Source organism: Diadema antillarum, unplaced genomic scaffold (genome assembly GCF_040938485.1).
Source record: "Diadema antillarum isolate AM-2024a unplaced genomic scaffold, OU_Dant_1.0 seq00000269_RagTag, whole genome shotgun sequence".
Classification (NCBI taxonomy): Eukaryota; Metazoa; Echinodermata; class Echinoidea; order Diadematoida; family Diadematidae; genus Diadema; species Diadema antillarum.
In genome coordinates this window covers 1300550-1372638 of record NW_027271305.1, presented here as the reverse complement: position 1 = coordinate 1372638, position 72089 = coordinate 1300550, and the positions used below count along the sequence as shown (strand labels likewise).

The 72089-nt window shown below is 38.0% G+C and overlaps 3 protein-coding genes and 1 pseudogene across 3 annotated transcripts in view; 2 read left to right on the top strand and 2 right to left on the bottom strand.

Moving 5' to 3' along the window:
- The window catches only part of LOC139729904 (uncharacterized), a gene marked incomplete at its 5' end in the record, with an annotated part of 7254 nt that extends 1977 nt beyond the window's left edge, over positions 1–5277 (top strand). The window contains one exon of the mRNA XM_071640825.1: positions 3927–5277. Within this exon, the coding sequence (XP_071496926.1) occupies positions 3927–4048 (122 nt within the window). The remainder of the gene's footprint in view (positions 1–3926) is intronic.
- Positions 5278–16723: 11446 nt separating this feature from the next.
- LOC139729914 (protein FAM32A-like) lies at positions 16724–23946 on the bottom strand. Its single transcript, XM_071640832.1, has 4 exons — positions 23814–23946; positions 20851–20998; positions 20007–20060; positions 16724–17264 (listed from the first exon to the last, which is right to left on the bottom strand). The coding sequence occupies exons 1-4, from the start codon at positions 23879–23881 to the stop codon at positions 17196–17198; spliced, it is 339 nt and encodes a 112-aa protein (XP_071496933.1). The 5' UTR covers positions 23882–23946; the 3' UTR covers positions 16724–17195.
- Positions 23947–30994: 7048 nt separating this feature from the next.
- On the bottom strand, positions 30995–60807 carry LOC139729903 (gamma-butyrobetaine dioxygenase-like; annotated as a pseudogene).
- A 3879-nt stretch (positions 60808–64686) lies between these two features.
- On the top strand, positions 64687–65420 carry LOC139729902 (uncharacterized). Its single transcript, XM_071640824.1, has 2 exons — positions 64687–64872; positions 65180–65420. The coding sequence occupies exons 1-2, from the start codon at positions 64736–64738 to the stop codon at positions 65418–65420; spliced, it is 378 nt and encodes a 125-aa protein (XP_071496925.1). The 5' UTR covers positions 64687–64735.
- Positions 65421–72089: the final 6669 nt, after the last annotated feature.

Genomic DNA, 72089 nt, shown 5'->3' with positions numbered 1-72089 from the left:
TTAACTGTACTTTGTACAGTAGTACTAGTCCTTGTATTTTCTGAATAGTGTGGAATAGAATGAAAATCATTGGGAAAAAAGTGTTGTGTCATTGAGTTTGGCACAGGTTCAATATTCAGTGGCCTGAGCAACTTTTACTGTGTAAATGCTTTTTGCGTTGTCCATGCAAATGTCAATTTCTATTGGTCTAGAGCAAAGAGTACTTGTGAATCTCTTCAAATAAACTGGATCTGGAAACAACCACTTTTCACCATGGATGTGACCAGCAAGGTCAATTCTTATCTTCCTGGCCACAATTTCTGCCCCCCCCCCCACCAAAACTTAACTTATTTTTTTGCACATAACTGTATTTCATATGAGATAGATATATTGATTGATTTTTCTTTTATTCATAGGTCTGAAATCCTATTTTGTATCTAATATATGCCTCCGCCACGAAGTGTCGCCAGAGGCATTATGTTTTTGGGTTGCCCGTCTATCCGTCCGTCCTTCCGTCCGTCCGTAATCAATATTGTGGACAGCGTATCTAAAAAACCGTTAGTGGTATCCTAATGAAACTATATATGTACGAGGTGGCGAAGTTGTGTTTATCAACTTTTGGGTGCACATGCTCAAGGTTAAAGGTCAAAAGGTCAAGGACGAATGCTCAAAATTTAACTACAGTAGACCTCGCCTAAGTCGACATCGCATAAATCGACAACTCGCTTAAGTCGACAATATAAAAAAGTCCCGATTTTTGCCTTTGTTATTCCTTGAAAGTCTCCTCGTCTTAGTCGACATTTATAAGTCGACAACTCGCGTAAGTCGACCTGATTTTTCAGTGCCAACTGAGCTGAAATACGTGTTAATTCCCTCGTCTAAGTCGACATCATTTTTCGCTCAAAATCTTGTCGCCGTTCTCTGAAAAAGAATTGTTTTCCTGCTCCGATTCGCTGCATTTCTACTCGGTAATTCGCTAGTGTACGGGGCGGTAGCGTTCGCGCCATGTGTCCATTGTCTTGTATGCCAGAATAAAAGGGCATACACTCATTTACACTGGAGTATTACATGTCAGTACCCGAGACAGTTCATTTTACCCCTTTTCTCCCTCTCGTTTTTCTCAAAACGCACAATTTTTGTACACTTATATGTCCCAGTAGGTATTCATTATAAGAACATGAAATAGGCGTTTTTGTAAATCCGAATATTCTAACGTTAATTATTCCGAAGCGGTATTAAAACCTAGGCCCTTTCTAAAAAAAAAAAAATTATTACAACGCAACTATTATAATGCAACTCAAAAAATAAAATGCAGGTGTATCAAATCACACGCAACTTTTGCATTTGAACGCAAGTGCGTTGCTGAAAAGACTCGCGTTTGATAATCATATGAAACTAGAAAATAATTGTACGAACCTGAAACTCAATTGCGTTTTAAACGCAACTCTAAAAATCAAATGCAAGTCCATCAAATCACACGCAACGATGTATTTAAACGCAAGAGCGTTGCAGAAAAGACTTGCGGTTTTCGTACGAAACTAGAAACTACGTTTAAAAGCATTTCTATACATCTACGGAAGTGCGTTATTGTTGAAAAGACTTGCATTACTTTTTTTTTTATTTCGTAAGCAAAATTAGAAATTAAACGCAACTCTGAAAATCAAATGCAAGTCCATCAAATCAAACGGAACACTGAAAAGACTTGCATTTGATAATCACACGAAACTAGAAAATTGTATGAAATTTAAACTCAATTGCGTTTAAACGCAACTCTAAAAATCAAATGCAAGTCCGTCAAATCACAAACAATGCTGTATTTAAAACGCAAGAGCGTTGCAGAAAAGACTTGCGGTTCTTGTCCGAAGGTAGAAACTGCGTTTAAACGAATAAAAATTTACAGAAGTGCGTTATTGTTGAAAAGGCTCGCATTATTTTTTATTTCGTAGTTTCGAAGTTTGCTATGCCGAAGGTTTAAATCTCAGTCCAAAGATGAATTAGTCCGACAATGGAAAGAGGTTTAATTTTATGAAGGTAATAGTAGTCCGAATGAAGATGTCGTTTTCGAATGAACAAACTTTTCTCCTTCTTTTTATTTCAGACGGGCCCGCGCCGTACAGAGCGGTAATGTTGCGAATCGGAGCGTGAGAACAATTTATTTTCAGAGTATGGCAATACAAATTTAAGCAGAACAAATATGGCGACTTAGGGAAGGAAAATCACACATACCGTGTATTTCAACTCAGTCGGCACTGAAAAATTATCTTGACAGAATCATGCGAAATCACTCGCATATCTTCGCAACAACACACTTGAATTTAAATCGCAAAGTTTAATGCAATTTTGGGGAATTTGCGTTTGATATTTCAAATCAAATTTAAAACGTAAAGTGTCTAGAAACGGACCTAGGTTTCCGATCCCGCTCTCTCAAAATCTCTCTAGAGATTTGGGAATTGTGCGTTGTCGTTACTAACCCGCGCGAGAGTTATGCATGAACTAAAACATTTTTGTTGCTGATGTCAGTAGGCAGTTTTGGCGGCAAAAGGAGTAAGATTTGGGTAGCGATCCGCATAGTGATCCAAATCTTACTCTGTACAGGGGAAATTAGTTTTCATTTATAAGTCGACAAAATGTCGACTTACGCCTAATTCGACATTCGCGTAAGTCGACGTGTTTTGCTCAGTCCCGACTATGTCGACTTACGCGAGGTTGACTGTATTTCCCGTAGATTGATCTCTGCAATGGCTGGAGGTATTTTCTTAAAACTTGGTGTATACATGAACTACCAAATAAAGATTCCATAGAGAGAGTTTTGGGTCATGAAGTCAAAGGTCAAGGGTCAAAGCTCAAGTAAAAATGTTAACATTTCACTTTTTTCTCCATATCTCACAATTATTTCATGGTATCTTCATTGAACTTACTATGCATGTACTGACTGACAGTGATCATCCGAGTAGGGAATTTATGGGTCATGGGTCAAAGGTCAGGGGGTCAAAGGTCGAGATCAACTCATTAAATTGTCATTATTTCCCTCTTATCTATGCACTGCTTGCAGGATTTTTTCTTGAAACTTACAATGTAATGTATGCATGTATTACCCAATACAGATTCACTTGGAAGTTTCTTGTCAAAAGGTCAAGGCAAAAAGGTCAAAGGTCAAGTGAAAATGCTAAATTTTCACTTCTTCTTTAAACTTATAAAAGGGTCAAAAGTTGGGTACAAATCCCCAAATACGTGCACTCTTCTTAGACAGTATAGCCATTCATCCAAATAAACCTAGTTCAAGGAAAGTGAACATTCAATGCATTTGTCACAAGCCTGTCATTTTTAATATTTTGCCAGTTTTGTGAAACTGTCATCACACATTGTCAAGACATTGTGCTATAAACCTATTCGGAGAACCATGCATCATGGCAGAGGCATACCAGTCGCCATAGTGACATTTCTAGTTTAACTCTGCAGTGCCAGTTATTGGTCTATTTCTGTGTTGTATGGTTCATCATATCACTATTGGGTCATGCTTTAGACTGTATAGTCATGCTCTCGTAACACTGTATAGAATGCCCCATGCCCTTTTAACTGTAGCTCACTTGTAATGCTTGCAAATTCACTAGGATGCTATGGGTGTACCCTGTTTGTAGCACCTTTCTGGAAGAAGGAAATATCAATAAAGTTAAACTAGTATTTTCTAAGAATGCTGATTGTGTCTTCCAACAGTTTATTAAAAAGAGAAGGAAAAACAAATCATATGTTGTCTGTGATATTCATCAGATGCATCAAACTTCTGTACTTCATGGAGTCGATTTTCACTTTGTACTCCCCAACTCTATCACATCATTTTACTCATCAGGGCACACATCCTCAGAGACCGGTGCCACAATCTCTCCAGACTCTTTCCAATGATAAACTCTGACCTCTTGTCTCTTGTTTTCATTGGTGCTTTGCCGCAGGTCATGTGATCAACTTGTGGCGGTACAGCGAGATGACCCAGAAGCTCTTCATCTCCCGATCGTTCCTCTTCCTCAACGTTGTGGACTTTGTCCAGATCAAGGAGATTCTGGAGAACATTTGAAGGACACTCTTGGTTGCCATGGAGACCTGGAAGAGGAACTTGTTTTGTGTTTTTAAGCCTGTTTTTTAAACAACTCATACATCTCTTGTGCTCCTCATAGAGAAGAAACTAATGAACGTAACGGCAGCAGATACAAGAGTTGGAATCGTTGAACCTTTGACCTTCCCCTGGATGCAGGAGATCCTGATTTTTGTCTCTACTGACAAAGATGATTCATTCCAGTCAACAGGAGGTACACTGTAAACAGGCCAAGCAGTGTATGCATACTATACATTATGTGATTTTATCTAGAGTATTGAGAACTGGTCAAGACAAAATCGATTCATCATCATGTCTTAAGAATCAGTTTCATCTTGAAGGAAACATTCTTTATTTAGTTGTTTGTTCATCATGTTTTGATTGTAACATTCAATGCAAATGTTGTTAGTTTAAGTGTCTTTTTTAGAATCATTCATTATTTAAAGAAGTGGCTGCTGATATTACCCTTGTGAAGTTCAATACAATGTATCTATATGGCAAGATTTGTCCAGAGTATTGAGAACTGGTCAAGACATTGCTGCAAAATCAATCCACTAACGTGTCGTAAGAATCAGTCTCAACTTTAAGGAGACATTCTTTATTTTATTTGTTTGTTCATCATGTTTCTGATTGTAACGTTCAATGCAATTGTTGTTAGTTTAAGTTTCTTCGTTAAAACCATCAATTGATAAAGTGGCTGCTGATATTACATTTGTGAAATTCAATATATGGCATATAGAAATCTTCACACTAGTGCAGGTGCAATGCAGTTGAAAAATTATGCAAACAACTCCCCTCCCTATGCCAGAAAAGAAAAGAACAAATGATTAAGATGGAATTTGTTCTTTCTGTTATGTATGAGATGCCAAATAAAAAAATGTAAGCTTAATGCCTGTGTAGTACCCAAATATGCATGATATGTTAAATGCATGTTTTACAGAGCTATATTGATTTCATGATATTTCATATTTTTAATGTATACATTGTAACATGATTTGTTAATGGTTAAGTAGGCATTGCACCGCATTCATTGTTTTTATTGTAGTGCACAGTCATACAATATATAATCTGCACATATGGAGTCAATATTTATGTGCATGCACTACAATAGGTGTATGCTGTGCAGTACACTTTTCTAGATTATGTGCACTCACAATGCATTTGTTTTACACCACAGCCTTCATCCATAAGCCAATATTGCATTTACCATGCATATAAGGGCAATTCCGCAGTTAGGTGGACATGACATGGATAAAAGAAATGTGCCTCTTTATCTTACTCTTTAATATAGGTATCAACTAATGCCATGGATGTTCACCAATCATTAAGGTCTTTCAAATTCAGTAGATTTTATTTTTCGTATTTATTGATTTTGCGAGATCTAAAACCATCATTTAAAATGTACATGTGGGACTGGGGATGCTGAAATTCACTTAAATGCAAATTACAGTGGGTTCCTTTGAAATTTTTTCCTCAAAGTTTTGCTAAAGGGTAAAAGATGAATACATTTAAATATTCCAGAAGTCATGTGACTTTTTGTCAATTACAAAAGGGTGAAATGACCTGCGGAATTACTCCGGACAAATGTAACGTTACTAACTGTAACGTTACTAACCATGCTTTTGGGGGTCTAGCTAAGAAATTATGGGTCGAACTGCTAAAAAAATTTGCGTGAACACTTGCCATGATGCAATAATTGAAATTAATGCAACACTTTCTTTGAAGTAACTTGAATATTTGCACACTTTTTGTTACAAGACATTGATTTTTTTGTCATGTCCTTTTTTCGTAACGTTACTAACCAGCCCTTTAAGTTGCCATAGCAATTCTAATATTTCTTGGATTGTATTCATTCTTTTCTGTATCATAAACCTGGGAAGGATGAACTTGTTTTTGACATAATTTTGACTTGAAATGAATAAATGGAAATTTAGTAGTAAAAAGAAATATCTAAATTTGTTCAAATGTAACGTTACTAACCGCGGAATTGCCCATAATCAGGTAAAGTGCCCTTCAGATCATGCATTATAATATGCATGATATGTTGTGTTGGCAGTTCAGCTGCATTAGTACTCCTTGATATGCCTTTGAAAGAGTTAGAGGGCTGGTGTCATGATATATGAAATTCTCTTTTGCCAACAGTGTAATCTAGTGTACTATTTTATGATTATGTCCTACCATGTATCTATAAAAAGATACAGTGTTGGTATTTTAGGAGCATAAGGTCCCCCTCCCTCCCCCCCCCCCCCCCCCCCCCCCCCCGCCCCAAAATGAATAAATGATTAAATTAATTAATGTTGCATTGGAATAACATGTCACTGAAAAGTGGGGTAGGTAGGGTATAGGTAGGGCATCTATTTTTGTTTTTATTTGTTGTATTTCTTATTAACTGAGCAACATAGACTATGTGGTGTGCATGACTTTCATTGAGCGAGATATGCAGCAATATGGGTGTGGATATCATCCAAGCAATTGGCGTTGGGCATGCTCACACAAGTAGAAAAAAAGAAAAGAGCTTTACTGTCACCAAAATGGTGCAAAGTACATATTTTATGATGAGAAAATAGCTATTCTGTCCACAAAACTTCTGGGTTTTCACACAGTAAATTTGATTTTGAAGGCAGCCTGATCATTTGTGATATTGATAGAAATGAAAAAAAAAAACAACAACAAAAGAACCCGAGGTTGTAGATATTTCAGGGTCAGGCAGGTTACACTGTAACCATTTTTTTTTTTTTGTGGGGGGGGGGGGGCGGCTAACGACTCCCATCCCTGGATATATGCCAAATATTAATTCTGGTGTCATTCTGTGGAATTCATTGTGCAAAGAGTGCAATAGACTCACTTCCAAAGTCATTGAAATATACACAAGGGACTTTAAATGGAAATGACCAAAGTTTGCCAATGGCTGTGCTAGATTTAGTCCTTCGAAATCCTCCTGTGTTTATTGGCTGAGGTGATAAAAGTAAAAATGGGTCAACCTTTGATGTCATGATGTCAGGTCTAATTAGCATTAGGTAACAGAGGGGTGCACACTAACCCATTTTTTCTACTGGTCCGACCTGTCTGTCAGACCAGTACAATGTGTAGGTACCCAGTTTTTCCATGTTTAACTGGTCCATTCCCCCCAAAAGTTACTGGTCTGACAGTGACTTTTACTTGTCAGGGACTGGCAGACCAGTACCAGTGTGCAGCGTTGAGTAACATGCAGGTGAATGTTGAGTAATGGTCTGTAAAAGTGGAAATTTATGCAATGTTGAAATTTTTGCGCATTTCATGCAACCAAAAACCAGTGCGAAAATAAAAGCACACAAGTATTTTTGCTTGCTATATGTTCCAGTAGTACTTGTCTTGATTCAGTGGAATTAAGAAATAAATAAAATGTGACACTCATCTTACTCAGTCGAGTGTGAAAAATTACTCACAGGAAAATATGCACTTCTACAGTTTCATTATGTGACAAAATCAGATTAATCCAGGATCGTTTTCTCTTTAATATTATCATACAATGAAGATAAAGACAAAGATTGGGTTTCATCTGGAATAGCATACACAATTTACCCCTTCACATACTTCTGCAAATGTATGTCCTTGAAAAAAATTAAGACCATGAAATGTTAACATCCAATGTTGTATATTTATTTCTTATAAAGGGAAAATAGAGAGTGCTAAAAAAACCTCTTTCATCCATTGATGGCAGCACTGAATCTTTAAAGATTCATAACTTTGGAATGAATCTTCTGATTTTCCTCAAACTTCTATGATTTTTTCTCCTAATACATGTATTGCTGTATTCAGTCAATCCACATAGTGTATATATTTGGTATCACTGAGTAACAGTGAAATGAGGATAAAATTCATTGCCATACAGTCTGTATAACTTTGTGTTGATACAGTGCACTCCCGTTACAACGAACACGGTTATAACAAAATTTCGTTATTACGAAGTAAATCTTCTGGTCCCAAAATTATCACCATTAAAGTCTATGGTAAAAAATTCGCTTATAACGAACACGGTTATAGGGACATTTCTGTTATAACGAAGTCTTTTCCGAGCGCCACAGACAAAGAAAAACAAAAGAAATGTGCTCCGTTATAACAAAATGCGAAGTGCTTTCAAAAATACGTAGCGGAACATGCAATTATAGCGTCTCTGCATGGGTGAACGCTTCACACCACTGTGTGTTCGCTCCTTGTGTCACGCACAGTTTCTGAAGGGAACTTGCATTTATTATTGTAATACAGTTATCCCATCACATTTCACATAGCTTTCCTATGTTTGATGAGTATTAAGCAAACATATGATATATATACGTGGTTCCTTGTTTTCGTATTATATTGTATTTGTTCGGTTATAACGAAATTTCGTTATAACGAAAGAAAACTGCCGGTCCTGAGCATTTCGTTATAACGGGAGTGCACTGTATGAAGTGAGATTCTTTAAGAGGGTCAAAGGTAATGTCATTGCTTTTGTAATGTTTGTAGCAAGTGTTAGCAGTTATTAACTAGCAACAATGCAAAATTAAAGTATCATTCCAATCATTAAATTGCTCCACATGTTTCAGTTACTGTAAAAGTAGAGATTTGCCCAGTGTAGAAATTTTTGCACATTTTGCATGACCAGAAACAGTGCAAAAATAAAGATGTGAATAATTACTTTTTTTTTTTACATGCCATATGTTCCACAGCATGAATGTCTTGATTCTGTGGAATTAAAACAATGCAAAATTGATCTCATCCAGCCGAATGTGAAAAATTACCCAGGCAAAAATATTTACTTTTACAGTAACTGCACAAGACTGTTATGCAATTGTTTAAGTTTTTGTGGAAGTCATTCCTGTCATGTTTTTTTTTTTTTTTTCTGCAGTCGACTGAGGAACAACTGTGTGTGTATAATTATTATAATTATTCCTGTATATTTGTGTCTATAGTACTGTACACGCTATGTGTTTTGCGAGTCTAAATTTTCACTAATCAGGAATTTCTGACGATTTCGCGAGTGGTTAAATTCGCGATCGTGGAGTTCTGTACTGAATGGAGTAGTGTAAATGCATACGTCACATTCATATCGGGATCAGAGTCAATATTTTTGTTTGTCTTTAATTTCGCGAATAGCACCCGATTCGCGAAATTGGCGAAAACAAAAATCTCACGGAATATTTGGTGTATACAGTATGCAAAACAATCACATTTACTCATCAAATGCTACTTCAGTGGTGTTTGTGTCAATAACACCTCCTCCCTAAAAGGTGTAGGAAACATATCATATATCATTTTGTTTTACTGTAAGAATCATACATACAGTAAGTATTTGATTGCATGCCAAATGTATAGCTCTCTTTTGCCACGCTTGGTTGATAAAAGATAGGCATGCTTTGCATTTCACCTTCATTTTGTATTTCACAAGTATTCCACACTTGATGTTCAAGCGTGCAGCTCTTTTGTTCAGTGGCAGTAAACTAAATTGTACCTTTGTGTGTGAATATCAAGTGCCTGCGAAGTTTTGAAGGAGTTACGAGTGACGGTAAGCTCTTGTATAGAGCACCAGTGCTCTAGAGTCCAAAGGTTTTGTTCTACCGTTTATACATTGTACAACGTGTACATTATATTTCCTTTTCAGTGTGTGTAGTACAGTTTGACCTTGATTATCCGGCCATGTCGGGACCGGCGCTCATCCGGATAAGCGAATTTGCCGGATATGGGAGACACAATGCTAATGTATATAGCTGCCGTCCAAGCTGCCGTCCCAGTGCACTGGCAGCTAGGCAGGTAGCGTACCCTGCAACGGTGGTGATGACTGCTTACTTTTATGATGATAATGTGGTGTGAATTTATATCATAGTTCTGTCGGGAATATTGTAGGTAAATCGAGTGAGTTTTGTAGAAATTTTAATTGAGTTTAAAGTCACCGTCTTTTCTCAATTTTTGGATGAAAAAAAAAAGTCCTTCACTGCGTGAACACGTCCAGATAATAGAGATTTCTGGATAAAAGGAGGCCGGATAATCGAGGTCGAACTGTAGCTCAATTATGAATGTATACATTACGTGTATATGTGAGCAAAACTGGAAGCAAATGCAAAGAGCCGTAGGAAATGTGTTACAACTCACTTCAAAAGTTTACTTTTTGTAAAGGGATGGTATAGAATTAGTGGAGATGAGGATTGGGCTTTGAACTTTCTGCCAGATAGCAAGAAACCACCTACAAAATCATACAAATCATACCATTCTAAGAAGAATTCAAATTCATGAGCTGAAAATCGGTTTTGGAATGGCCGAGACCTCCAAAAACAAAGAAAACAAAGTGATCGTAATACAAAAAGTGGGTCCCACTTTTTATAAGGATTACTCTGTTCTGGATATCTCCGCCATTTCAAAACCAATTTTCATCAAATAAAGGTTGAATCCCCCTTGAAATTACTTGGTCTTTCATATTCTATAAGAGGTTTCCTATTATCCCATCAAAAAATCTTAGGAATCTGAAGTTGTGTCTCAACCAGAACTATAAGATCCCTTTAAGAGTCAATGATTTCTTTTCTCTTTTCTTTCACTGCTGATGTAGGAGCTGCAGCTTAATTAAGTGCAATATTCTTTTTTTTTAAAGCTTCATGGACTGAAAATGCTAGTGTGGACAGTACTTGCACCACTTGAAAAACCCCATATTTGTAAATTTACAGAAAAAACACTGTTGTACACTGATTTTTAGGTTTTTGTTTTTATTTCTAGACTTTAACAAGTTACATTGTATCTGCATTTATTGATTGATCTGTGTGTATGTATTCTTGTCTTTTAAGAAAAAAAAAAGTGAAATCTGACTGAAGAGCAAAGAGGGGAACTTCACATTTTACTGGTTCAGATAACTTGAATAGTGCCTTGAAGTTACCAGCCATAATTATTATGCCCACCCAAAAGTCCACAGAAAAAAAAAAAATGGTGCTAAGCTTTTGTTGTATACAAGTGTATTGGTGTAAATGTAGAGCAGTCTTCATTAGGTTGCTTTTTCATGAAATGAACTCTGCTGCACAGGCCTTGGTGGAATAAAAGTACACGTATAATAGTGTGGTTCACGTATTTGTGTTGCAGATTTTTGTTTGTAGAATACAGAGTGTGATTGTGGGACCGATAGAGCGAGAGCAATGGAGCAAGACGCTGTGGAATCTGGGCTGGTTGGTTAGTATACAGAGGGATGTTTTGGTATTCAGCACTGAAGCATGGTGAACTAGAAAAGAACTTGGAGAGTGCAGACCTCTGCCAAACAGCTCATTTCACCCATAACATGCATGCTGAAAATCGCCAAATATAGAAGCCTTTTGTTTACGTCATCATCTTCAAGCTACGCGGCACATCGCCCAAGCAGAGCATGTGCTTGAGAACAAATTTCAAATACTTCCTGCTCAAACTCCCAAATTCATTGACCCTATCTGCCAATAGATCAAAAATCCATAAAAATTCCCAGATCACTAGCAAAATTTGATAATCTCTTCCCTGTGTCACTATCAACTTTTTCTGCAATTTTCATTCAAATCTGTTCACTCACTCTTTGAGTTACTATTTTGCAAACAGACAATAAACAAATGTCGATGAAAACATAACATCCTTTCTTGGCAGAGGTAATGTGCCAGTACAGGGTATGATGCAACCACATAATACAAAAATGTAATGGACATCTAAGATAAATGACCATGCCAATTGTTATATCAGATTCTTCATTGCATCGAGAAACAAAAAAAAATATATATATATATAAAGTTGAGGTCTGCAAAATCACCTTTGCTATCAAAGGGTCTGTTATATTTGACCTCTTTCATCATGAGGTTCGAATGCACAAGTCACTGAATCACTCCATCAAATGAATGATTGAGCGTAGGAGCAGTACGGTGAACCATAAAATAAGATGATGAGAACATTAAGGAGAATGAAACCCAAATACACCTGAATATGTGGATTGAGTTAATGCAGGAAGATTAGAAAAACACATCTGTGAAGTTTTTAGAATAATTGCACAATCTGTTCAATAGTTATTAATATTTGTTTCAGTGCTACCAGGGCTGGACGTGAAGACTTAACAGTTTGTGGTGTCACCACAGGATAACAGTATAAAGAAACTGTAAAGACAAAGGAACATTTTTTTTTTTTTTAGCATAATGAAAGAGCACATGATTTAGCTCTTTCAGAAAGTAGTGAGAATAACGTCACCCATGTCATATTTCAGTATCAATTTGAGGGAATGTGTCCTTTTCATACTGAAACAAAAAATTAATCTTGTGGAATTCTCGTAAATAGCCCGGTTCATACGTACAAAATAGCGGGATGACGATCGTGATCCATATCTTGAGTTTTTTTGCGAGCGTCCACACGTACCAAATTAGCGGGATAGCGATCGTGATGCTTATCCCGCTAATTTTCACGTTTTTTCTGTCCACACGTGCAAAAAACTAGGGATGATGATCGCGATGCAAATCTCGAGATTTGTATTCTGCTAATTGGTGTATGTGTGAACCCAGCTATAGTGGTCCTATGGTGACATTACAAACTGCTATTTAAGTCTTCATCATCCAGTGACGGTGGCACCGAAACTCTATTAAAACAAAATGAATAACTTTTGAATGGACTGTCTATAATTTTCCCCAAACTGTGCTGATGTGTTTAACTAATACTGCTGCATTCCCTCAATTCCGACATACAAATTTGTACATACAACTGTATGTACATGCACATTGTATATCAGGGTTTCATTTAGGGAAAACACAGATATTTGTCAAGCATTACCACCTTCATTCTCAGCAGGTGCATGGTTTGTTAACCCCAATATCACACCCTGTTAAAGTTGACTTCAACACATGCAGAATAAAATTAGGTGAACACAATGGTAGATTTTTTTTTGTTGAAAATAAAACAGAATTTGAAAGTTAGGAAATACAAATTGTATCAAACTGATTTTTTTTTTTTTTTTTTTTTTTTTTTTTGCATACAGCTGTATTCTATCACATTGGCAATTACACCTGCCAAATGTTGAAAATTTGACTCTGCATTTTAGAAAGAAGTATATGAAAAATGGCTCCAAATTTGGTTATTGCACAATGAGGCCCCCTGGATCTACCATAAACAAGTTAATGAAACTACACTATTACGAATGTACTGTACATTGTATATACTCAATGTGTTTGTGGTTTCATTTAAGATCTTTTTAAAAGATTGTGTAATTTTGGGGTTCTGGGACCCTTTATAACTGCCAAATTTGGTGAAAATATGACCATGCATTTTAATCAAATAAGATGAATATGTGAAAATTGGGCTCCAACAAGGTTCATGCTAGAGAAGATTTTTTTTTAGATTCATATTTCAGGGGCTTTGGGACCCTGAAGGAGGCATGGTGTGTATTTGAACAAGATCCCATCACCCTTGGGATGATATCTACCAAGTTTGGTGAAAAATTTATCCCAGTCCTTTCAAGGAGAAGCTGAAAAAGAAAGTTGGGCTCCAATTTGGTCTCCCATGGTCCCCACGGACCCCAAAGGGACCATCTCCGGGTCTGTTGTGAACAACAAATATCAAATTTCTATCTAATTTCATGTGAAGGAAAGAGGAAACTCTATGCAGGGTGCATAGTGCAGTTTTGTGTATATTTAAATCGGCTCTTGACTAACAGTAGACCTTTAGGGCATATACCGGTAAATAGTTGAAGCTGATGTCACTGTTTCACGAAAGCATGTAAAAAAAAAAAGAAAAAAAGAATAAAATCTTCCATGATACCACTGTTATTCTTTTTTGTTTGATTTTGATCTACAGTGTTTTTATCATTGTACAGCCAATTTAAGCAAGCTGTGGACTTGCACTACACTACAGTACAGCCTATAATCTCCATGGATGTATAATGTAAGCCTATGTCACCACACAAATACACATTACGTGTGTACATACAAGTTCATCTCAGCACAAACTTGCTGTCAGAGGTTTGCAACAAATATGACCTTGATTGCACAAAGGATTGTACACATGTATTTACAATTTTATTTCAACTTCATCCAATAGTAAGTTGACATATGTGAGCATCTTTATAAAACATTTAATATATACAGTGCACTCCCGTTATAACGAAATGCTCGGGACCGGCAGTTTTCTTTCGTTATAACGAAATTTCGTTATAACTGAAAAAATACAATATATAACGAAAACAAGGAAACCACTTATACAAGTATATATCATATTCTGTTTGCTGAATACTCATCTTACACTGGAAAACATCGTGACATGTGATGGGATAGCTGTATTACAATAATAAACGCAAGTTCCCCTCAGAAACTGTGCGTGACACAAGGAGCGAACACACAGTGGTGAGAAGCGTTCACCCATGCAGAAACGCTATACATGCTTGTTCCGCTACGTATTTTCGAAAGCAATTCGCATTTCGTTATAACGGAGCACATTTCTTTGTTTTTCTTTGTCTGTGGCGCTCAGAAAAGACTTCGTTATAACGGAAATTTCGCTATAACCGTGTTCGTTACAAGCGAATTTTGTACCATAGACTTTTATGGTGATAATTTTGGGACCAGAAGATTTACTTCGTTATAACGAAATTTCGTTATAACCGTGTTCGTTATAAGCGAATTTTGTACCATAGACTTTTATGGTGATAATTTTGGGACCAGAAGATTTACTTCGTTATAACGAAATTTCGTTATAACCGGGTTCGTTGTAACGGGAGTGCACTGTATATGCATTACAACCTTGATACATATTTACATAAGTTACATGGTAACTTAAATGTCACAGTTTGGAAACAAAGATAGGCAATGCACTCAACTACCTCTAATACATGTACCATAAACATGGAATATTTTGTGGAACTATTCGTGGTTTTCACCCTCTGGAGCTTCTTTGAAAAAAAAAATACACAAATGTGTTTGTGAGATATTAGGATATGTATAGATAGACATAAGGCCTACATGTGCTTTTATCCATGAAAATCAAGGGCAAATGAGGAGTGCAAAAATTAGCAAAACCAGAGAAAACAAACAAACAAACAAACAAACAAACAAACAAACCCAAGTTTTTCCAGACATCCATTTTCTGTTGTGAATTTGGTGTTTTGCCTGGATGATAAGAATTCTGTCAGGTTTTTCTTTTCACGGGGAATCCCCATGCCACAATTTCTGTAAGATTGATTAAAGGACTTTAGCACGTGATAAGAAGATAATAACCAAGATCCTTTCTCTAAGTCCCTTGTCCCATCTTTAAAAAAAAAGTCAACAGACTTCGTTCTACATGTACATTGTACTACCTTTGAAATAAAGCGAACCAACCTCGCAGCAATGTAAAGTACATTGACTGTAAAATACACTGTCTTCAACCAACACAATGTAAAATACAGTTATCTATGTAGTCTCTTCGGTTCTGATGGATGCCCACAAGTGATCAATGTTTAATCATCCATAAATGTTACAATTCTGTACACTGGCCTACGATATCTTCTCAAACTAAGTTTCTTATTTAAGCATGTATTTAGAACATTTAGTGATGAAAGGGCCACAGAAAATGTTTATTGATTTGTAACTTAAACTCTGCTTGAACAATAAACTGAAGCCATTGTCACCAACAATGAATTCCCTGAAGAAACATCTATGACAAACACTATGAGAAAAATGTACATTACAATATGCCTTTCATAAATAAATACATCACAGTCAAATCACATAACCATTTGAAGAATTTGTACAGAAATTAAATTGCTTTCATGCACTTTTTGTATTAAATTCTTCTTGGTTGTCACTTCCATAATTCTTACAATAAAAACATGTACTTGATGGTTTCACATGTGTGTTTGCCTTTTTTTTATTTTTTTTTTCTTACCAAAACAAGAACAGTCTCAAACCTAAACCTTGCAAACCATGATCAGATGGTTGAAATATACATAGGATTTCACCAGTCTCAGTTATAGATGGATAGCGAAGTGTCAAAGTCCAGTTTCTTAGATATCATAAAGCAGGGTGGTCCACAAGGGGTTTTAGCATGTCGCTGCAACATGCTAAAATTCTTGTGCAACATCCTCAAAAGCCAGCAACATGCTATGCAACATCCTCAAGCATTTGCAACAAGCTCAAAGTAAAAGTATTCAAAAATGTGCAAAACATGTGCATAACATAAGAAACATCAACTGCCTGGTACTTGGATATTTGTGTGCAAAACATGAGAGAGAACATTGAATGTAAGCAGCACAGAGAGATAAGCAGCAAAATATTGCGTATTACGTACTCATTGTGTGCGCTCCGCGCATATGCAATATTATCAGATTCTGAGCTTGCAACATGCCCAAATTTCAAGTTGTGGACCACCCAGACAAAGTCCAGTCTACATTTTCCTTGTGAATCTTTTGCAATCCTGGCAAAAAAAAAACTGTCCTATGTCAGCAACTTCGACATCCTGAAAATACAGTGGAACGAACACCAAATATTGAGGACAGGAACTGACGGTGCTGTCCTAAATCTTCTCTTTAGCAGCTACAGGTCACTGCAGACAAGGTGAACTTGATCATACAATGAGAATATTGCATCATTCTACTTTGTATTCCTTTTCAGTACAACTCTTTTGATCAGTGACTACTTATGAAAATTTTGGTGGTAAACATCCTGCACATGTGGCAAATGTTTGGTGATTTTCTTTTTCCCCGAGAGTAAGCTTCCTTGAGGGCAAATCTCACAACCATTGGTGGCCAGGTTTGGGATGTGAATCTACATGTATATACAGTGCACTCCCGGTATAGTGAACATGGTTATAATGAAATTCCAGTTACAACGAAATATAAATCCAGATCGCCAAATCATCGGCTCTATGTCTTTTGCTGTCTATTTGTTCGGTTACAACAAAATTTCATTATAACTTCGTTATAACGGGAGTCCACTGTATTGGTATTGTGGTGGCTCTAAATGATGATTTTTTTCCAACAAAAGATGAAGGAGCCTCGTCCGCAGAGTCAAGAGTAGTTTCTCGCAGTGAGTTCTCTGCTAGCTCTCACAAAGTCGACCTGCTCTCAGCGTTTTCCAGGTCCTCTACAATTTCCTGCAATTTTTTCAGAATTGTCAATGAAAAGCCTTCAAACTCCCATGTGAGGAGCTGAAGAAGGGCACAGGTGTCTTTATTTTGTCCAGCTGACCTTTGGAATGTCAAAATGTTCTGTCAGGGTGTCCAGTTTGGCGTTGAATTCCTACAGTGTGAAACAAATGGGAAGAATTTTAGGCACATACAGTATGATTACTTGGGTCAGTCCCTGTTACAGCCATGTTTCTGAACACAAATGAACCACAGGTTAAAAATATATTGAAGTAAAAACAAGTGCTTCCTGAGGACACTTTAGTCTGTGTAGTTGCCTTTGTCATTCCTATCCATCACATGTTTATCAAATAAGCATCTTTAGCCTGAAATTTTATGTATTTATTTATTGTATTCATGCACTAATATTTTATACAAGTTATATACTGCAATTCTACTAACATTTCTATGTTTAGAGAAAAATTCTCCCAACTGAGAAAGAACTTGAATACCAGGGTACTGAAATACAGAAAGCATTAGTGACACTGAAGACAACTATTGGTTACATCAGAACCACATGGCCAAATTTTGTGAAAAGTCAAACATTTTATAGTCAGCTATTATTACTCCTAGGAACCTGGAACTCTCTGTTTTTATGCCTCCGCCACGAAGTGGTGCCGGAGGCATTATGTTTTCGGGTTGTCCGTCCGTCCGTCCGTACGTCCGTACGTCTGTACGTCTGTACGTACGTCCGTACGTACGTCCGTACGTACGTACGTCCGTCCGCTTTCGTTTACGCGATAACTTGAGTAATATTTACTGGAATTTTACCAAACTTGGTCCAAGTATGAAGTATGATGGGGCAATGATTTGATTAGATTTTGGGTGAAATCGGCTGAAGGTCAAAGGTCAAAGGTCAAGGTCAAATCATGAAATTGTATCCGTTTACGCGATAACTCAAGACTGGATGGAGCAAATTTCACCAAACTTTGTTGGAGGATGATGTATGATGGGACAATTACTTGATTAGTTTTTCAGTGAAATCGGACAGAGGTCAAAGGTCAAAGATCAAGGTCAAATCCTAAAATTTATCTTTTTACGTGATAACTCAAAACTGGATGAAGCAGCTTTCACCAAACTTGGTCCAAGGATGATGTATGATGGGACAATTAGTTGAGTAGATTTTAGTGACATTGACAAGAGGTCAAAGGTCAAAAGGTCAAGGTCAAATGCTAAAAATGTTGCTATTTCCCCATATCTATGCAATGCCCGCAGTTATTTTCTTGAAACTTAGTGTAGACATGTCCTACTGCGTTAAGATTCTCCAGAGAGAGTTTCATGTCATAAGGTCAAAGGTCAAAAGGTCAAAGGTTTGGTGAAAATGTTGCAATATCACTTTTCTCGCAAATGGTTCAATGTATCTTCATGGAACTTGGTACATATGCATGTACTGACTGGCAGGGATTATCTAGGGAATTCAGGGGTCATGGGTCAATAGTCAGGGGGTCAAAGGTCAAGGTGAACTCCTCAAAATGTTACTATTTCCCTCATATACTATGCAATGATTGCATTATTAGTTTTAAAATTTAATATATTATGTATTACTTAATGGAGATTCTCTTGGAAATTTCCAGCCAGAAGGTCAAAGGTCAAAGGTTAAGGGTCAAAGGTCAGGTTTAAATGAAAAAAAAAAGAGATATATTTTGTACTATAATTACACTCTTCATACCTTGAAAATTATACTCAATGCATAAACTTATAATAAGGTCGGTCAGAAGTCAAGTAAAAATTTTCAATTCCCCAAATATGTGTACCTGCACTCTTTAATAGACAATTATAGCAAACCCAGTTTCTGAAAAGTGAACATTCAAGATATTTCTGACAAACCTGTTATTCCGATATTTTGCCAGTTATGTGAAACTGTCATCACACATTGTGAAGACATTGTACTATACACGTATTGGGAGAATCATGCATTATGGCGGAGGCATCAGTCGCCATAGCGACATTTCTAGTTTAAATTTGTTTTGCCACATATCTACAGAGAATGTTTTGCGCATAGTGTTTCTAAAATGCATTGTTCAAAACATGACCATAAAGTGTTTTATCATTATTATTATTGAAGGTGCAGAGTATCTCTGCCACAGATAAGCTGGAACATCCCTTTCATTTATTGTGAACAAAATCTTTAGGTGCGGTCAGACTGGCAAAAGATCAAGAAGATTGCGTTCGCGATCTATAAGATCTCGAAATTTTGTCAGTGTGACCGCAAACTTCCCGCGAAACTTCTCACAAAACTTCCCACTCCAACTCAGGGATATTAATTTCCCTCATCCCCGCTAAACTTCTCAATCTGTTTGTGGGCAGTGTCTCCGAAGGGCACGGCCATTGTCATACAGATGTGCATTGTTACTTCACGATCAGTATCCATTAGACGGCACGCTATTTCCTCTTTTTTGTGCACGTGTACCAATGACCCAAACTTCTTGATCCAGCTGGCTGCCAGTGTGACCGCACGACAGAAGATCTCGAAGACTTCGCCATGTTAAAATTCTCGATCTTTTGCCAGTCTGACTGTGTTTTTCAAGCACATGTTCCTCTTGTGAAAGCCTAGTTGCTATCTGTACATATTACTAATGTTCACTGACTCAATGCACTGGACTGCATGCTTAACTATTGTGTTACTGTTTTCAAACAAATTGACTGCCACTGCAGCATGCCACCTTGTACAGACTGGAATCAATTTTGCCCTTTTGGTCAAATCAACATAGCAATAATTTACTTTCTGCATCCTATCAAATTGATGGGCCTACCAAAACAGCATGTGGTATGGTTTGCTTTGAGAGAGCTGTCCAAGGCACCGATAATCATCATAATTATTTCCATCAATACAATTTTTTGAGAGGCTAACACTTACGTTGACTCTTTCCTTATGCTTCTTGGAGGCCTTCTCAAGAACCCTCTCAACTTGCTGCAGAGTGAAAAACAACATATAGAAAACAAAAGTATCATTTACAATACATGGCGGCATGCACTGTGTGTCTAGATGGAAGACACTATTTGACTGAAAAAAAAAAAACCCCAAACAGTTTATTCTACTTGCAAAGGTAAGTTTGGGACTATGGGTCAGAATTGAGCTGTTTCAAGTACCTACATTGTAAGGAAGATAATGACACATATCAAATCCACTTTATGTCAGCTAGCAGTTCCTTGGATGCCTGTAAGTATATCTTGCACTTGTATTTATATTTGCTCACTGTAAAATTATACTTTTTATACTTTATTATTATTACTATTATTATCATTATTATTACTATTATTATTATTATCATTATTATTATTATTATTATCATCATTTACATAATTTCTCTAATCAGTAGCATGACACCTAAGTCCTTCATTTCAATCTCACAATTTAACATAAATATTGTATCTTAAACTAAGTGGGATGCAAGTACATAAAATAAATATAAACTTCTTCTTTTCAGATCACATTTCAAAACTACTTGCCCTCTGTGATTTCTAAACACCGAGCAGTGCTATGCCTCTCAACTTTATCTTGGGGCATAGCACTGCTGAGAAATCACCCCTTGGCAAATAGTTTTAATCTTGCCCGTCAAAGTAGTCTACATTTGTTTAATATATTCCTGGAAGGATATTAACTGACTATGAATCTAAATCTGAATGACAACACAATGGAGGCGTGTGATACCTCCTTGACTGCAACATCAAAAGGCAACTTTTGCAACTGCTGGTTTTACCCTTTGCTCCTGGATCTTGTCAAAGGCCTTCTGAGCTGGGGTCCGCTGGTCCCTCTTCCTCTTGGTGCTTTCATCTCGCGATTCTTCGTCTCTGATGGATGAAATCTGCTCCAGGATCTTCTTGGCCTCCTTGCTCTTCTTCTTCTTCCTAGATGAGTTCAAAAGGCAACAATGTTCGCATAAATACAACATAATGAGCAAATGAATAAATGACCTCATCATCCTTTTTCTTTTAGTTTGTATCAGGCAATAAGTTTTGCCCTCACATACGATTCCATTCCAAGCCTTCAAGAATGACTTTCTCAAAAAAAACAACCCCAAACCAAACAAACAAACAAAACAAAACAAAACAAACACCAGGACATCCTCCAGCCAGCTTGAGAGACCAAATCGAAAGAGACTTGGGCATTCCCCTGAAAGAGGCTGAACATCAAGCCCAGGGAAGACCAAACTAGAGAAAGATCACTCGTAGGGGAACAACGGGACACACTGTCATAAATGCAATTAAGTCCTGTCAAGTCAAATAACTTTGCCACAACATTCAGTAAATACTGATGTTTTCTCAACTATATTACTTTAATTTATTATTATGGTTCTGTGGTCCCTGGTTATACAAGCTATTGGCTAGGCAAGATACAAATTTGAAATAATTAATGCACCTTTCAATCATGCCAAAATAAAAGCTAGACAATTACTTCAACCAAAGTAAGGATTGGCCATACAAATTATGTAAGGTGATGTCCACTACTATACCAACACTACTGTAATTCAACTACATGTAAGCTTGTAAAACAATTACAATTCCTCTAGTTTGTGCAGGGCAAGTAATAGGGATTAATTTCATCTTGAAAAATGCAATGGCATGGCAATCTTAGGTGAACTAAGATGGGTTTTTACCAAACTGCTGTACAACAGTACAATTAATTGCATAGTTCTGCAGGTCTGTAACTAGTGCCAGTATGTACAGACTACAGTCGTGTAGATTCTAGTCTAGATGCTTTTCTAGTAGGTGTAGATCTAGGATATGTTATACATTGTATTCATCAATGCTGCACACTGGTCCAATGGTCCACGACCCAGTTAGAACCCTTGTCGCAGTAGGGTTCCTCGTAACTTTTTTTTTGGAATGGACCAGTGAAAAAATAGAATATCTGGGGAAATTTACGTATACTTCTGGTCTGACATACCGCTGTTGGACTAGTCTAGTAGAAAAAATAAGTTAATGCGCAGCCCTGAATCAATGTTGAACAATTAGACACTACGTATTACGAATAAAACCTTTGATTTGATTTGATTTTGATTTGATTTGATTCGATTTATTCTCTGTAGGCCTATGCCATTTTTTCAAATACATCAACTTTCTGCAATTTCATTAACAAAGTATGAAATAAAGTACTCAGTAGTGTACTTTCAACAATTATCATCATTTTTAATTATACAATACATAGATCTGTAATTACATGAGGAACATGTTGCATACAGAACGATTACCAAGAATAGGCACAAAGCATGACTATTTGGCAACCGATAACGAATAACATTACAATGAAGAAAAACAAGAGGGTCCAACATGACGCTCATGAAAAAAGGGTTAGAGAGAGAGAGAGAGAGAGAGAAGAATAGAGAACTTTGCTATAGTTACTTTGGAAGGAAGTATTTTCAGGTAGTTTATAGCCAATCATTAATTCTGTCAAGGAGGTACATCTGTATATAATATACCTCCTTGATCCTATAGTCATTCATATATGTACAAGTAAAATGTACATTCCCATTATAACAAATGTGGTTATAACAAAATTCTCAATCTCATTACAACAACGGAGTAAAATTCAGTTTAACTGAATTTTACTCCGTTAGCAAAATTTTCATCTTCAGATTCCCATTCACAGAATCGCTTACTAATTTATAAGTTATACTTTATAGTATGATTCTATGAATGGGTATCTTTATTTAAGATGAAAATTTTGCTACCGTCTATCGTGGATTAAATTTATAAATAATACTAACGATGTCCGGGATCATCAATGAAAGAAATTGTTCAATCTGATGACTTGGGAAATCATAGTGTGGGTGGATCTACTATGTACTAGTCAGATGGCACCCGTGCTTGCTTCGCTTGACCGACAAGTAAGTTTATGTCTAATTACGCGACAAACAAAATGACATTTGCTGGCTGGGTCAGTTTAGTTTTTCGCTTCTTCAGTTTTTCGCTTCTTATCAAAGAAGCGAAAAACTGACCCAGCAAATGTCATTACTATAAATGAGAAGTTTTTCGCGGAATTAGACATACTTGTCGGTCAAATGGCGGCATACTCGTGAAATAGGCCCCACCACTGCGTGTCCGTACAAATACTACGGCGGCTCGCCTGTTTATACTCGTGAATTCAGCCCCACCGTGTGGCGTTCATCGGTAGATAAGCACGGCGGTGGGGCTTTCTTCCACAGTATAATACTCGTGAATGCGGCCCCACCAAACGGCGTTTACGCGAGATGCATACGGCGGTGGGGCCGATTTCCACAGCATAGCATCTTTCGTCCTCCCTTTCTCCCGTTTTTTTCTTTGGTCTTCTACTTTTTATTCTCGGAAGGACTCCCTAATGTCCCTTGACTAATTTAATGGCCAATTTAACCATAAATACAACTCTACCTAACCCTAAACCCTAACCCTAACCTAACCTTGCTTGCTAACGCACGGGTGCACGCGCACTGCGGTGGGGCCTATTTCACGATTTTGCCCAAATGGCACCCGGAATTGATTGACGAGTGGTGTAAAAAAAAAAAAAAATAAAAAATAAAATAAAATATTTGTTTATTTTGTTTACCGCCCGGCCCGTCAGCGTCACACTTTCTATTTTCATTTTCAACAGCGTTTTTCCCAATAGGTGGGACTAACATGAAATAAGAAAATCGAACACTCGGCTCATTGTCAGTGATCACCACAAAAAAGCCAAAGCACAACTTACTTTTTGGATCCTAAATCCCCTACTCCCTTCAGCTTTAATGCCCCACCAGCAGATTTATACGCCGACATCACGGTTTCGAGTTCGGTTATTTGGTCTGCCGTAGTCGACTTCTTTCACCAAATTAATATCGACGATCGCAACGATACGTAAAAAGAGAAATCAACGAAACAGATAGCTCGGGGTAAAAATAAGAAGATAACAAACGTAGAGGGCGCAAGTGCTGTTCTTGTTTTCTTCAAAAGAGATTTTACTCATATAGGTTGTAGATTGTACCCCGACAAGATCTTTGTTTTACTCTCTGTCATCTGGTCCAGTAGTTATGTGTCTATCATTCACTTCACTATGTCGCAAATACAGTAAAGAGCATAATACCATACTCTTTAAATAATACTTACAAACGAAAAATAATTGTCGCCACTCTTTTCATCTCCCTTGGGTGACCTCCTCGTTTGGTTCCTGACGGAACGTTGAGGAGTATTTTGAAGAAGAAGAAAAAGACCGCTTAGGTTTGACTGTATACATTATTACAGCATATTATAATGTGGACTAAATTTTCCATACTGTGATGTGTTACGTGTCTTGTATGTCAATGTAATCATGTCATATTTAATAGCTGGACAGCGTGTTAAAAGAGAAAACTTAAAATTAAGGAAAGAGCGTTCTGGAAAAAAAAAGGTTGTAGAGGGCTAACTATATCATATTCACCTGTATTTACCTGTCTTGTCGGGCCTCTGGAAAGATAATCTTGTAATACCCTCCCACTTTCAGCAAGCTTCCACTATGATATGTTAACCTTGAGTACCCTGACTTTTTCATTGCAGTATTGACTGTCAGAGTGCTACTGTTTGACAAAACTACTATTGTACTGCTCCCTGGTACTTTGACAGGAATGCATCAACTTCTGACTGGAATCTGGGGGGCGTTTCATCAACGAGTTCGTCGGAGGTTTTCACCGACAAATTTGCTATCAGCCAATCAAACGCAAGGATTTCAGTAGCTTTTAACAGTTGTCAGTGTAAATGACTGACAAAAAGTTTCATGAACGGTCCCCTGTTAATTGCACTTGCTTCGAAAGCTGACTTTGGTAGCATTATTCGAGTGAGATACTATTCTGTTCAGTGAAGTTATTTTTCCTGATGTTCAATCGTGCGTGTTGCTTCCGAATCTCGAGGTTGTGACCGTGAAGATAAGCATCTTTGTTTTGAAAAGTTTGGAACTGTTGGTGTCAGCAAAGCCACTAATGATTTTAATTGAAGCATTGTCGCCTCTGAGTCTGACAACTCGGTAAAATAAAGAGAGCAAAAAAAAAAAAAATGTAGAGGGCATAGTACTATAGTAAACTAAAATGACAGTGGTGATGATATTGAAAAAAAAAACCAACAACATGACAGATAATCAAAGATTTAGTGCAACCCCCCCCCCCCCCCCGGAAAAAAAAAAGAAATCAAAAATTATTATGATAAACAAAAACACTGTATTGATGGGGAAGTTGATGATTTACATGGGATTACAACAGAGCTTAGTGTTGGATATGTTCAGTGATGTTTGGTAAATTATCCTGTGGTAATCTTCTTACCAATGGAAAATGGATTATTCCCTCCTTAATTTACTTGTTAAAGTTGTACCTGTACTTAAAACAAATTCCTGTGGGACATAATCAATTTTTAAACGTTCTACATCTTACTTTATAGTTATTGTGTTATTACACAGTACAAGAACAACTTACTCTAGCAGACACTTCTGTTCTTAACGGTTTTCAGAATAACGGTTTAACTTACATGAAACAAAAATAAAGTTATTCAGATATCGTAGTGGTTAATGGAAAGCCTTTTGGAAATTTGTATGCATGATAAACCCTTGGAAATTGCCAGAAGACTCAAAACACCTTGGGGTGATCTCAGGGGTAATCTTTGAACAAACTCTTGACTGGTCTCTCCATTGTCGATCAGACAGTCAAGAAAGTTCTCGTTTTATTGTACGTGTACAGGCCCCACGAAGAATCAATCAATCAGTTTGTATCTTTCTTTTATGCTTCCACACATAGATTATCGTTGTGGTATATAGTACTATGCGAGTTAAAGTTTTTGACAGAATGGATTTAACCAGGTTGCAATAATGCCAAAAACAAGTTTGCTCGCTTGGAATATAGTTATATTATGGAGGTTATTGTACTGTGTCATTACAAGCTCTTTCCAACTAAGTACATAGGCCTTACTTGTAAACCTATAGAATACAACAAATGAATTCCTTCTCATACAAGCAAGTTACTGAACCTGTTACCCATCTTTCCATCAAACGAAATGCATGCAGAAAGTATACAGTATATAATATCAATTTCTACTTTGATATTATTTTATACTCACTGCACTATAATGGAGTTGAATACAATATCATGTCATATAACTTGTTTTTATGTTTGTATGTTCGTCTTTGTTTTAATGCTCTCATAAACATGAAAAATCCATTGTTAATTATTGTATCTTTTATTATTCATACTTTTTAATGTAACATAATTATACATAGATATGCATATATATATTATATATAATATATCATATCATAATATAATTATATATATATATATATATACTGTATATATATGTATATATATATATATATATATATATATATATATATATGAAGGGTTTGTTTGCAAAAACCGATAAGTCCATTTTTGAAGATTTTGAATTACGATCTCTGTCATAAAGTACAAAATAATACCTTTTAAATGATATATTGGTCAGTACATATGAAGAGTTTGTTCGCAAAAACCGATAAGTCCATATTTGCCAAATGGAGACATTTGCGATTAAAGGTCAAGAAAAATAAACAGAATGATAAGAAAATTTTTGGTTCTTTTGACCATAACTTCAAAAATGTACCTTTATATGTAGTGACCAATATATCATTTAAAAGATATTATTTTGTACTTTATGACAGAGACCGTACTTCAAAATCTTCCGAAATGGACTTATCGGTTTTTGCGAACAAACTCTTCATATAGAGGTATATTTTTGAAGTTATGGTCAAAAGAAGCGAAAATTTTCTTATTATTCTCTTTATTTTTCTTGACCTTTAATCGCAAATATCTCCATTTGGCAAATATGGACTTATCGGTTTTTGCAAACAAACTCTTCATATATATATATGATATTATAAGGTATGATATAACATGATATAATAACACTTTTTATGCGCCGGAGCTAGGGTCAATGAGTTCCTATTTTGCTGTAACTACATATGTATTTGTCTTCTTTCTTTTAACCGGAGAGTATAATATTGGGATTAAAGTGATTATGCAATAGAAAGGCGTGTTGACTTATCATATAATGATTCCTAATACCATCACCATTTCTCATGTGGTCAAGTTGGTATCTAAATATTATCCATATTTTTAGATAACTTTCTAATAATTTTCTTCAGATTACTTAAAAAACCAAGAGCTCGTCAGTGACATCATCTGTCAATAACTGCTAAGGAACTGATATGACTAATGAAAGACAGTGTATCCTCTTCCTATGGACTGTTAAATCTCCATGCAGTGGAATTTGTTAATCATAATTAGTAACATAAAGAGAATCAAATCAATTCAATTCAATTCACCATACTTTATTCCCAAAGGAAATACAAAATACAAAGTGATAATATTCATCAATTCAGTTGTTAAACAATTAAACAGTACAAATCATTACATATTGTGCCAATATGTGTACAGATAATAATTCAGCGAAAAAAAAGGAACAATTCCCACTTTGCAATCGTAACAAAATCAAACATATAGATATGGCGACAGAAAAGAGTAATTCACCGAAAAACAAGGATTATAGGCCGTAGATCATTCAAAAATTGAAGCAAAACAAAACAAAACAAAAACTACACCACCATTACCAATATAGTGCCTATTATACATAGCATTTATATTCCATTGGAGCATTTGATATAGATACTAAAAGCATATCGTTTACACCGTTGGAGCATTTCATCATTGATACATAGGAAGACACTAAAAGCATATCGTTTACAGTACTTGTTTGAAAGTAAACATGCAAGATATTATTATTCTCGGGAAAGGTAAGCCCCCTATATGTACATTTCATTGTCATTATTTTGTTTATCATTGGGATTTATACAGTAACAATGATCAACAGATGATAACAAAATATTGTTCTAACGTGCTTTTTTCCCCGGCGTATCCACATAATCTAAAGAAAAACAGTAGAAAAATTATTATAAGAAAACAATATACTTGGATATTCATTTGGCCACGTAAGTGATATTTAGGGAATCATTAATACAAGTCAACTTGTATGTGCATTGCATGGTCCCCTTGATGTTGTGTGCGAGTTTCGCTGACTCAGCAAATTTCAGAATGAATTCAAAATCCATTTAACAATTGGCGCTAATAATCCAAGTCACTGTCATCAAACTTTAGCATGATGGCACATAGACGATCACTATTAGAAACATGAAAACACATAAAGTTGAATATCACCCACCTCTTCCGGAATGACAAGTTTAATTATTAGACAAAACAAAGTAAGAGGTTTCCATGCATGCAATCACGAAATTTCCGTTTAATCATTACATTGCCAGAGTTGCAATTACTCTGGCATTTTAATTCCCCCTACAGCTGTATTTGATATGGCATGCAATGAATAAAAAAGCGTCAAATTCTTAACACAAAATTTAAGTTTTGACATCATGATAACACAAATTATCTTATGTTATAAAACGTATAGGTTTATCATAAATTGAGCTTAGTATACCATGCGCATAATAATGATTTCAGCCTGTATATCTTTCGTTAAAATACACTATACATTGTATATCTCCAATAGGTCCATTGAAATACACTGCTGCAATATCAGGAAAATGTCGGATATTTCACCTAAGGTATACGAGTTCGACATATATTATAGCAACCTACGGAGCTATAGGCGGGAAAACAGTATTGCTCACATTAACCGACAAAACCATTCAGAACCATTAAGAAATACAATTTTAAAGTATCCAATGTGAGTTCATTGTCATAGCGTGGAATTACCCTTTCATGTTTTTGTAATCATATTTTTCTACAGCCCATTTTTTCCAGGACAAAACAATACTACATGTATTGCATAAGAACGAGAGACAAAATCACACGGCACGAGAGACAAAATCACACGGCACAAGTGTCTGAATCTTGTTCTTTCTTTCACAATTTAAAGATTGAAACAAACACACCAACTAAAACGTCTTGCATTCTCAAGCTATCTTTAACACAGACACAATGTCCCAATCCAACAAATTTTTGATGAGGATACTTCTCCATTCAGTCATTTTTTTTTCTATGCATTAAGTTTCTTGACTGTGGAATATCTTGTCTAAAATGATTTTTGCTCATTACTTGATCAAACAGAAAAAGCAAAAGACAGACAAGACAAAAAAACCAACAAAAAAACATCAACCGAATTCGTACAGGTATAAACATCCCCAAAATAAAACTTAACTCGCATGCAACCTAATAGATTGTAAATATATCATCTCGTTAAAACACGTATGTTACGTGTCTATACGCAATGATAAGCAGCGTGTGAGTAAATGTGAAGATAACTACATTTATACAGCGACATTGATGTAAAGACCATCCCAAAATTAAAACTAACCATGCTACCAACCAAATAATGGTGAGAAAGCAGAAAACTGTGCCAGTACCACATGATTTTGGCCTAGGCTTGTGAAGTTTCAGGGACGACAAGAACATCACTTCTCGTCCATAATATTCCCACCACAGAGCATTATTTCCTCGAAATGACACGACAGGAGGGGGAGGCTAAACCCTGCCCGATATACTCACATACCCACAAAAACTAAAGAAATAGAATGAGAACAAGGATTGTGCCAAGAAATTAAACAAACATTGGTTCATGGTAATGTAACCATCTAATATAAGTATCGGTAATGCGAACAATGTCTTTGATTTCAATTTCAATTTCATTTTATATGATTTTGTTTGTTTCATTCCCAAAAGTGATTAATGTAGTCCATTGAAACGTGTATTTGTAATTAGTAAAGGAACAAAAATTAAAGCCTTGTATCTGGACTCGCTGCTTAATACCGAAAACGTTACCCATCAGCGAGGACGATCGGCTTCCCGCCATCAAACATCAAACCAGACGAGTTGATGGAGCGTCTAGGATTGGACGTGAAACCGTTCTTTGGATTAAACAGTGAGTCCAGATGTAGCAATTAAATTCTTCTTTCTTCGAGTAAATGTTACCTGGATGAATCAGAACTTACATCAGTTTATAATACGTGCAACTAGAGTGAAATACATCATTAATTTTATTCATTATTAAATTTCGCATCGCCGAGTATGTGACCCGCTTCCATTCATCTGCAATGTCTCATTCAAACTGTTGTGGTCCTCTAACGGACCGACACATCACACGCACATGCATACACACACTTTTTTTTGGGACAGGTCGTCAGTTTCTGACAATCACCATGGTAACAGTCAGACACCAGAGCTTCTCAGCCAATTAAAACCTAGGATTTTACTGAAGTTGTCAGAGACTGATCGACAACTTATCAGGGTTGACAACTTTCATGAAACGGTGCCCAGAAGTTCGCTGTAACGGTCATGTCCACCACCGGAGGAAGCCTGTTGTGTCCAGGCCACCTAAGACACTGGGTCATTCCGTTAAAGGGAACGCAAACCCAAGGAGCAATGTAGAGGTTATGACGTATGAATGGACAACAATAAAAAGAAAATATAAATGGAATTCCACAATAATTCACTTTTCTAGCAAAATGAAAGAGTACTTGACTAACCGCTTTCAGAAAGCAGGGGGAATAAGTGCTACCCCTAACATATGCCAGTATCGACTTGATGGAATGTGTAATTTTCATTAAAAAATGTTGTTTTTTTAAAATTTTTTTATTGAATTCCCTTTATATTTTCTTTATATTGTGGTAAACTCATTCGTCATAACCTCTAGTAGTCTCCTTATCCAGCAGTTCCAACACCAAAACTTTAAATATTCATAACTTTTGCATCGATTGCCCGATTTTCCTCAAACTTTCACCGATGTGTTCTACTAATGTTACTGCTTTCACTCAATCCATGTTGCTCTTTGGGTATGCGTTCCCTTTAAGCACACTTTTCCCATGTCAAAGAAAAATGTGCCATACGACGCATTTTACTCGATGTTCTGTCCCAGGACTCTGATCTTTGACATGACGGATTCCCAGTCTAAATAACCGACCTCCACGTGGCGAGAAGAGCCGGATTTCATGGTGAAAGCCTCCCGACCATGCAACACACGATGGTTGTCCAGTACGAAAATGTCACCTGTAGGGGTCAAGAGAGAGTGCAATACGAGAGACCGAGAGGGAGAGAGGTGCACTTAAAGGGCAGATTACAGATAGACAGATAATTATGTATAGTGACAGATGAAGGAAGATTTTGATCAGGGAGCTTTAGATTTTCGTGGACGTGGACGATCAGAAAAAAAAGTGTTCTGCGCGTGCGAAAATTTGCTTATAAAAGTTTGCACGGTCGGTTCTGGGCGCTGTTTCTTGTATTTCGGCCAACGGTGCAATGTCTGACTTTTCACTTGTAATGCAGGTGTAAGACAAGGTGAAAATCTCTCATGTCTGCTGTTTGCCATTTACCTTAATGATTTTGAAGAACATATTTCAAAATTTTATCCCGGCTTGAAATTGTTAAGTGGAGAATCATGTAGTATTTTACGGAGTGACGAGATGGAGTTCTTTTCAAGTTTGGTTTGCTTGTTGTATGCCCATGACACTATAATTCTGGCAGAAAGCCCTGTCGAATTGCAAATTGCTCTGAATGCAGTATAAGAAAACTGAATTAAATGGTACCTAAAGGTCAATGCAAGTAAAACTAGGTACAGATTTTTCCAGAGGTAAAATCAGGAACATCCCAAATTTTACATTATTATGGTCATGAAAGAGTAGAAGTGGTTTTTGACTTCGTTTATCTTGGCGTACAGTTTAACTATAATGGTTCTTTCCAAAAGGCAATCTCGAGGCAAGTAGTGCAGGCCAGAAAAGCTCTTTATCAGTATGATGACTAAAGCCAAGCAAATGCAGCTGTCAGGTGATATTCAATGCCACTTATTTCACCATTTGATACTGCCTAACTTATTGTATGGTAGTGAAGTCTGGTGATATGAAGATGTAAAGCAAACTGAAGTTTTCCAACTTTATTGTCAGTAGGTTCATGTACTCCAGACTGTATGGTTTATGGAGAAACTGGTCGAGGATTGATTTTAAACCATGTGAAGTGTAGAGTTATTAATTTCTGGCTAAGAATATAGAGAGGTAAAGTGAATAAATATTCATAATTATGTTCTATTCAAAGTCACGTCCGTCATTAAAATCAAAATTCATAGAATTAGAACTAAAATTTATATCCGTCATGTCCACTCATAAAGATGAAAGATTGGACTCCTCATGGTTAAGATTGATTGAAGACACACTTAATCAAGCTGGTCTATCAAATGTTTGGTTAGGCCAAAAAAAAAAATTGTCAGGAATGGGGAGTCGCAGTTTGGTCAAACCGTGTTTGCAGAAATTATAGAATATATAAAAGCAACCATGTTTGTAAAAATTATTTCATCACCCTAAATAAATCTAATGCTTTTAGTTTATGTCAGTTTCGGTGAAGACTGCATAAATAACCTGTAAACAATAGTCGATTTCATGCGAACACATCACATTGTGATATGCAGTGCACACTTGCTTGTCGTCTCACATAGGAGATGAGTTTACTATATTTTTGTTTGCCCTTATTTCCAAAGGGAGAGACGTTTGTATCTGCCCCAAAAGTTAACCAAAGTTAGGTTTCCAAGTGCTTGGCACATAACAGAGCTTTTCATTCGAGAAGTGCCTCTCAGTTGAAAAACTTAGCAAGATTTACTTGTCTTATCATGTCCCAGTTTTTCTAAAAACACTACCAAAGATAATCGCCCAAGCACTATAGATAGTACAAAAAGAGTTGGTCCTACACGGCCACTTAGCGGTAGGTTAATGAAGCAACCTTCTTTGTTAAATTTGTAATATTCTGGTATTTACAGGTAGATTGTCTGTGTATCTTTTCATTCAACTCATGTTTGTATTCTTTGTATTCTCATAATACACTATATAATATCTCGTATATCTTTTGTGTCGTTTTGTGTAGTATTGTATTCACTGGTATGTTATATTGTTATTTTTTATATTCTTTGTTTTTGTACTCTCATACCCCGAGAGGGGGTCGAAAGAGTCGATAAAAATTAAAAAAGAAATTCTCAAAAAAATTATGGGCCGTTGCCATCCGCATGAATTCACACCGCAGAGAGCTATTTGATGCACTGGCCATTTATGGGGGTGCCATTTTACTTCTTGAAGTGTAGGCTGCGTCCTCGCGTGATAAAGCTACTTAGCAACACGACGCAGGGAGAGAAGAAAACGGCTAACGCAGTCGTCGTCTTTGAACGTCCGCTTCGCATCTATTATTCAAAACATTGTTATCATTACACTGTAAAACCATTTCAACAAATTCTTTCAGAAAGACATTCTTACCACAGCTCACATAATGTCATCAATACCATCTTTCCACAGCATGAGGAGTAGGACAAGGTCTTTTCTGCTGTATCATAAGTCTCCTTTGACCATACATCAGTGAGAAGCACAGAGGCCACTCTGATGCTCGTGGGCGCTAGTTACACTAACACCGAGACAACATCGAGCGAAAAACAAAATGAACCTAAATAGGCGCGCCGGAAGCAGTTTTGGATTGGGGGGGGGGGGGGGGGGGCAAACATTGGAGGGGGCTCAAGATTAGACCATGCATATGTTACACAATAAACACACACACACACACACACACACACACACATATATATATATATATATATATATATATATATATATATGTAAAGTGGCGTACGGGGGGTCGAAACATGGGGGACCCATAAAGTAATTTTGACGGTCTGTATGCTTGTGCGTGTGTGCGTGAGCAATAATGGGACTACAATACATTACGGAATGTGATACATTCAACAACGCAGTCATTGAGGAACATTGTAAGTTTTCCTTACATGGATTATGGAATGACGGTGTGAAACGATCGACAAATTATATACTGTCAGCAACATAAGGTGAATGGCATAACAATAAAATGCGAGCGAGCGAGCGAGCTTGAAAATTTTGATATTCCACAGTTCCAAAACTGGAGTTTTAATTGTAGCTACATATTTCGCTTTGAAATAAATGGGGGCGCATCGGGCGCAACTGCTGGCAATTATTGGCAGCAACATTAGGAGAATGGCATAACGATTCAATGCGAGCGAGCGAAGCGAGCGAGCTTGAAAATTTTGACATTCTACAGTCCCAAAACTGGGGTTTGTAGCTTTATCTTTCACTTTGGAAATTAATGGGGCGGCGCATCGGGCGCAACTGCTGGCAATTACTGGCAGCAACATTAGGAGAATGGCATAACGATTCAATGCGAGCGAGCAAAGCGAGCGAGCTTGAGAATTTTGACATTTTACAGTCCCAAAACTCCCGTTTGTCGTTTGTAGCTATATCTTTCGCTTTGGAAATTAAGGGGGGGGGGGGGCATCTGACGCAACTGCTGGCAATTACTGGCAGCAACATTAGGAGAGTGGCATAACGATTCAATGCGAGCGAGCGAAGCGAGTGAGCTTGAAAATTGTGACATTTTACAGTCCAAAAGCTGCCGTTTGTAGCCATATTTTTTCCCTTTTATTCATTTATATACATATTTATTTTATTTTCTTTGTTTATTCATTTATCTTTATTATCATTATTATTATTATTATTATTATTATTATTATTTTTTTTTTTGGGGGGGGGCTTTTTGGGGGGGGGGGCAAAAATGCGTTTTGCCCCCCCCCCCCACTTTTTGGATTGGGGGGAGGCCGCCCCCCTGCCCCCCCCCCCCCCCCCCACTTCCGGCGCCTATGAACCTAAAGTTGGGACAGATTCAGATCAAATCTAGCTGAGATGTATTCATCGACATTCAAGATGTTACGCGGCTCGGTGGGCGCAAGATAATTGTTCCCATCTGGCTTATTGAAACAATTACGAATACATGAGGACTGATTGATCTCAAAACTGTCCGTAAGATCAATTGCAATTGAATATAGAATTGATTTTATGACTAAGTGCAACAGTTCCGAGGAGACCAATGTGTGAGTAAATAAACTTAGAATGCGCATGGCACAAACACACTTACCACCTCTCATCTTATACCGGAAGACATTGACGGGGTCATACAAAAGGTCCGTAAAGGCAGCCAGAGCCTCGTAGGTTGCGACGACGTTGTCCACGTCCATGCGGAACATTGCACTCCGCCCGTGGTCACTGAATATGACCTTGTCGACATCGCCCTTGTCATTTAGTCTTTGTCCAAATCGTGAAAAAGGGAGGTCATTACAGATTATCGGAAGGATCGAGGGTCATCGTGGTCACTATCTTCTTTCTATCATCTTTATCAACGTTGACAAAAATAATCCTCTGTGTGCCACATTTATTCCTGTCCACAGATTTATTTGTGAAATTTGTACACATTTAACTCTTTGGCATATAGAAAGGGTTAAATATAACTATTATATATATATATATTATATATATATATATATATATATATATATAACTAGTACATCTTGCCTTAGCCTATCATCCTAGACCTATACTAGGGATATTTCATTCACGTATAAAGAGCCATTAAGGTGTAATGCTTTAAGACATGGTTGCCATGTAGATTACACTTTTATTATAAAGATATGAAAACACATCGTCAAAGGTACAAGTTGAAATTGTGAATATCACGGCAATAATATTCAATAAATTTCTAATACATTTCAGACACTTAAGAGTTTATTGAAATCATAAAAAATAAATTTAACAATATTTCATTTTTTCATGAAGAGAATTCGAATAGCTTATGAGTATTCATGAGCAAAAAAAAAGTACAAACCAATTGAAACCAACTGGTATCAACTGGTTTCCAATTTTCAATGTTTTAGTTTCTGGGTTTTAATCTGGAATGAAGTGGTAAGCAAGTCCAGTCAGGTATATGAGTTTCAAATTGTGTCATCTAACTACTGTATTTGCACACAAACCGACTCACACGCACGTACACACACACACACACACACACACACAAACAAACAAGCACACACAAAACACAATCTAGCAATATTGTAGGATTATCCTGTAGTTTGCTCCAACAGACAGATACTCCCACAATGTTGATTTTTTAACCCTTCCGGTGTTGACGGAATAAAGGTAAACGTAAGAAAATCATGTCAAAATACGAACACAATGTAGCTCTTGCTTTTATACTAGGTGTTTCAAAAAACATTTCCCACTTTTGATTCTTAATAATTCATAAACTATATATTAGATAATTCACTGTCATTGATATGAGTAATAGCTGAATAGTGTACAATATGGGTGAAGGAGGTTTGAATGTGAAAGCATAAATCAGTTTTGTGAAATCCATGATTAATTTCACAGTTAGGTTCCAGATTTTGCTCTATCAATTTTCAACCCTCTGTACAACATTTCACTTTGCACAGGGGTCAATGGGTGTGTATAGGAGTGTGTGGTTAACACCCTGACAATGGTCCTAAACAATGGTTAGGGTTTGAATGCTTCATTTTATTCATGAGAAATTCCACTATCACAACTAGTCTTTATTCAGCCTCTGGCAGTATCTGTGTAAAGTCAAACGTCTGCCGATACTGTCGTTAGGTCTCGACAGTGCTCTCCCTACATCTGAAAAACGAAATTACAATGAATACCTTCTGTTCTGTCGTAAACATGGTGACAGGAAGCAAAAAAAAAAATCAATTAGAGTATACACTTGTGTGTAAATGGAGCCTTGAATAAATCTACTGTAAAACATATCGCCCCAATGATAAATGCTGCTGAACTTTTTACCAAAGATGATGTCTTTTTATCAAAAAGCGAAAAATTTGTCAGAGTATTGAATTAGTAGACAGTTGTATGTAAATGAGGAACTTTAGATCATTTTTGCTTATTCATATCCCAAATCTAGTGATATGTGAAGCAAAAATTGAAAATGATTGCCAGCTGGAATGGAATGTGGTGTTTGCAAGCACATGGAAACATGTGCTTCCTGTTTCCATGTGCATGCATTTTACCCTTTACCGTGCATGAATCCAGACTAGCAGTGCCCAGGGCAATCCACATGAATTACTGATTAAGCATTCATGTGCCTGGGAGCTCGAGACTGACGCCTAGTCAACAGGTGGTTCAGGCATGTCCATTGTTCAGAGCCATTGTCAGCACACACTCACATACACATCATTGGTTCCTGTGCAAGGTTCAATTTTTGTACAGAGGGTTAAAATTTGACCAAAATCTGAAACCTTACTTCAAAATCAATCTTAGATTATGAAACTGATTTATGCTTTCACCTTCAAATCACCTCCAACCAAATTGTACACTATTCAGCTATTATTTATATCAATGACAGTTTTTTTTTCGGATGAATAGTTTTCGAACTGTTAATGATCAAAAGTGATAAAATGTTTTTTACAACACCTAGTATTTTTAGGCCTATATACAAGTGTATATATTTCCCATGAAAATTTACCATTTTAGAAAGGAACGTAACAAAATTACCCGAGTACGGTTAAGAAATACTCAGGCTTAATGTGCGAAATAATGTTGGTAAATTGTAATAATGAGGCAAATTTCTACCCACGTATCAGTTGCCCAACAAAAATTACCCAATACGCAAAAGGAATGCGTCACTTACACAGCAGCGCAGCGGGGCAAAAAGTACGTAAGTCTCCATTACGAATTCTGTTGGTAAATATTCGCCCAATATTTAAGTAAAAAATGATTGCCCTATGTTGGTTCAATCACTTAAAAGCTCAATTGGGGGATAATTGCCCAGAATGATTTTTTTTTCTTTTTTTTTACCAACCAACAATCACGCAACTAAATTTACCTACTATACTTTAAGATTGTATCAAAGGTCTTAATCAATTGTATCGAAAAACAAATATTAAAACTGAAATCTATTTGTTGATTCTTAACCATTTAACCTCCCCGTTTTGTCTCCCTTTTGATTCGTTGCCAATAGTTAGGTCTCCAAAATAAACAGTCATTGTTTACCACGTTGTACTTATAGGAACAAATAACAATATCGCATAAGACTTGGCAACCAAGGCAAGCACGTATGTGTGATGTTTAGAGTAATTGTAATAATCACGAAATTGTCCTTTAAAAGTAAACAAATGATACAACGACACTTTGAAGATGTTTATAGGCCTATACCTTATGGTTCGGACTCGTGAATGTGAGAAAAAGTCGCCCACAGCGTCGCGCCCAACGTCGTGGTACTCTAGCACTTCTTTCGTGAGGATGTCGAACAGTTTTGGAGCGCTCTGCCGGAGGTCGTTTGCGATCTTGAACCCGTCGACGAGCATGCTCTCACCTCCTTCACCGTCCGCCTGCACAATGCAATGTAACATCTGGACCTGCGGAGGCAAGACGTTGCTAATGTCGAAGTTAAAATCCGCAAAAGCTTAGACACAGCCATGCAATCTCGTGATACGAATTCCGAAAACCTACAACTAACTTATCATAATTTATCATTGTAATATTGATGAAGATAACAATGATAATAATGATGATGATGATGATAATGATAATAATAATGATAATAATAATAATAATGATAATAATAATAATGGTAATTATCATTATTATTGGTATAAATTTACAAGAAATTTACCCACACTTTAAGTAGCGTACTCTCCGCGTAGAGCTCTGATAGGCAGGTTTTACGCAAGCCTTCGCAACACAACGCAACTGCAGGGGCAGCGGAACCGGGGGGGGGGGGGGTGACTGGGGGGGGGGGGCTGCACCCCCCCCCCCCCCCCCCACACACACACACACACTTTTGGATCGTGAAAAAAAAGGGGGAAAAAAAGAAAGAAACGGGAAAAATCGGGGGGGGGGGAAATCACACTACCCGAATTTCTCACAAAAAGTGTGCTTCAGATCACTTTATCTTGATTTTCAAAAACGCAAAAGCTCCGTCGAGTGGGAGGGGGCATTCCCTTCCCACACCCTCCCCCTCCACCTCATTGGACTTTGTACATACATACAGATGATGCACACGCGGAATAAGAGCTAAATGCCGTGATTTTGCTATTAACACTTTCCTGAAACAAGGAAATCGCCAAATTGTGTCTCGCCCATTCGCGTACAAGGAATTAATATTTCTTATAACTCCCAGAAGTTAATTGACCTGCTTATGATCTTAGACCTTGTGGTGACCTTCAACACCCTAGGGGACATTTACCATCCAAGTTTGGTCACAAACGGACAAAGGGATCAAAAGTAATGAGCCATAATCGAAACGCGCCATAAAAACTTAACATTGGGCCCTAAAAATTTGTTGACCCATTTCTGTGACCTTTGACCTTGTGATGACCTTTAACTCCCCAAGGGACATCTACCGTCCAAGTTTGGTCACAAACGGACATAGGGATCAAAAGTTATGAGCCACGATCAAAATGCGCTCTAAAAACATAACATTGGGCCCTACAAGTTTGTTGACCCCTGTCTGTGACCTTTGACCTTGTGACGACCTTTACCTCCCCAAGGGACATCTTCCATCCAAGTTTGGTCACAAACGGACAAAGGGATCAAAAGTTATGAGCCATAAACGAAATGCGCCCTAAAAACTTAACATTGGGCCCTAAAAGTTCGTTGACCCCCGTCTGTAACCTTTGACCTTGTGGTTACCTTCAACTTCCCAAGAGACATCTACCATCACCCAAGTTTGATTGCCATTGTAGCAACATGTGTCGGGTTACGTGTGATAAGAGAGTCTTGCAAGTAAACTTTAACGTATGACCTCAAATGACCTTTGACATCATCACATGACCTCCGACAACACCATAACATGAAGATACCCCTAGTGCTTCTATCACCCAAGTGTGGCTGCCATTGCTGTAACAGTTGCCAAGTTATGCATCATAAGAGAGTCTTGCAGGTAAACTTTAACATTTGTGACGGACGACGGACGACGGACGGACGACGGACGGACGCCATTTGGATTCCTTAGTCTCGCCTTCACCTCCGGTGGGCGAGACAAAAAGTCCAAATTACTTCCATAAATATCTTTTTTTTGGGGGGGGTGTGGGGGATCTAGAAAAAAATTTAAGTATTGCACCAAAAGTTTGCACCAGATCGCTGAATTTCTGGTCTGAAAATGTAAAATCACCTTCGTGTGGGAGGAGAAATATCCCTTTTGTATATGCACCCTCGTGAGCATGCCTTTTCTGTTTGATTGCTTAACAGACAACGTTCATGAAATTAATTGTAACAATAAATGAATACAAGAAGTTTATTTAAATGCTACCACTTTACAGGCGAATTGTTCAATAATAATCCACATCAAAATATCCTGCTACCTTACACAAGTGGGGCCGTTTCAAGTCGATAAAAGACGGAAAAACATGCATCAAATTGCACCATTTACAACATCAAAATGCAAAACGTTCTCACCGTTGGAGGGGGAACACCCCCCTCCCACACCCTCCCCCCCCCCCCCGTCCCCTCCGCTCGCTCGGGCTCGGTCGCTTCGCTCCCTCGCATAGTAACCACCGTCCTCCCAATATCACAAGATCATTATCCAGGCTACGCCGGTGAGTCTAAGCGGGGGGTTTCAAGTCGATAAAAGACGCAAAAAGATGCATCAAATAGCACCATTTACAACATCAAAATGCAAAACGTTCTCACCGTTGGAGGGGGGAATACCCCCCTCCCACACCCTCCCCCCTCCCCCCCCCCCCCCCGTTCCCTCCGCTCGCTAGGGCTCGGTCGCTTGGCTCCCTAGCATAGTAACCGCCGTCCTCTCAAGATTACACAATCATTATCCAGGCTACGCCGGTGCGTCTAAGCAGGGGGGGTTTGACCTTGATACACCCCCCCCCCCCGGCTGCGCAGCCCCCCCCCCCCCCCCAAACTGAAAAACGTTCCGCGGCCCCTGAACTGTACGCCATCTTCGCGCCAACAATACGCCACCAAACCCTGCCCGTTCACGCCAGAGCACTTTTGATGCTCACGTATAACATGGCGTAGTGTTGCGTTCAGTTTCGAAGACATTAGTTGCGTGGACTTGCGTAGATCTGGCGTCTATTTGCGTAGACTTGCGTAGACCTGGCAATCATTTGCGTATAGTATTGCCTTACAGTTGAGTATTATTATAGGTTCAGATTTGGCATTCAAATGCCTGACCCACGTTGGAAAACTACTTGATATCATTTTTCCACTGGACTCTGAATTGCTGGTGAATCTATACTTACCTGCATGTGCCCTTCTAGACTTTATTATTTTTTTCTGTACTCTCTAAAGAAAATCGAGTGAAAATATTCACTCTTGAAGGAGTGAATATGAATTTTGGGTGAAAATCTTCATCTTCACTTGTTTTAGCGTGACCTCAGGGATCAGTCTCCAAAATCTTCGCGGGATTCCAAAATGAGTGCAAATTGCTTTTACGCTCGCTATACGCAAAATACGCTATGGGGATACGCGCTTCCTCGGAACCATACATGACCCTACGCCGGTACTGCGCAAGCCCTGCGCGTATCATCATAATTATTTTTCGTGAGTATACGCAGCTAATTTCGGCGTTGTCGCTACGCAACTCTATGCACAGCCCGGTGTGAAACCCCCTTTAAAGGGGTTAGATCTTTCGCTAGATGAGCTTGTGCTTTTGCTTGAAGCAATTGCTTCTTATAGATAAAAATGTCGTTGCTGACACTCACATCGTATGTGTCGTTGAAATAAGTCAGGTCGGTGTGCATGCTCAGGTAGTTCGACGTGTAGGCTGGGTTACTCGGGTCCACCTTTACCTTCACATGGAACGTCTCCCTATTTATACGTGCATATTGGGAAAGAAAGCACTTGTAAATGCAAATAGCAGAATAAATTAGCCAGTTCGGGGTTCCAGTCTGCGCATGAGCAGAAAAAGGTCATTTGTACTGAGAAACCGGTTGGTCTTTCTATTCACTGAGATTACATAATAATTATTCATGTAATCCCTATAGATGGTGCTTGTCACTTCATCCAAGATGAAAAGCATGTCGCTTTGAATCGAGTGAAGTAACTAACCAAATGAGAAAAATGAAAGGTCATTTCGTACCCATGAGCACATGAGCTATCTCCGAACTGGCTTATTCGGAGAAGCGCGTGATGCTTTTCTTCCCCTGTGGACTTATGGATCATTTCGGCATATTGAAATCTGCAAATAAATATGGATCCGATCACCTCACATCACCTCCCCTAAATCAATGGTAGTTTACAGGGATACTTTTCGTACAAAGTCATCAGACATGTGTTATACCACTGCCAACCAAAGGACAATTCCGGACGCGTGCAGAAAGAACTTGATAACAGAAAATGGACAAACTATTAACGAGGACAACAATGACAGCGTTATCAGAGTCGGGCGATTAGATGAGGAAGTCGTGAAAAATTGAAAATTTCTTTTTTTTTTTGCAAATCAATTGATTACAGTAACAGTCGATATTGATATACAAATGAGTGTGCTGATGTCATAACCTTATAATTTCCATTAATACTGTAGGCCTACACAGCAGTGAGAAAAGAAAATAGTAAAATTTGATTTGATTAATGGTTATGCTCATAATTAAGCCTTATTTTTTCTTTTTTGATATATATTAACTGGTCCAGAATTGAACTGTGATCCTCTCTCGAGCATCATTTGAAACTGCTTTTGACATCGAATGCATACAGGCTGGAGCTGTAGATATTGCATAATACGAATTATGACCAGGTTCAGGGTAATAATTATAGATGAAAATAGCAAAATAATGTATATTTCTATCATATAAATTCTCTGAACAAGATTCATGAATGTGAATCGTAGCACCCAGGTGAGAGACGGACTGAGGGAGAGCGAGAGAAAGCGGATACCCAATCACAACAGATGGGTTCTGAAATGTATTCAGATCTTATGCATGCGTCGTTCACAAAGGTTACCCTCAGCAACTACAAATCTTGCAGGAGGCTTTAGCCCCGCCTACCAACAATTCTATACACGTGAATTCAATACCTACAGTGCAGTGAGAGGGAGCAGGTCAATGAAACGCTTTGTTACAAGGCCGTAGGGAAAATAAATCCTGTATTTATACATGTACATCTATAGAATTTAACCGGTTTATTCCAATTTAAGCTGACATTGGCTTTGTTTACAGGAAGAAATCTTTTCCATACGCGACCCAAATCCAGAAGGGTTCATCAAAATCTCACATTATCAGGAAACCTATTTTAAACCGCGAAGGTCAAAACGCAAAACCGCGAACGTCAAAAGGCAAAACCGCAATGTTAAAGTAATACAAACATAATGTGTAGGCCCCAACTTTAATAAAACTCTGTCGAGCTCTTTCTACGGATTGATTATGAGGCACTGGGGACCTGTCTGATAATCCTAGACGTACTGTTTTCCTCCAGTGTTTAAAAAAATCACCTTAAAAAACTCCACGCATTGTTTCATTCGAATAACAGTTTACTATAGCTTACTAGTTCGGTTCCATATTACATATTACAAAATTAATCATAATCATGATCTTGTCTACTGTATTCTTCATTTCATGCTATGTGTTCACAACAAAGTCTGGACTGAGCAATGTTGTGTGTAAACATACCGTCCAGGCCCGTAGCCAGGATTTTTCAAGGGGGGGTGCGGTCACTAAAAAAACGGACCTTCGGTACCAAGACCAATGATGACACACACACACACACACACAATTATATATATATGTATATATTCTTTGGACAACCGAACTACAAAAGCTGTATAAGAATTTGCGCGCGAAGCGCGCCGCAAATTGTGAATTTTGACTGTTTTAATGACGTTTTAAAGTCTCGAGGAAATTTGTATTTTTGTCTGTTGCATGCAATCGCGTTACGGTATTTCATCTAGGAAATAGTAAAAACTCATTTTGCCAGGAAGTTGCAAAGTTTAATTGTGTTCGAGACTCTGCGCGCGTAGCGCGCCGCAAAATTGAGAATAGTGATTTTCCTGGTGTTGTTTTAACTTTTATTTTTTCTATTGTATACCCGCGTTAGCAGGCCTGAAGCCAGGATTTTTAAAGAAAGGGGGGATTGCGTTAATTAACAAAACGGTCCTTTGATACTGTCCCGGGAGGGGTAGCGACAATTAAAAGGTGGACACCATGCTCCCACATGGACTTTCAAAATGGCCCCTAAACGAGTAATGATCATATGATTTTTTCGGGCCTTAAAAACAAGTATTCCTTAAATGTTTCCTGCACCCTAAAGAAGTACTTCATCATGATTGAACAATATACCATTTCCCCAAATTTCGGCCTTTTTGATACCCTTTGATTATATACGCTCGTACATCACACTTTCCATCTAATCCGTGAGAAAAAAACGACCCCTATTACGCGTTTTCTTTAGCGAGTATGGTCACGGTGTCCACCTTTCAGTTGGAGTTTTCCATCCCATTGGATGCTGTTTGGAAGATGAAACATTCATTTTACTATACTATACAGTATATCAGCCGTTGGTATGCGAGTTTGTCAAAAACGAAAATGAATAAGAAATTTTTTAAAACAAAATGAATTGTAAATGTGAACCATTTATATTTTGCCTCCTTGTGGTAGGATATTTCCAGCATTTCCGAACTTTCAAATAATCACTTTAGATTTAATAATATTAAAGGTAGTAGATCCGATTCGCAAACATCTCCAATATCAGTCAAATGTCATATTAACCCTCATGCTAAGAAGGTTTTCTTTGTGAAATTTGGAGGTCAGTGAAATTCAAAAATCAAACATCCGTTAGCCATTGGAAGAAATTGAGTGCAAATTCAGACCTCAGGCTTAGTGCTCAGATATTTTCCTATTTGATTTGATCTGTCTTACTGTGCACACTAAGATACATACTGGAATGGTTATTTCTTATCTATTAAATTACAGTAGCATATTTGGTTACTAGCTGTCTCTAGGCATTTTCGAATTTGGGCTGCAAAGAGATCTACTACCTTTAAGTTAGAAGAGAGATAAGTAAATAATGATAAAATAAACAAACAAAAAAGAATGAGTTTCTTTTGTAATACTATCTGAAAAACCTTTTACTTTACCATTTTACTTCATAGCTCAGCACTTTCCATTCTCTCTCATACCCTCTTACCCATTACATTTAAATGAAATACAACTAAAATGAGTTTGCGTGCCTGCATAATACTCTTTGGAAATTATAAGTGAGAATGTTCTTAGGTTTTGGCTCACTTTAAAATGAGAACCAATAGAACGGTCACAACATGAGAAAATGTATAAGTAATAATCAACAGTACATTTCCGAATTTGGCCTGCAAAGAAATCCGCTACCTGTAAGTTAGAAAAGAGATTAGTAAATAATGATAAAATAAACAACAAAAAAGAATGATTCAAATTCATGAAATTCTTCCGTCGAGATGCTTTCATTGCAACTGATTGACAAATTGCCCTGCATCAACGTAAATAAGCACTGAATTGATCAGTGTTTTAGTAGTAGCCATGATAAAAAATCATGGGCGTACATACTCGAGCGGGATTCGAACCCACGACCTCCTGATCACCGGACAGGCGTCATCTCCACTAGACCACCGAGCTTTCGCCCGACAGCAAGTGTTGGCTCTAATCCTTTAGCATGCAGCGGGTACTGCGTAATTGTTCAAATTCATGAAATTCTTCCGTCGAGATGCTTTCATTGCAACTGATTGACAAATTGCCCTGCATCAACGTAAATAAGCACTGAATTGATCAGTGTTTTAGTAGTAGCCATGATAAAAAATCATGGGCGTTACGCAGTACCCGCTGCATGCTAAAGGATTAGAACCAACACTTGCTGTCGGGCGAAAGCTCGGTGGTCTAGTGGAGATGACGCCTGTCCGGTGATCAGGAGGTCATGGGTTCGAATCCCGCTCGAGTATGTACGCCCATGATTTTTTATCATGGCTACTACTAAAACACTGATCAATTCAGTGCTTATTTACGTTATGCAGGGCAATTTGTCAATCAGTTGCAATGAAAGCATCTCGACGGAAGAATTTCATGAATATGAACAATTACGCAGTACCCGCTGCATGCTAAAGGATTAGAACCAACACTTGCTGTCGGGCGAAAGCTCGGTGGTCTAGTGGAGATGACGCCTGTCCGGTGATCAGGAGGTCGTGGGTTCGAATCCCGCTCGAGTATGTACGCCCATGATTTTTTATCATGGCTACTACTAAAACACTGATCAATTCAGTGCTTATTTACGTTGATGCAGGGCAATTTGTCAATCAGTTGCAAAAAAAGAATGAGTTTCTACCGCCGTATCCAGAACAGAGCCTGAAACGGTGCAGGCTCAAGAAATCGTTTGTACTAATACGTCTTGTTTTTAAGACAGGCCTTTCATTTTGTTTTGTCTCTCCTGATCGTTCGTAAGAAATGCTAATTCATGACCACCTTTTCACAATTTGATTGGAGCATGCATTCATAATGGAAAATAGTTGACATAATAATCTATCCCCAGGCATTATCATGCCAACATGTACTTATATATACATGTACTATATCTTTGTGAGACGTAGATATAAAATGTCTCAGGTTTTCGATTATAGTAATTTCGAGGAAATTTCTTTAATTTTTATCATATATGTAAACTTGAGGCTATTAGATTTTCATCCACTTACCTCTGTTCCTGTGAAAAAATGCAAGTGTCAACCTCAATGTCATCCACGAATCGCACGTACTCGGGCGGCCAGTGGAAAAAAAAAAACACCGGTCACACGCGCCAAGGGCCATGGCATGCAGTGCCAATATAATAATAGCTCGCACAAATTGATACATAACATTTGTGTTTGTGTGCATGGGGACGATCCGATGGTTCATACAACAAAAGGGTTTCGTACAATTATTTTTAACATTGTTAAACGTACTCTTCCACATTTACGTAGCATATAATGTGTCTTTATATTTATTTGGATTGTTATCTTTAGAATTGCTAAAAACCGTTATTATGAAAAAGTGGACCTTTCAGAATTTGGGGGGGGGGGGGGGGTGCGTACGCACCCGACGCACCCCCCCCCCCCCCCCCCCCCCCCTGGCTACGGGCCTGCCGTCCCCTCTAGCAAGAAGCAAAACACTCTGTCCCTCGGATAGGACATAAAATGGAGGTCCCGTGTATGAGAGAGTCACAGCTCATGCACGTAAAACATCCCGCTTCATTCATTCATCGCAAAGAGCAGGGTGTCTAAGCCGGTGAAGTGGTTCCACCACACAACCAACTGGACCCCATGGAAGACCAGCTTAGTGTAGCTGAATATGGGCTATCCAGCCATCTTCACAGAAGGAAAATGAACAACAACAACAACAACAACAACAACAACAACAACAACAACAACAACAACATAAGGTAATATTTTTGTCAATGATTATAACACAGCTCCAAACTGTAAATATCCATTTTCTTCTCTCGTAACTTCTCTTCATTCAGGTATCCCATCTATATCTCCTCGTGTTCGTTTCTGTCTAGTTATTTTCCCTTTACTCTATCCTCGTTGGTTTAATTATGATATATATATGTATTCGAGGTTTAAATGGATCGCATAGTTTTGATTGAAACCAAACTTTATGTATCTAACATTCGTTGGTGAGATGATGAGAAATCTCTTGTATGAAATGTGAAAGACCATGTAATTCTAAAAGGAATTCAAAGTTTATTTGATCAAAATTAGTTTTGAAACGGCCGAGATATCCAAAAACAGAGCATTCCTAATAAAAGGTTTGACTCACCTTTTATTACGATAGCTTTGTTTTACTTTGTTTGTGGATGTCTCAGTCATACTAAAACCGATTTTCATCAAAAAACCACCCCAAACACCAAAACAGCAACAACAACAAAATTAATTCCTCTTAGAACGGTATGCTCTGGACTATTTCATAAGTGGTTTCTTGGTACCTCGCAAAAGATTAAAAGCCCAATCCTCATCTCCACCAATACTTTAAAATCCCTTTAAGTTGTTAATTTGTGTTGTCTGTCCAGGTTTTGATGATATCCCAGGAGAGATGTTGAAAGCTAGTGGGGAAGACGGTGTCCATGTTATGTGGAAGCTCTGTGATAAGATATGGAGGGAAGTAGAACTGCAGGACGACTGGTGCAAAGCCATCCCATTGCCAAAGAAGGGCTATATACCTGGAGGAATGCTCCAACTACATGCAGAAACAGCCTCATCAGCCATGCAAGCAAGGTGCTTTTGAAAATGATCAACAACAGGATGACGAAAAAGCTGAACAGAGAGAAACGAAAAAGCTGAACAGAGAGATCGCTGAAGAACAGGCAGGTTTCCGAGCTGGAAGAGGTACCAGGGACCAAATTGTTAACATTAGGAACATATTACTCTCGAGAGGTGCAGAGGCCACAAAATGCCACTGTATCTCTGTTTCATCGATTACAGTAAAGCTTTTGATTGTGTAGCCCACCAAGATCTCTATGGAATATAATATTAAAAATGGGGTTCCCAGCTCACGTTGTGCTCCTCATTAGTAAGCTCTATCAAGCCCAGGAATCTGCAGTAATAACTACATAGCAGGGGGATTCAGAGTGGTTCGATATTGGCCGAGGCGTCAGGCAACTAAGGCTGTATTCTGTCACCGCAACTTCTCTCTCAAAATATATGCTGAAATGATAATGAGAGAAGCATTAGAAGACTTCCAAGGAGGTATCAGGATTGGCAGTCAACGGATTACAAATCTGAGATGGCATGCAGCATGACACTACCATTGTATGCTGTCGTAGAAAAGAGCAAAATTAATGGACCTCCTGCATGGGAGCAGTGAAATCAGCTAGTGAGGCAAATGGACTCTTGCTGAACACCAAAAAGACAAACATAATGGTCATTGATGATGAGAGGCAGGATCATGGTGAAGTTTTCAAACTAGATGACAATGCCATTGAAGAGACCACTAGCTTTGAGTTCCTTGGCTCTTTTATCGACGTTAAAGGTGACTGCACCCAAGAAATAAAGAGGAGAACTGCCATCGCCAGAAACATGGTTCAAAGCATATAAAAATATGGAAGAGCAAGGTACCAGCAGTACTGAAGATTCGACTTCTTAAGTCAACAGCTTTTGCTGCCCAGCGGCTGCCAGTCATGAACACCGAAGAAAAGAAAACCATTGATTCCTTTCAGCTTTGGTGTTACTGGAGAGTGCTGAGAGCGTCTTGGACATCGCGTAAAACCAACACATGTGTCCTGGAACAGATTGGCTCTGAGAAGAGACTGCTTTGTAATATCATAGCGAGGAAACTAGCCCTTTTGGCCATGTCACAAGACATGAATGCTTTGAGAAAAGAATCATTCAAGGGATGGTCGAAAGGAAGAGAAGATAGGGTAGGCCAGCAGTAAGTTGGTTCGAAGACATCAGGAAGTGCACGGGAACAAACATCGTTGGCGCTACAAGAATAGCAGCCGACCGCACTCAGTGGAGAACTCTCTTGCGGACAACACCAGCATAAAAATCATGACTTGTGTATGCAACGTGACAAAGAAGAACAAGTGTGTGTGTGTGTGTGTTTGCGTGTGTGTGTGTGTGTGTGTGTGTGTGTGTGTTTATGTATGCATGTATGTGTGTGTTTTACCAGGAGTGTAATATGACTATACTGTAGGGTGCTTTGTTTCTTCAGTGTTAAAATTAATCTTTTATTTGCTAAAACTCATTCACCCATATTCGTCATTATTTCTCAATTAGCATGAACGCATTAGGATGTGAAACATGCACGTTTTCTTTCCAGAGGTTTGTTTCAACATGGGGAATTGAATGGAAAATAAATGTGTGCATGACCGGTCAGTGGCAGCTTAACTTATCAAATTTGTTTTGTATAAGGACTTCAAAAACGTGAATACGTTTATTACAACAAACTTGAACGTGCGATTTCACACAAAAATTCGATGAATTAACCTCTGTACCACATCACAGGTCGACGTTTACTTGTTTTTACTCTAGTGTACTACGCATGAAGCGGAATTGCGCTTTTCACAGAATCAACCCGCCGATTATAGGTTTTCCCGGTCAAATCATACTTTTGTCATTTAAATTTATTAATGTGCATTCAAATTCACACAGCGCACGCACGCGAAAATATACTAGGGTATTCAAATTCAGATTCCTAGAAATTATTTTTATTTATGGGCGTGCTATTTTGTCTTAGTGAAATCAAATTCACGATTGGGCATTCAGTTTCAAAATGCGAACACCGACTTTCCAACTTGTGCATTTAAATTCATGCGAAAGTCATGTGATAGTCCCAATGAGCTTGTTTGGAGCGTTCAATTTCATTTTCCCCCTTTTTTTTTTCATCAAGTTCCTACTTCGTGGAATCAATTTAACAACGAAAATGGAGTAAAATTTTTAAGAATGGAAAAAAAGCCCAACACAGCTAATGAAGGTTTGTATATAGTGTGATTACGATTGTTTACAGGTTCTACATTGTTCTCTGTTCATGTATTCTTTGTTTTTCATCTCAATAAATTTCAAATTGCAATGTCCAATCAGCAGTGCATTCAAACAATACAACGACAATTTAATCATATTTCTTCATGATACTGCATGCTGACAACACCCCAATACCAACTTGCACACAATGACAATTCATCAATTTTAAGACAAACTGACACACGATGATCTCACATAGTCCCGCAAAAGTAAACCAATAAGACAGCAATACTCAACAAATAAGACGGACAAAATGTTCATGTATCAGTTTTGATATAGTCGAAATTGTTGTTTTTTTTTTCCTCGAAGGTGTCGACCAACCCTCCTTATTATGCTCGTTTGTAGGTCTATACAGTGCCTAATGTTTGCTTGTTTGTTTCATTTTCCATCAAAGAAGATGGCTTGATAACCCATAATCAGCTGCAATAGCTGGTCTTCCATATGGGGCCCAGTTGGATGTAAACCTTAAACACCCTGCTCTTTCGTGTCTTTACGATGAAAAAATTAAGTGGGATCTTTTACGTGCATGAGTTGTGACTCTCTACACATGGGACCTCCATTTTATGTCCAATCCGAGGGACATGTGCCTTTATATTCCTTTTGGCTAAGCGAATTCTCGATTAACAGGTGGACCTCTACTGCAAAAGAAATAATCATCATAAATCCCAATTATATCCAAAGCCAAATGAAAAACACATGCATACACGTCCCCAAACTAACTAAATTCACGACTTCTTTGAAATTGAATGCTGTCTTATGAAGAGTTGAAATTGATTATATAGTTGATTTCAACTGTAAGTCTATGGCAGCCTGTGTGGTAAGGAAATTTAAAATCAATTTTATCTTTTGATAAAACGGGGCCCTGTATTGGGAACATGGTTGCCTTTTCACGAATTTGAATGACCGACGAGATTCCGTCGCCAGCTTGACATGAATTTGAATGCTTATTGATGAAATGCGTGCTCCTCTCTCAAATTTGCTCCGATAGTGAATTTGAATGCTCCGATAGTGAATTTAAATGCTCCGATAGTGAATTTAAATGCTCCGATAGTGAATTTGAATGTTCCGATAGTGAATTTGAATGCTCGGAGAGTGAATTCGAATAACTGGATTTTGAATTTGATTGCTAACTCAGTGCTGCAAGCGTGGAATGCGTGAAATCTAATGCTCGGAATAGGAACTTGAATGACAAAAGTATGAAATTGACCGGGAAAACCTATATTTTAAGGATATATTATACCCGTAGTTGCAAGGGGTCAGGTAGCCACAATCTCTCCGCCAAACGATGGAGCTGCTGAACCTTTTGCGGGACGTTTTCGATGACGGCGATTCAAGTCTTTTCACTTCGCACAGGAGTGCGAAGAGGGCCGGTCGTCTGTCAGGAGGTCGTTGAAGTCGAAGATTTGAACTCGATCCCGGCACGTGGCCGCATCCCACAACTGAGGTGGCACGTCGGCATAAGGGTCGGGGTCCGACTCGGAGAAAACATTACAGCGAAGCCAGGTAGCTGGTAGTGGCTTACATGGCCATCCTTCCATTGTATTGTCATCTGGAAAGCAATGTTAACAAAAGCAGACTGGTTTAAGTCAATGAAAACTTTTCGTTGTGAAAAATACATCCTCGGCTTCTTATATTGATAAAATAGTAGATGAATACGACTCTCCATAATATCCTATGGAGGAGTAAAGTCAGTAGTTTTTCATTATGTTAAAAAAGATGTGGAATTTCTTAATTGAATCGAAATTGATTTGATTTGATTTGATTTGTTTGTTTAATTTTTAAGAGGCCGCTATAAGGAAGCAATGCGTGTTTGTTGGTATAAAGCAACCACAAGACCTGTGAAGGACTATAGACTCGACGATAAGTGTCTTGATTTTGGGCACCTTCATTGCACCCATAAAAATGTACGGGACTCGAATCAGGGACTTCTGAGAAGTCCAAAAACAGAAAGGCCCTATAACAGTAAAGTTCTCCAAGCTCTCCACAGATGTCATACATCCTACTCGTTTCTCATCACATTTTGTGTGCTGACCATTGACATTCCCCTTGTTCGAACGAAAAAGTTTCTGGTACATCTTGGGAAATATTCCTTGTTGATTTATTATACCACTCCTGCACACCTTTGGCTATTCTTTTACGAATATGAACACGGTGCTTAAAAGCGAACGTTCTAGTGAAGCAAAGGCTGAAGCTCGTTTTACAGAGCTTGGAAAAACGTGAGCAATTGCTAGCAAGATCAAGCAATGAATGTCCGTTTCATACGTTTTTAAGTATTGCTTGGTCTATTTCATTGCTTGTGCTTGCCAGCAAAAGCATTTCCTCGCAAGCAATAAAAATTGTTTATCTTTATGCATATGGATTCAAGCAAAAGAGTAGCATAAGCAATTGCTACTTTTTATGCATTAAGGCCCAATGAAAATGTTGGAATGCGTAATTTCATAAAGTCTGGAATGGTATGTATCCAACCTATCCAAAAATAAATGAAAACATGGAATAGACATTGGCGCGATAACTGGTGTAGAGCACAAACTATAAACACATGATTTGCTAATGATTATGAAATTAGACCAGAATACTCTCGTGTTGATTTTAGTGCTTGAAGTGTTAAATAGATTGCGCCGAAACGAATTTGAATACTGGAAAACAGTATTGCGTAATAATATTATACCTCCTCGTCTCGCTAACCGCGTATTGAATGACCGCTTCGCGAAGTTGGAGTACTTTCTATGAACTTGAATGGTAATATTTCAGATTTGAATACATTTTCGACTGATCAAAAAAGAAGGCCAAAACCCTCAAAAGTGAATGATCGCACTGTCAATTTGACTAGCCAACTTACGAAATCTCAATTATACACCAAGCTGACGCCCTAGCACACTTTTTTAAGGTCGTATTGATATTGAATCCCCGAAACGCAGAGAATGGTCAAATACAATGGAACTAGGCACTAAAGACACCGACACCACCAAGTATACAGATACATGTGTATAATGGAAAAGAGTTCAATTTGCATACTTACTGTACATTACTTACATAATTTGTTTTGTAGTATCTTGTGATTAGTGTTATTAGAATGATTGCAAAGCGCTTAGAGGCTGTAATGTATAACATTAGCAAATAAGAAGAAGGTATTACTGTTGTCATTATTATTATTACCCAAATTAATACATATCGTATACAGGGTATAACTTGGTCCCTTACCCAAGACGGCTGCCCGTGGAGCTGGCATAAGCTTGTTCTTTTGCACCCCAATATCAATTAATATCGCTTCTCCTCAAGGTTGTGTCCTGTCCCCCATCTTTTTTATGCTTTAAAATTATGACTGTCAAGCTGATTACGGGAACACGAGCATTTTGAAATACGCTGATGACACGGTTATAATTGGACTGATGAGGAAACAAAATATCAGAGAACACTCGACTCTTTTGTACAGTGATGCGATTGCAACTATCTCAAACTCAATGAAAAGAAAACAAAGGAAATCGTGCTTGATGACAGAAAAAGACGGAGTGTTGTCTTAATACCACTTGTCATTAAAAGTCAGTCGTTGAAATTGTTCCAAAATACAGATATCTCGGTGTCATAATCGATCAGTGGTTAAGCTGGGAAGAACAAATCAAACAAGTACTGACAAAAGGTCATGCAAAGGCTTCATTTGAAGTGAGGAAGCTAAAATCCTTATTTTTATGTTAAAAAGAAAAAAAATATATTCTTCTTCCCCGCCCGCTGCCTTAGCTGTCGTCATCAAGAGAACCATTCTTATGGTTGCCTTTTCTGGTATTGCAGTCTAAAGAAGAGTGACCAAATGGAAATTCAAAGGTTATTAATAATAATAATTAGACAAATTTGTATAGCGCAGCTACTATGTAAAGATACTCTACTGCGTTGTAATGTAACAGATATTAGATTACTGATTAGACACACACAAAAAGTAACAAATTAATCCAAGGTTTCTGAAAAAAAGGTAAGTCTTTAACAAATATTTGAAGTCAGCAAGTGATGGGGCCTCCCTCATTTTCTCAGGTAATTTATTCCAAAGTTTTTGAGCAGCACAACTGAAGGCACAATCCCAAAGTTACTTTTGCTTTTAAGTGAGGTTGCTTTAGAAGCAACTATCCTGTGTACTTTGTAAATTATGAGAATATGAATGTGATTTCATTGATATTAATTCTGATAAATAACCAGGCGCTCGACCACGCAGTACTTTATAAACAAGTAACAAAATCTTGAATACAATTCTCTGCCTTACTGGTAACCAATGTAACTTCATCAAACAGGTGTAATAATATGTGAAAATTTTTGACGAACTGGACACAAGTCTCGCACATGCATTCTGATCACCCTGAAGCTTGGTTATCTGTGAATCTGGTAAGCCAAACGATAACCCATTACAATAATCAAGTCTACTTCTAATGAATGCGTGAACAAGAGTGTCAGCGTCTTCCAGTCTCAAATATCTACGAATGTGACGCAAGTTATGCAATATATAAAAAGCAGACTTGCATGTGGTCGGCATATGCTTCTTCATGTTTAAAAGCGAATCAAGCCATACACCCAGGTTTTTCACAGAGCTCGATGGTTTTACTTCCAAATCTCCAACTGAATTTTATTAATATCCAGCTTTGCTTCTTGTATTGGTGTCCCAACAACAAGAAACTCAGTCTTCCCATCATTAAGCATTAACTTATGTTTGGACATTCAAGAACGGACATATGGTAATACAAGATTCTAAGTTCGAAATACCGTCAATGTGTTCTTCACCATCAGGACTGAAGGAATTGAATTGAATTGAATTTATTAATTCTAACCACGGTAAAAAGCCTGCTGTCAGCTATAAAACTGTTTTTCAGCAAGGCCGTGAAATGATAACAAAACATAGAAATCGTACAATGAAGAGAATGCACATAAAAAACACAAAATAATCATTACAAACGAACGCTAGAAAAAAAGAAGAAAAAAAGTCACAGAGTATTATACACTGTGTAAGTACAGACAGAAAAAGGGGGAAAATCAAACATGTGACAAGTTATTGGGAGATAGTAATTACATAAGCATTGTGTACTTTGAAAAAATGTGATATAATCAGGTAGAATGATTAGCAAAGGAAATGTGCGAAATTGCTCTTGAAAATGCAGTAATTGAAGTTAAGGATCGTGCTTCTGTTGGTGATGTATTGAATGATCTCGATGCCGAATATACAGTGCTATTTTTAAGAATAGACGATTTGGGCTTAGGGAGGTTAAGAATATTTTCATGATTACGTAGATTATAGTGGTTTACTCTTTTCTCGAGACGTTCACATAAACTTTCTGGTAGAAAATTATTCAGCAGTTTGAAGATGAAAATCAATTCTTGCTTTTTCCAACGATCAATTAAACAGTCAACTTTAAGTGTACTATATAATGTTTGGCGGTTAAAACGATTATCAACTGGCAACACGATTCTCAGCGCCCTGTTTTGTATTATCTGCAATCGCCTTAAGTGCACTGAATTGCTATTCATCCACAGAGTACAACAGTAGTCAAGGTGACTTTGGATTAAAGTGTGGTACAGCGTAAGAGCTGTTGCTTCCTCTACAACTGTGTATCGTCAGCATAATAATGACAGGAAACATTTGGGAAACAGTAATACCCTTGAACCCTGAGGCACCCCATACGGAACATCGAAATTCTACATTACATCCTCTATCGTGATCTTTTGCTGTCTGTCAGAAAGATAAGACTCAATCCATGCAAGGACAGACTCACTCATGCCAAAAGATGAATGTAATATATTCCCGCAACAATATCCCGTGATCGATAGTGTCAAATGCAGCACTTAGATCGAGTAGTACCAAGAATGTTACTTTTTTATTATCCATCGCCAATAAAATATCATTCTTGATCTTAACCAAGGCCGTTTCTGTGCTATGAAACTGCCTGTATGCCGACTGCATACATGGAAACAAGTCATTACCCTGTGGTGTTCCAAAATCTGCTGAGTAACAGCTCCTTCAACCAGTTTATATTGTAAATTGCTGACTGGTCTTAGGTTGTCATAACTCAATTCCATACCACGTTTTTTGAGAAGTGGCCTAACTAGTGCCAGTTTCCACTCAAATGGAAAAAGACCACTGGAGAGAGACACATTGATGATTTTAGTAAAGACCGGGAGGAGTGACTCTGTGCAATGCAAAACAAGGTTTGTTGGCATAGGATCCAAAGAGCAGGACTTTTTACCCAGACTAGAAACTAATTTCTCAACATCTCTTAAAGATAACATTTTGAAATGATTGAAGTTTGCATCGTGTGAAGTCTGGAAATCTACAACATCAAAAGGACAAACCCAATCATCTACAGATGACTCAATCTGAGAATGAATTTTTACTATCTTATCACAGAAGAATTCTCCCAGATCATCAACAAATGTCCTCCTATCAATCTAGTGAGGTATTGCAATATGAAGCTTAGTCACATTCAGCAGTAATTTAGTAGCAAGGAAGAGACACCTTTGATCTGAACTATTTTCTTTGATCATTTGAGAGTGATATGTACGACGAGCACTATTTATAACAAATAGAGTTCTATTACGAGCAGGTTTGAAATTCTCATAATCGAGAGGAGATTACGTTCTCAACCATTTTTTTTTCTCAGTTTTCCTTCTTTCTCTTTTTTTTTGTGTTCTTACATCATCTGTAAATCATGGCACCTGTGGATGAGATGACACAGTCTTGGCAATTAAAGGTACATGTTTGTCCAAAATTCAACTAAGTGTATCATTGCATAAAGTAACCAACTCTGTAAGATCATTAGGAGTGTCTGTCTGTACAATTTTCAGTGAATTTGCAAATCAGAATGCCTGTTGGTACAAATGACCTTTTTCTGCTCACGCGCAAAGTGGAATTACGAACTGGTATAGTGCGAATGAACTGGCAAACGACTACCGCTGCAAAATGCGGGACAATTCGATATGTTAATTCTTTCAATATATTTGCAATTAGAACTTTTAATCATATCCATTAATTGGAATTTAGAGAGCCGGAGTAAAACCACACTGAAGATACCACCACCAATGCTATCATCTTCATCATCGTTACTAATTATCTCCACAATAACATAATCCCCATCTTCATCATCAGCTTCATGATCATATTCATTTTCATCTTCACAGTCATTATCATTGTCATAATCCTTACTTCATTTTGGGATCTCACAAATGTGACAGTTTTATGACTTATGTTATAATATTTGTTGACGTTTAACATATGTTATCTATGAGCTGTTATCATGATTCCTCCTAATCTTGTTTCATTTTCTTTCCCCTTCTCTTCTGTAGAACTTCCCTTTATGATTAATAGTGATATCCTAATCCGGTAAAATGGTATTATGGTGATTACATTTATCATTTTACATCCAAGATATCGATTATGTGCAATATTTGTGGAATTCAGGAGGAATTTATATCGATGATGCAATTACTGATGTTATTAACGCAGGTGCTTGCATTTGCATTTTGTGTGCAGCTGCTGCTTAAGGGCAAGACTGTTGGGAGGTGGGGGGAGGGGGCTGGGAATGGGAACGGTTATGTAGGGAACAGAGGAAGATCTCTTGAGTTTTTTTTTAATTATGCCAATTGACTCAGTTTTATGTCATGCTTCTATACGATAGCTCTTCCACTTTGAATTTGTATGTAAGTTCAGTTATTCATTTATGTCCTTTTCGTGTTTCCGACATTCTAAACACCATCATTGAAATATGTACTAATCTCGCAATGAATTTCCTGGGTTTTTTTTTTTGAAGATTAAAAATGAATTGCCTTTATTGAATTTGCTGTATCTCATTTGTACAACATATTCACTGCAGAGATTTCTAATAAATTCACTTGAGTTCAAAATATGGAATTCAAAACATAGAATTGCGTTGATATCAGCAAAATTACTAAATACAAAATAGTAACTACTACAGGCATTGCAAGAAAAAAAAAACCACATTCCCACTTCTGATCCTTAATAGTTCGAAAACTATAGTTGATCAATTTGATCAAGTTGATCTAGTTGATCAGATAACACTGTCATTGATATGAGTAATAGCTGAATAGTGTAAAGTTTGAGGTGATTTGAATATGAAAGCATGAATCAGTTTCATTAAGTCCATGATTAATTTCAAAGTTAAGCTCTAGATTTATGCCAATTGTCAATGCCAATTTGAACCCTCTGTAGAAAATTGAACTTTACACAGGAGCCAATGATGCGTTTGTGAGTGTGTACTTACAATGGCCCTGAACAATCGACATGAAATTTGTATGAATGCCACGAATACCATCTTTTCAGAGGTCTGCTGATAGTCTCCTGCTTCAAGACATACGAATGCTTTAATAAGTAATTCATGATGAATTGCCGAGGTCAATGCTAGTCTGAATTCCTGTTACATCTTTCCGGGCAAGCTAAGCGGGTTTGTTGCATTTAGGGATTTTCCAGCCCGCAGAATAATTACTTCGGGAAGACAAGAATCTGGGCTAGTTTCGCGTGCGTTTTACCCGCTGCGCTACTTACGTTCTACTTACGTTCTAGTTGCGGACGACGTGCGAGCACTGCGAAGTACCTGCGTTACAATTACGTGTTACCTGCGTAGGAGTTGCCTGCAAGGAGCGGCCATTACGAGCCTCCTCCTGGTGTTCTGCGTGGACCTCTGCAGTTTTTTTTTACCATGCTCAGGGCCTGCTCACACCTTTGCGGGCATGCCTTGCCTGTGACTTGTAAGGGGCAATTTTGCTAAACGGAGGTCCCTGCAGATGACACTCACCCGGCAGTTCCTACCATGTATCTCGCCCGTAGTTGCCAGGAGGTGCGCACGCAAGTCCGATTTACTTGCAGCCAAGTTTGAGCGAGCGTGGAGCGAGCTGTACGAGCAAATTTCGTGCATGCCGAGGGTCAGTTACTGTCTTTCTGCTGGTTAGCTGAAGGTCGGCTGCTGCCAAGATATTGACATTCTGTAGGGACTATACCATATTAAATTCCTCCAGTGTTAACCGTCAATTGCCACCCATTGCATACACAATACATCTCAGGATGAATGAAGATTAGCTGTGATAGTGACATTTCTCATGAATTTGTAATAGATCATTCAAACCCTGGCCATTGTTCAGTACCATCGTCTGGGTGTTAATCACACACTCCTATATTGACATCAATATTGATCCCTGTGCAAAATTTGTACAGAGTGTTGACATAGAGTAAAATCTGAACCCTAACTTAAAAATAAATCGTGAATTTAATGAAACTGATCTATGCCTTCATTCTTAAATCACGTCCATCATACTTGTACACTATTTAGCTATTGCCCATATTAATGTCAGTGTTATCTGATTTTGATGTATAGTTTTTGAACTATTAAGGATCAAAAGTGGGAAATGTAATTGTAACACCTAGTATAAATCTAGTCACCATTGAAGTTTATTGTAGGCATAGTAGTCACACCAGGGAGTCACCTGTCTGATCACAGCACTGCCTTATAGAATTTTTAAAGGATTTCTATGTTTGGGCCCAGTGGGGGAGGGGGTGAACATGTTGTCCAATTAAACAAGTTGAGATCGTTTCACCCTAGTCACTACTAGTTGTGCTAAACCTGCCATGTTCGGGGAAATTTCTTCATGAGGTTTTCAAGAAGACGCTGAAAATGGGGAAAAAATCTCACATCACACGACGCAAGCTACATGACGAACGTCTTACAATAAATGATATATCGCAATAGTTCACTTTGTTAGCGAACAAGGGGAAATGTATATTGATTGGTCAATAATGTCATAATCATATTGTTTTCGGAAATTATGACGTGTCATAAAATTTGAACCGGGAAATTTAAAGTCTACTAATTTGATTTCATACAAATCTATGAATTAACGCGTTTTTTTTTTTTTGCAACTTCTACGATTCTGACCTTCGCTGATTTCACTCCCCTGATCTATTCCAACCAATTTCCAATTAAGACATAGGGTGGAATTCCACTTAAAATCTGGACTTGTTATAAAGATGGATTCTTGAAACAGTAAGGTAGCAGAGCTGACACGATAACTTACTGATTTTCCATCTTCACTTCGCCTCACCGTCTGTACTCCACACTTTGCTAAGATCCCCTGCAGATCAACCGATCGAGACTTGGAAGACTTGTTGAAGCACTCGTTACATCGACAGTTATCTCTCAGCCAGCTGTAGGGAAAAGCGTTTTTCGCGGTACTCCCGCTAACCTCTATGCCACCATCACTCTGTCCATCCCGTGCCCATGTTACTTCAACCCGGTCACCAACATCAGACCATTCGACGTTGGCAAGCCTGAATTCAGAATATTCCTCCCATCGTGGATGCAGGAGTCTTTCAGAGGCGAAAGTAGTGTCCAGGACTGACATCTCCTCCTCTGTCAAGAAGGGGACGTCGGATGGCATAAGGGAACTCTGAGAAGCCGAAGCGAGCGAAGCCAATACGACTTTGTGACGTCCAACAAAGTTTGGAACATTGAGAACCCTCGTCCGGCATTTCTGCGGCTGACTGTCGCAGCTCGTAGCGGACGAAGCCCGAGAAGAAGGCAAGTAACGACTGTTCTGTCTTCGAATGTTCAATGCAGACGAAAAACGAGAGAACTTCCAAACACCTATGTTACATAATGATTCCTTCAGTCCTCGAGGGGCCCAAAATGCGGCCATGTTGCTGAAGATGTTTGGCTAGTGTGGAGGCTGACGCAAAAGACAGTTAAAAGTCTACCACAGTGGTGCGGTGTGCGTCTGTTGGCAATTTGAGGGAGGAGGAGACTATATTTCTATGAAGACGCAATGACGAGTGTCAGTGGTGCCCTGTGTAGTGCGCGCGTACTGTACTCATGGTACACTGTAAAAACATCGGTGTTAGATTTAACACCATGGGTGTTAAATCTAACACCGATCAAATTTCAATAAAGGACCACACCCACAGGTGTTGAAAATGCACTGTGATGGTGTTGAAAAGTGTTCACCTGACACTTCGTGGTGTTAATTTGACACTGTACCTGGTGTTATTTTGACACTGTACTGGTGTTAATTCAAAAATGACACCACATGGTGTTGATTTGATATTTGTTGGTGTTAATATCAATGGTTTAACACCCGTCCAGCTTCAATAAGAGACCACACCAGCTGGTGTTACTGTGGTGTAAATTTATTTTCACATTTTTTCAAAAATCTACTATTTCAATGTAAAATTCTTGATCGTCTTGTTTAAATAAAAAATCAACAAGAAGTGCAGTTACTAAGAAACTCTTCAAAAACAGTTTAAAATTTGGAAATGACACCCGGAGGTGATAATTTAACACCATAAATGAGCACCGAAAATATAACACCAGCTCGGTGTTCACTATTTAACACTTTTTGCAGTGTATACTGCTCCCCATCAGTGGTGCTTATACAGTGGCATTTGAGTTTGAAAAGGCACCTCAGCCAAGTAAGACCGAAATGAGGGAAACGATTTTACAGTCAATGACGATGGACGATTACACAACCATCACTGTCAGTGGCGGTAGTGGATGATGGGATCAAAGAAATTTCTCCGTTAATAATCAATGTGTGTCGTAGGTCCATATCACAGATCTCTTTGCAATTTCATTTTGTGTTTTGTATCAGAACACACAAACAACATTCATGGTGGACATGTCAAGGTTAGGGAGCAGCTTAAAGGAGAATGGTTGATTTCAAGACTTTTTCATTTGAAAAAAAAACAAAAACCTGTAAATATTAGTTATACCAAGTACAGAGTTTTAGAAGTTGTAGTGATTTGGGTTGAAGAATAAGAACGTTTTCGAAATCTACTTTAACCCCTTTCTTCGTATTAGTATTTTATGCGTCATAGTCTTATAGAAAAAAAAAATATGCTGTGGCAATCATTTTCATTTATAAATGCCTGTCAAAAAGTCGTATGATACATCATAAACTATAACAATTAATTAATGTGAAGTAAGGTCAAGATGAACTTCCACTGTAATAGAGACATTCTGCATAAATAACAATATCACTGAGTGTACCTTCCCTTTTTCCATTTTTTTGAACTCATCCCTCCCCCCTCGTTACATACACATTTAAAAGAAAACAACACTCAAAACGAAAACATACAGACGCAGCCAAAAGGGGAAAAAATCCCATCATCACCTTCAAACGCAACGAGGGCAGGTCGTTGCGACCGTGCTAGCGAGTGCACTCAGTCGCGATTTATCATCCGATCGCGATCCGATCCGAAGTCCCACCTTATACAGTAATGTATGCATTATTGTTTCCGGAATTGTTGCGGCGCCAGCTTGAATAATGTTTGATAGATTTAATATATGACCTTTGGTGGCGAATCAACCCTGCAAAGCACTGCCTACCGCAGTGGAACGCATATATCTCGGCGGTGCCGAGCATGACTTAAAAGGAGAGCAGTAGTTGTCCCCCTTTCTCTATCACTTCCCTGCTTTCGGGAAGCGTTCTGCAGAATCATATAATATTGACTAGCCTCGAGGATGATATCAGAAAATATTGCCCAAATTGAAAGAATATTGCCCGGGTCGAAGACGAGGGCAATATTCTTTCAGTGCGGGCAATGTTTATCTGGTATCTCCCTCAAGGCCAGTCAATATCACAATTATTACCTATCCCCTAGGTAAATTAGGAAAATATGTGAATACGGCTATACGTACACTATGGTATAGATCAAGCAACATTTGACTACCTGTAGATCATCACCAACATGTAGAGTAATTGAAAAAAATATTCATTAATGTATATCATTCAACTCCAACTTCCAAGATACATAGTATGTAGGCCTAGTTATTACAGGCGAGCTTCAAACATCTGAACGTTTTTACACTTTATTTTTGCTTCTGTTTCATTTTGAAAAGTTGTAATAACTGATGGTAACTGTGCACAGTCAGTCCGCAGCGTCGTATGCTAATGAGCAAATCCACCGAATTCATTCCACGCGCAGGAATTCTGCGCATGTGTCTAGCGACGAGGCTTTTCGTCGACGCAAAATGTATATCCCCAACATCGCTCGTTGTTACGTTGCCATGAACCTGTTTCCGGAGCCGTGACCGGGTAAGTCTTGCAGTCCAATAAAAGACGATTAATTCCATACTTTTTTTAGCCGAATTTGACAGTTTTTGAGGGAGATACAATGGATATAAGAAGCTGCTTGCGATAGAATCTGATTTTGACATGCACTGATACATTGCTGGATCCTGACCCATCTACAACTCATATGGTTATTTTAATCAGTTATTTGAATAGATGAGATTCTAGCGGAAATTTTGATACCAGTCTCATTTTGGCTCAAAAATAAACGAAGTGATCAAAATTGCACCCAAAGTCGAAGCAAATTTCCGAAAATATTGGTTTTGCGATGCCATCTGTATGCATGTAGGGTCACGTGACCTTCACGTTAACGAGAATTCCGGACTCGATTTTGTCTCTGCAGTGGCAAGTTTTGATCGCGCACGCACTGGCCGTAGTCCCGTATGTACAATTAGATGTCCTGTTCTGTAAAATAGTCGTCCACGGTATCGTATCACAGCTAGCGCTACTACTGGTTAGAACTAAAAGTACAGAGATCGATATAGATCATGACAGAGTACGATCTACTAGTAAAATGTACATGACATCAGTCAATTTCCCTTGTTGTATTTGGCATAGACCCTGCACTATTTTATTATCATTATTATCATTATTTTTAATAGAACCAACAGTTAAGTTCTACATTCTATAGTTTGATGAATTCAAAATACATTATGATGGTATGGGAATATGTACACTCATAATAATGAATGTACCACCTCATACTAGTCATACTATCACAGTCGTAGCATTAGCATTTTGACAATTTGAATACAATGGGGTGATGTACCAATGTTTTTGTGACAAATGAAATATTATTTACTTCTGGTTCCACTGTGTTTTAATAGACTTGACAAATGCATGTTTCGTATAGATTATGTTCATGCCAAATGTCATTTTATTTTCATCTCAATTGTTGCTATTTCACTTTTTTCTTTTGCCTCTTTGTAAAATTTCTATAATGATCTTTGAACAATAGAAAGACAATGCTCTCCTTTATAAATGCCATTGGAATCGAACTGTATAAATTCCAGTTGTATACATTTTTGCAATTAGTTTCATTCCTGACAAATATTTAGAATAATTACAATTGTTGTGTAATTGAATTGTACTGTAGTCCTTCTCAAAGTATATATATTTTTTGAACTCTGAATTAACCTTTCAGCACCAACCCCTTGCGAGATGTGTGCCACAGAAGCAGCTTCTTGCCAAAGGTGTATGAAGACACCAACCAAACACCATCTCCTGCCCCAAGCCAACAATGCCCCACCAAGCCAGCCACTGCGGGGACACCAACCCAGTCAGCTCCTGCTCTACGCCAAGAGTGCTCAAGAGACAGAACATCCAAGCGTGTGACCCTCCCGCAGGAACTGGTAAATTGGATACAGGATTGCATCTGTAAGTTAGAATTCTTGCTCTTTTCAACTTGCACTCAAGTTCCTCAAACAGGGATTAATAAATTGAAATTTTAGTTGGTACAGTTGTATTGTAAATTTTTGTTAATGATTATTGAGCAATAGAAAAAGTGTAATGTTCTTATTTAAGATGCCACTGAACGTTAAGTCATGAAATTTAATTGTACACATTTTAAGAGTAGTCAAATGAATTATGGGCAGTAGCTTGAATGACTGTAATCCTTCTCTGGCTGTCATGTAATTGTAGTTCTTCTTGAAGAATATTTTTTAAACTCTGATTTGCCTTTCAGCACCAACCCCTTACCAGATATGTGCCACAAAAGCAGCTTCTTGCCAAAGGTGTATGAAGACACCAACCAAACACCATCTCCCCTGCCCCAAGCCAACAATGCCCCACCAAGCCAGCCACTGCAGGGATACCAACCCAGTCAGCTCTTAATCAACGCCAAGAGTGCTCAAGAGATGGAACATGCCGGAAATGCTCCATTACAGCTTGTTTGTATGACCCTCCCGCAGGAACTGGTAAATTGAATGCTGTACAGGATTGCATCTGTAAATTATTATTCTAGTTAAACCCATTTTGTTTGGTCAGTATAACACTCAAGGTGTATCCCCAAGTCAGTAGAATGCTCATGAAGATCAACTGCTGCCCCCTCATTCTGCTCTTAGGTTTCACAGGTTGTAATCATGCTGGGTGAGAACTGTCTGGGCAAATGCCCCAGACATGTCCCACTATTCATGTATCCAGACATCACTCAATATGGCTGCTTTTCAGTTATTCAGGAAAAAGATTCTACTTTTGCTGACTTTTTTGGGATTTACAAGAGACATTGAACAAAGAAGAAATAATGTTGCATATTTAACAAGACAATGTTGATGTAAGAAAAATAAGTGTGTGAATAAGCAGTGCAAATGTAAAAAACAGGGGCAAAATTGTGGTCCTGGTTGTACATGCAGGAATTTTACAAATTTAGATAACCATGTAATTATGGAAAGTGAAGGTAGTGATAGTGACAATGTAAAATCTAGACACTGCAGATTTGTCTGAAAATGGTATAGCCTTGCTTGCATTGTGATCAAAGTTGCACAAACCAAGCATATGTGCATTTATACCTGTTTACAGAAACTTTTTTATTTCTTTTGTTTCAACAAAAAATTAAGGGGGGGGGGGGTGTGCGCCGGTTGCGGTCCTCCCTGGATCCGCCACTGTGAAGATGTGTCAGTCAGTTTTGATAAGTTATTTTGTCTAATGCAGTGTGTGAAGAATGTGTGTGAATAATGAACATGTATTCATCTAAGAGCAATCCTACCTCTGCATACTACTAGTATACTGATTCTTTGTTTTAGCTTTCTCGTTTAAAGCCTGTATTGTAGTTTATACATTTATGAATTATGTTATTTGCCCTAGGTTTGTGTGGCAAACTAAAGTTTTGATGGACAGAATGTGACCAAATACCTACCCTCATCAAATTTGAAGTTCCACATACGGGTGTACATGTACTGTAAAAGTGGATATTTTCGCGCTTGGCCGGGTAAGAAGAGTTTCGCGTGATTTTAATTCCACGGAATCAAGACATCCCACACAGGAATATATGGCAAGCAAAAATATCCACATACTTTTATTTTCGCGCTAGTTTTTTGGTTGCGCGATATGCACGAAAATTTCAACAACGCGAAAATTTCCACTTTTACAGTAATCATTCTCTTACAAAGCTTTTATGTATGTGAAAAGGAAAGTACAAATACAGCTGTATCACTGAAAGTAGCTGTGTATGACAAAGGAGGTACTAAGCCTCCTTGGTATGGTATTATATTGTATGTATAATAGATACCAGGCATGTAGCCAACATTTTTAAAGACACGTATAAGATTGGGAGAGAACTGGAATAACGAAATGTTGGACATCAGATACCTCAGTCTATGAAAATGTGAGTTATATACAGCTGAGTTATTACACTGAGAAATACGCGTGTTGTCACAATCATTCCTATGACTACCACTTATGTATGATACACTTACATGTGTTGATGATCTGCTTGGTTAAGCATGTACAAATTCATGTGGTTGCTATCATTATTACATCATAATAATACAAATTGATCTTGACTGCAAGTCAGCATGCTCATAAGAAACGCACAATGCCTCTACTCAGATACCCCACTCGGGCATTGCCATAAGCATTCCCCATGACTACCACTTTAAAGGAAATATTCATTTTGTTTATTTTCATAATTGTTATTGTGAACCCTGAGGAAGACATTCATGTATTCTTCAAAAATTCAGCCTGAATAAATAGCGCTGTTGGACTGAAATGCATTACTACTCTACTTCGCCATCTTTCATATACTGTATAATAGTCCGTCGCTGGGGTGACAAGACCTTGTATCTGCAATTTTGGTGAAAATGACTTTTTTGGATTAATGGTCAAATAATGGGTTAAGTGATGTCCTGTCCAAATCCCAACTGTCTTACTCCAAAAATGAAGCCACCACGGCATGTCAAAGGAAAGGCTATCCCATTCGCTACAGTGCTTTGGCCGCCATGTTTTTTGGCTCTCCTGAACCTCTGACATTTTGTAGATACGTGGTCTTGTCGCCCCAGCGACAATATATATATATATATATATATATATATATATATATATATATATATAGCATATATATATGCTGTTCTTGCCAAATACATGTAGTACTAGTGGTACATGTGCCTTAAAAGATGTAAACAACCAACCTTGCCAACAGAAATGTTTTTGTTTTGTTTTTTTTGCATCACATCCTGTTTAAAAGAGCAATAATGTTTACAATATTTGGTTAGTTTGTTATGAACTTTAGGGTAATCCGTATGATAATGAAAAGTTTTTTCCTGTCATCCTATACTGCCAAGTAGTTGAAAAGATAATGCAGAATGACTGAAGAGCGTTGTGGAAACTGGGTAGAGGAGAGAGAAAGAAAGAGAGAGATGTCCAGTTTAAGGAGGGGAAAACAAGCAAGAGTGTGAAAGTCGTGTCTTGTGGAATTTGAATGTGGATTTCAAATCGGTGTAAATTAATGAATGCTACACTGATGATTACTTTTTTCTGTTTTGATAAAAAGGCTCGAGTACACATACATCAATCTGTACAATCCATAGTAGATTTTCAGCTTTTGTTCTCTTGTCTTGCTAGCAGCTTGCTTCCATCCACCAGAGACAAAAGATGACATGTAAAAAAAAAGAAAAATAATAATAATAAAATATGAAAGATATATACATTGTATTTAAATATAAGAACGTAACAGATCCGCAAGGAAGCCAGCTTGCTTTGACTATCGTCATTCTCTGAGTCCCATCAGTGATTAGTTACCACAGCCTATGTACCGTCTTGTCATCTGGACACTACAATGACCAATGCACCCATTCACACAAGTGTCCAGAGAAATACAAGTACACCTATGCTGGACTACTACCACTGGCTGCTGCTGCTGCTGGCACTACTGGTATGGTTACAAGTGTACTAGTACTACTAATGTAAAGTAGTCCACTACTACTATAGCTACTACAGTGTACTAGTACTACTACTAGTGCTACTACTACTACTATAGCTACTACAGTGTACTACTACTAGTTCATAACAATCATAGGCACGTATAGATATACACGTGATACTTCTTACGGAAATACCTGCTTCTGTGGTTCACCGCAGCGAGTGTTCGGTGCAGTTACCGTTTTTGCTGCAATCGCAACACTGCAAAACGAATACTTGGGACTACACTGACGGGTTCGTGTTTGCACTCTGTATATATTCACATTCTTCTGTCGATTCCTTCATTTATTTTGATCGATTGGACTCATCAAAAGACGAGATACATACTGAAATGTGATAATAAGTGTTCAAATCAACTTCAAAATGGTTTGATGTTAGTCTATAAACAGTTAGTTTTACGTCGGGCCCGGCAAAAGCAGAAGCCGCAAGTGGAGATTCACTATGACGTCATTCATGGCAGCCTCTGCAGACGGTAATCGACCAATCACAGCACAAGAAAATCGGATTGTCTTCATTAGGGCTAGTTGACAGTGTAGTTGCTCTAGATTTTGCTGGATCCTGACCCATCTACACGAAATGACCCATAAAGAGTTACATTTTTCGATTGATTGATACATTTCCCCCCATTTCGTGATGTTTTTTTATTGGCTCATTGTCTAGAAAAGTGAAATTTACCGGATGATTTTGAATTGAATTATTTTTTTTTTCAACACGATTTTTGATGTGAAATTATAAAATGTTATCGCAGTCTTTTCTACTTGATATTATGATTTTTGAAAAATTCAGAATTTCGCTGATCATCTGCAAAAAAACCTGGTTTGATATCATGCACATGAAGTGAAATATCGCAGATTGAAAACCAGTCCTCGAACACGGCACGAGAGACCATTTCAAGGTCACACCGCTGCGCTGTAGAATGATTTAGACACATTTTCGCGACGCTGCCGGCTGGCTGTGCAGTTATTGACCACAAATGGACTAGTCATTGTTTGACGCGTAGTGTTGCTGGAAGTGGTCGACCTTGTATGAGTTGATTTATCGGCGTTCTTCTGCGGTGCGTGAAACCGACACCCAGCGACGTCCTTGAATGTCTTCTCTTTGTGGTCGACCGGAATGTTTACATGTAAAGTGAATGGCGAAACCCGGAAGAAGGAAAATACCAAGTGATATTGCCCGCTGACCTCCACGACTGACCTGCAAAATACCAACTGCAATTGCCTAGCAAAACTACCTCGTATAGGCTCTGCTTTATTATGATTAACAAATACAAAAAAAAAATCTCGCTTTAAGGGGACATTCCACACGATTTTTATAATCTCACATCATGTACATAAATCGACAGTTCCATGTATAGATTTGTGGAATTTAGTGTGGTCCTTGAGCAGAGAAACATTGCTCTGAAAAATCACACTGAATTACACTGAACATTGTTGATGAGATAGGAGCGGTGCCTCACACAGAAATGTAGCAGTGTAATTCCTTTAGAAGGAGATCGGATAAAGACAAGCGTACACTACAAGCCTACCGATGCGCATTACTATCTGAACTACTCATCATCTCACCCACCCAGCTGCAACCACGCTCAATACCGTTCTCCCAACTCACTAGAGCTTAGTGCAATGGACAGAATATTTCATAAGGTGAAAGATGAAAATAATGATCCATTCAACTCGGCTGCGCCTCGTTGAATGGATCAAACATTTCATCTTTCACAGAATAGTAATATGGTAAGGAAGTAGTAATGTTAGTAATTGTGGGCTACTGTATATAGGGTCTTGTACAGACTAAAATAACTGGCCTTGATATTTGTTGTATCAGCTGTACTAATTCAATTGTCCCCCCCCCCCAAAAAAAAGTCATGAACCTTTTCAGCTAAACAAAATCATAATATAAAATGGCATTTCTTGGCTGCTGTAGATCCCCGTAAAGGACAAAATAACTGGCATAATATGCTTTGGGTATCTTTGTTGAGTACTCCTTTCTTTGCAAACAAAGAAAGTAGCCATGACCCTTTTCAGTTGAAAAAAAAAAAACACTTATTGGTGGGGCACATTTGGGCTACGCTGTCTGGGTACCCGTACAGCATAATACAACTTGCTTTGGTGATGTGGTTATCCTTTTTGCGTACTACGTCCATTGCAAAAGAAATTAGCCGTATATCAGAATGATAACTGGCTTTGGTGTTTTGGGTATTTCTGTTGTGTACTTGATCCATTGCAAAAGAAATTAGCCATGACTTAGCCATGAGCAGAGAGACGGCAGTAGGGTAAGGTTTGGTCATAATGATGTATGTATAGCAATGAAATGAGATTTCAAACACACTAAGTATTTCTGGAAACAGAGAAGCAAACTATTAAAGCGCCTGCTACCTCAAATCATGCGTGGTGATTCCATTTAAATGAAAATGACGAGTGCGATCATTCTTTTCATGTGTACAGTGTATAAAGTGTGTAGATTAAAAGACAAGGCAACAGTAGAGTGATATGAGGCGGCAGCAAACTGAGGTTAAGTCATTGGTGGATTTATAGATGAAATTGTATTTCAACATAAATTTCTGGTAGTAGCGTGACAAAATAAACACCTGCAGCTTGAACGCATGCGTTTTGATGGGATCCTGACTGTGACAATGAAAATGTAATAGTATCAAATGCTCTTCCTGCAAGGCTCCTTAATTTTCATTTTCACTTTTTTCTCTCTCAGTAAATAAAAAAGGATTAATAATGCTTATTCCGAATTCATTATAGATGCCAAACCCCTTCTGTATGCTGGTATGTGGCGAGAAAAATCGCCATTTGCATTTTGACGTTTAAGAGCATAATAACAGAATTATTATAAAGTCATGGCAGAAATTTTAGCATTCCATTTGTAAGCTGTCATGATACCTGTTTCTCATTACTTCCCCTCAGATTTCCGGACACTCGTCGGAGCGCCAAAGGTATTTTGTTTCCCCAAACTATCTGATTTTCACGCTGTTTTTCTTCTTTCGTATCAAATAATGTATTCCACAACAGCGTGGGCATCCAAAACAATTGATGTACTACAGCAGGACTCCTTTATTTTCACTTTCCCGTTGAAATAAGGGGTATTGATAGTGTTTATTCAGGAATTGTTTTAGGCTTTGAGTGTGGCGAGACAATCACCATTTGCATTTGACCCTTAAGCCAACAATAACAGAATTATCATCACGTCACGACAGAAATGTTTAACATTCCACTTTTAGGCTGTCATACAAGTCTCTAGTATTATTACTTCAACTTCGGAGCGCCGGAAGTATAAACTTGTTACCCTGAATTATCTGATTTTCGTGCTGATTTTTTTTTTCTTCTTCTTCTTGCCTTTACATAAGTGTTCCATAACAGTGTGGGTATCCCAAATAATTGATGTACTTCAGCGAGACTCCTTTATTTTCATTTTTTTTTCTCTGACAGAAAAAGACGAATTATTAGTGCTTATTCAGGATTCATTTTAGGGTTAAAAAAAAAACCTTTTTGCTGTGGCGAGGAAACCGCCATTTGCATTTGACGTTTGATTGAACAGTAACAGAAATATCGTCAAGTCATGACAGAAATGTTTCATATTCCATTTGTAGGCTGTCATAATACACGATTCTTATTATTTCCTCTAAGGATTCCGAACGCTCTTCAGAGCGCCAAAAGTATGAACTTGTTGCCCGGAATGAT

Excerpts from the sequence above, each read along its gene's own strand:
- LOC139729914 (XM_071640832.1), bottom strand. The coding sequence starts at position 23,881 with ATGTCGGCGTATAAATCTGCTGGTGGGGCATTAAAGCTGAAGGGAGTA. Across the intron at positions 20,999-23,813 it reads GGGGATTTAGGATCCAAAAA|GAAGAAGAAGAAGAGCAAGG; the intron begins GTAAGTTGTGCT and ends GAACTCATCTAG. Across the intron at positions 17,265-20,006 it reads AGCATAAGGAAAGAGTCAAC|GAATTCAACGCCAAACTGGA; the intron begins GTAAGTGTTAGC and ends TTCACACTGTAG.
- LOC139729902 (XM_071640824.1), top strand. The coding sequence starts at position 64,736 with ATGCCCCACCAAGCCAGCCACTGCGGGGACACCAACCCAGTCAGCTCC. Across the intron at positions 64,873-65,179 it reads TTGGATACAGGATTGCATCT|CACCAACCCCTTACCAGATA; the intron begins GTAAGTTAGAAT and ends TTTGCCTTTCAG.